The following is a 70,273-nucleotide window of genomic DNA, read 5'->3' as shown; positions in this document are numbered from 1 at the left end:
AGGACAAGAAGGAAAAGAAAGAGAAGAAGGACAAGATAGCATTCAAGAAGAAGAAGGGTGGTTCATATGTAGTCACTTGGGATAGTGATGCTTCCTCAAGTGATGATGATGATGATAGTGATGATAACAAGACCACCAAGAAGAAGGTTCTTGCAAGCATTGCTATAAATGAGAAGCCTTCTCTCTTCAAATCTTCATCATGCTTCATGGCTAAGGCCACTAAGGTACAATCTTGTGATGATAAAAGTGATGAAGAACATGTTGATGATAATGAACATGAAAATGAAAATGATAGTGATAGTGATGATGATGAACCTACTAAGGATGAATTATTTGACATGCTAGAAGATGCTAAAGAACACTTTGACATTAAGAGAAGGGAATGCAAGAGCTTGAATAAGGAGGTAAAAGCCCTTAAGCAAGCCCTTGATGAGCTCAAGGCAACTCATGAGAGGCTAGAGGAAGCCCATGAGAAGCTTAGCAAGGCTCATAAAAAGCTTAAAAAGGCTCATTCCACTTTGCTTAATGAACAAGATAAAAAGAAGCATGTTGAAACTTGTGATGTAGGTTTAACTTGTGATATAATTGATGAATCACTATCTATGCCTATCATTGTTGCTCCTACTAACCCTTCTTGTAGCACTTCCACTTCTACCTCATCTAGTAGTGATGGTCTCACTTGTGATGCCTCACTAGTGGTTGAGAATGAGAACCTCAAGAAGGAGGTCACTAAGCTCACTCACACCTTAGCTAAGGCTTATGGTGGTGAGGACCGCTTGCTTATGTGCTTGGGTAGCTAAAGAGCTTCTCTCTACAAAAAGGGATTGGGCTATACCCCTAAGAAAGGCAAAGCGGCCTTTGCTCCTCACAAGACTAGTTTTGTGAAGAACAACGGTCGGTTTTGCACTAGTTGCAAGCAAGTGGGTCACAAAGAGTAAGAATGCAAAAACAAGAGCAAAAATGCTAATGTATCCTCCATTAAGCTTGATTCATGCTATATGCTTACTAAGGGTACAAATAGTGTGAATGCTAAGTTCATTAGTAAACCATGGATGGGCTCAAAGAAGAAAGCCATTTGGGTACCAAAGAGCCCAGTGACTAACCTTCAAGGACCCAAGCAAGTTTAGGTACCTAAAAAGAATTGATCTTTTTTTGTAGGTCAATTATAAAGCCGGAGGAAGGTATTGTGTTCTTGATAGTGGGTGCACTCAACACATGACCGGTGATGCAAAAATGTTCAACTTAATCAACACTAATGGCAATGATGGTTATGACAGTATCACATTTGGTGACAATGGCAAAGGCAAGGTCAAGGGGCTTGGTAAGATTGCAATATCCAATGACATGAGCATATCCAATGTGTTGCTAGTAGAGAGCTTGAACTTCAATTTGCTATCCATGGCTCAATTGTGTGATCTTAGATTCAAATGCATATTTGGGGTAGATAATGTAGAAATCATAAGTGTAGATGGCTCTAACTTGATCTTCAAAGGCTTTAGATATGAGAATCTATACTTGGTTAATTTCAATGCTAGTGAAGCTAGATTATCTACATGCTTGTTCACTAAGTCTAGCATGGGTTGGTTATGGCATAGAAGGCTTGGTCATGTTGGAATGAAACAATTGAATAGATTAGTTAAGCATGACTTAGTTAAAGGCTTGAAAGATGTTGTGTTTGAAAAGGATAAGCTTTGTAGCTCTTGTCAAGCTGGCAAACAAGTTGGAAACACCCATCCTAAAAAAAGCATGATGAGCACTAGTAAAGCATTTGAGTTATTGCACATGGATTTGTTTGGGCCAACACAATACACTAGTATCGGTGGAAATAAATATGGATTTGTGATAGTGGATGACTACACTAGATACACATGGGTATTCTTTCTAGTGGACAAAAGTGATGTATTTGCAACATTCAAATCATTTGTCAAGGGTATTCACAATGAGTTTGAAACAACCATCAAGAGAGTTAGAAGTGACAATGGTAGTGAGTTCAAGAATACTAGAATTGATGAGTTATGTGATGAATATGGAATTAGACATCAATTCTTGACCAAATACACTCCACAATCAAATGGCCTTGTTGAGAGAAAGAATAGAACACTCATTGATATGGCAAGGTCTATGCTTAGTGAGTACAATGTGAGTCAATCTTTTTGGGCCGAAGCTATCAATACGGCTTGCTATTGTAGCAACCGCCTCTATTGTCACCGATTGAAAGAGAAGACACCATATGAGCTCTTGAATGGTAGAAAGCCCAACATTGCATATTTTTGGGTCTTTGGTTGCAAATGCTATATCTTGAAGAAAGGCACTAGATTGGGCAAGTTTGACAAGAAATGTGATGAAGGATTCCTACTTGGCTATTCCACTACTAGCAAAGCATATAGAGTTTGGAATTTGGATAGTGGTACTCTTGAGGAAGTTTATGATGTTGAATTTGATGAAACCAAGGGTTCACAAGTAGAGAATGAGAACTTGAAAGATGTTAGAGGCATTCAACTTTCAAATGCCATGAAGAATATGGATATTGGTGAATTGTTGCCTAGGCAAGTGAATGATGATGAAGATGATCAAGTACAAGTGCTCTCCAACTCAAATGTGCAAGATGATACAAATCAAGCTAGTACAAGTGGATCTCATGACAATGAACAAGATCAAGTGGCTAGTACATCATCTCAACCCAATGATCAAGCAAGTGCAAGCAATTAAGTTCCAATCCTCCAACCAACCAATATTGCAAGAGATCATCTATTGGACACTATCATTGGTGATATTTCAAGAGGTGTACAAACAAGATCAAGATTGGCATTATTTTGTGAACACTTCTCATTTGTGTTATCCATTGAACCAAAGAAGATAGATGAAGCTTTGAAGGATGTTGATTAGGTGAATGCTATGCATGAAGAATTGAATAACTTCACAAGAAATCAAGTATGGGAATTAGTAGAAAGACCAAAGAGACACAATGTGATTAGAACCAAATGGGTCTTTAGAAACAAGCAAGATCAAGATGGGATAGTAGTAAGAAACAAAGCAAGATTAGTAGCACAAGGCTATACACAAGTTGAAGGTCTTGACTTTGGAGAAACATATGCCCTGGTTGCTAGATTGGAAGCAATTAGAATCTTGCTAGCCTATGCTTATGCCCACAACATCAAGCTCTATCAAATGGATGTTAAGAGTGCATTTCTAAATGGCTACATCAATGAAGAAGTATATGTTGAGCAACCTCTCGGTTTTGAAGATGACAATAAGCCCAACCATGTGTACAAGTTGAAGAAAGCTTTGTATGGTTTGAAGCAAGCACCTAGAGCATGGTATGAGAGATTGAGGGACTTCCTCCTCTCTAAAGGGTTCACAATGGGCAAGGTTGACACCACTCTTTTCATCAAGAAGATTGGAAAAGATATATTTGTGTTGCAAATCTATGTTGATGATATCATATTTGGATCAACCAATCAAGATTTTTGTGATGAGTTTGGAAAGATGATGGCTAATGAGTTTGAGATGTCCATGATTGGAGAATTGAGTTACTTCCTTGGTCTTCAAATCAAGCAATTGAAGAATGGTATATTTGTGAGTCAAGGCAAGTACATCAAGGACATGATCAAGAAGTTTGGCATGATTGATTGCAAAGTCATTAGCACACCAATGGGAACTAATGGCAACTTGGATAGTGATGCAAGTGGCAACATGGTGGATCAAAAATTGTATTGGTCTATGATTGGAAGCCTACTCTATGTGACCGCATCAAGGCCGGATGTCATGTTTAGTGTATGCATGTGTGCAAGATTTCAAGCCTCACCAAGAGAAAGTCATTTGAAGGCTACAAAAAGAATATTGAGGTACTTGAAGCATACACCAAATGTTGGTTTGTGTTATCCCAAAGGAGCAAAGTTTGAGTTAGTTGGTTACTCCGACTCGGATTATGCGGGATGCAAGGTTGAAAGGAAGAACACCTTAGGCACATGTCAATTGTTGGGAAGATCACTTGTTTCATTATCATCAAAGAAGCAAAATAGTGTTGCATTATCAACCGCCGAAGCCGAATACATATCCGTCGGTAGTTGTTGTGCACAAATACTTTGGATGAAGGCCACTTTGAGTGACTTTGGAATCAAGTTTAAGAAAGTGCCATTGCTATGTGACAATGAGAGTGCAATCAAGTTAACCAACAATCCGGTTCAACATGCAAGAACAAAGTACATTGATGTCCTCCACCATTTCATAAGAGATCACCAACAAAAAGAGGACATTTGCATTGAGAGTGTAGGCACCGAAGATCAACTTGCCGACATATTCACCAAGCCATTGGATGAGAAAAGGTTTTGCAAGCTAAGGAATGAGTTGAACATATTGGATTTCTCAAATATGTGTTGATGCACCCCCCCACTCATATGACATGCCTCTCCTTCGAGCAATTCAAGGTAAAAGTTGATTGACATGACATACATCTTTGCTAAGGACATGATTAGTGCATCTAGTCATATTTTCAATTTTATTAGGACCTTTCAAGTGGTTCTATTTTATTAGGCTCATTCATGAAAATCAAATGAATTTGATGTTTATATGGTATCACTATTGCTTCTATGCTTGACTTGATCTAGTGGTAGCATATGACATGTTTGTGGGTTTGTAAACCTAGTGTTTAATCTAGAAAATAAGCTACAAGTGTTTAACTCAACATGGTACAAGATAACCCTTATTTGGAGGTGTGAAGAAGCCTGTCCTTGGATCAAACCGAGTTAAATATCTTTGGCAAATGATCTAGATTGGACCAAATTTGGGAAAATGATCCTCACCCCATTCATTGACATTGATAATCTCGACCCTACAAGTAATACTATCTATATTTAGAACCTTTGTGGTCATTGATGACAAAGGGGGAGAGAAACAAAAATAGTAGTAAAAATAGTGAAAAAGGGGGAGAAATATTATAAAGGGAGAGAAACATAAAGATATCTTGATATATGAGAGATATGACAAAGGAAAGGGATCAACTAAACTTTAGAGCACACAAGTAGGGGGAGCATGCTCATGAACTTGTATGGTGCATTTGAATGTGCATTTCATATGTTTTGCTTGCATGGCACAAGTTTTAAATTGCAATATCCATGCTTGTGTGATGTATGATAATTGTAGGATTGGATGATGAAATGAAAAACTAGCATGCATAGGTTATATAGTGATTTCATTTTCAAAGTGTTGTTTCCAAGTGGTATCAAGCTAATCATGGTGCTAAGGAAGGTATAATGGTGCACTCCGATTGGTATCACGCTTCAAAGATCCATCTTTTATACCTTAGCATCATGTGGTAGACATTGACTCCTATATTTCCTATCTAAGCATATGTGCAAGCTACAATCCAAACTCTTAGCACATATGTAGGGGGAGCAATTGCTACCATTTGGGGTTCATGAAACTTGTCCATATCCTTTTACACATGGTAAATATGCTTGGACAAGCAACATGGATTCAATTGAATTTTAATTCATATCTTTGTATAAGGGTTGTCATCAATTACCAAAAAGGGGGAGATTGAAAGCTCTAGTTTGGTTTTGGTGAATTGATGAAACCCTAAGTGCTAACCTAGTTTATCAAGTGATCATGAGATAGGTAGCACACTCCAAGTTGCGAAGCAAACAAAGATCATAGCATGATGAAGATGATGCCATGGTGATGATCAAGTGCTTGGACTTGGAAAGAAGAAAGAGAAAAACAAAAGCTCAAGGCAAAGGTATAAACCATAGGAGCTATTTTGTTTTAGTGATCAAGACACTTAGAGAGTGTGATCACATTTAGGATTGATAGCCATACTATTAAGAGGGGTGAAACTCGTATCAGAATGCGGCTATAAAAGTGCCACTAGATGCTCTAACTCATTGCATATGCATTTAGGATCTAGTGGAGAACTAACACCCTTGAAAATGTTTGTGAAAAATATGCTAACACATGTGCACAAGGTGATACACTTGGTAGTTGGCACATTTGAGCAAGGGTGAAGAAGTTAGAGGTGAAACGAAGATGAGAAAGGTCCCATAGAGTGGACCGGACTCTGGTCACGCAGTGACCGGACGCTGAGGCTCAGCGTCCGATCAGTAGTGGCAGTCAGCGTGCAGCATCGGTCAGTCGACCGGATGCTGGCTCTGAAGGTGACCGGACGCTGGTGGTAGTGTTCGGTCCGATTATCGGACAAAGCAGTGTCGCTGGAGAGTGACTGGACGCTAGGGCTACGTCCGATCACGTCCGACCGGACACGTCCGATCGGGGTCGGTACCTTACTATAAATGACCGGACGCTGAGGGTCCAGCATCCGGTCAGTTGAAGCTGCTACGTCTGGTCAACATGTCGATCGTTGAGATCAAACGTTCCCTATTGAACGCAAGAGTCACGTGGCCACCATCGGGCGATCGGACGCCGAGGAGCAACGTCCGGTCAGTAGGACCAGAGCGTCCGGTCACCCCGATCAGTACCTAGTGAAGGGGTACAACGGCTCTATTTCGTGGGGGCTTCTATTTAAGCCCCATAGCTGGCTATAGCTCATAACTCTTGGCCATTTGCATTGACATAGCAACCTTGTGAGCTTAGCCAAAGCCCTCCCACTCATCTCCATCATTGATTCATCATCATAGTGAGATTGGGAGAGAATCCAAGTGCATTGCTTGAGTGTTTGCATCTAGAGGCACTTGGTGTTCGTGTTTCGCTACGGATTTCGCTTGTTACTCTTGGTGGTTGCCGCCACCTAGATGGCTTGGAGCAGCGAGGATCGTTGAGCGAAGGGTGGTGATTGTCTCTGGCTCCGATCATGGTGATTGTGAGGGGTTCTTGACCTTTCCCCAGTGGAGAGCCAAAAGGTCTCTAGTGGATTGCTGGTGGCTTGTGTGATCCTCATCTTGTGTTGGTTGTGCGGCATCCTATTGAGGGTTTGGCGTGTGAAGCCAATTAGCGCGTGAACCTCCAAGTGAGTGAATCGCCACAACGAGGAGTAGCTTACCGGCAAGCAAGTGAACCTCGGTAAAAATCATTGTGTTCATCATTGATTCTGAGGTGATTGGTCTTCATAGTTATTCATCCTTGTGATTGATTGGTTCTTTCATCTACACGGCGGTATAACCTTCTTGATCACTCTCTTTAATTTACCGCAAACTAGTTGACAAGCTCTTTAGTGTAGTTAGTTGTGAGAGCTTGCTTGGTTGGTTGGTGTGGCTCTTTAGTTAGTCTTTGAGAGCACACTAACATAGAATAGTGTCATAACTTTTGTGTGAATAGACACTATCTAAACTAGAATTGTGGTAGGTGGCTTGCATTTGAGTAGGCTAGCGCAACACTTACTTTGCCTCATAATTGTCTAACCTTTTGTTAAGTGTTGTTGTAGAAATTTTTATTAGGCTATTCACCCCCTCTAGCCATTAGGACCTTTCACCTCCAGCCCCTTTGGAAGGTGCGGCCGAGACTTGTAAGCTTTAAGTCACTACGAAATAGGCAACTCGAAATAAAAAATAGGAAAGCAAAGGGAAAAGAACATGGAGTAAAGAAAGGGGAGCATACCAGTTTGGACACCGTCGCGGCATTAAGAGGTCTAGGCTTTCCATCGACCTTCTCTTTGGGCTTTAGCTACAGCACCTAGTCAAGGCGACTCTAGACCTCATCGTTCGGTAGCTCCTCCGGCAACGCACAGTCGGGGTCTGTCGGGCCATTGTACTTCCACATCAGCCATGTCCTCTCCACTAGCGAAGCAACCCAATGGCGGAAGAGGGTGTGGAACACCCGCACCCCGTCAAGGCCACGCCGCACGAGCTTCTAGAGCTCCACCTCGATGATCTCCACCTTCTTCTTCTTCCCTGGTGGAGCCCCGTGACTGGCTGTCCAGCCTCTCTGGCCTCCTACCAGTGAAAGGAGGGAACGGCGCCTCCGCTGGGTTCTTGATGTAGAATCATTCCCCGTGCCACCCCCGATTGGAATCACAGGGGGGTATACACGGGGTATGAGCCCCCCGTGTTTGGTTTCTTCTATAGCGTGAGCCCCCCCGGCGTAGTCTCGGGTGGATTCCCCACCGACAAAGTTCGCCCAGAGAACATCTGTCAAAAGAAATCCACGTGCGGCTCCATCCCGAGGAAGGCCTCGCACACGGTGATGAAGCCGGCGATATGCAGCACCCTAGTTGGATTAAGGTGTTACAGCTCCAAACCCCACTCATTGAGGAGCCCTGTGTAGGAACCAGTGCGTGGGGTATCCAAACCCACGCTCATGGAAGGCAAGAAAGGAAACAACCTCGCCGGCCTGAGGTTACGGGAAATCCTCCCTCCCAGGAGCCCTCTAGTGCGCCACCTCCTTCGGTGGCAGGAACCCCTTCTCAGCAAAGGCAACCAACACCGACTCCCTCATGACAGATGACATCCAGCTCGATATTTCACTCTGAGTTCGTGGATGGATCTGTGAGTTTTCTTCTCTCCCTCGCTCTCTCCTTTTCTCTCCTAGGAACCGCCGTGGCACTCTGACGCTCTTGGCGAGAAGGAAGAAAGAGAAGAGATGGTAGATGAGGAATAGGCAAAGGGATGGGGCGAAAGCCCTCTCCCTTCCCCTACTTAAAGAAAAGGGCACAACAGTTGGGAAAGGCATGGTGATCGGGGAAAGGTGAAATGACAAGGGAGAAAAACCCTCTCCCTCCCCCCATTCAATGCGGATGGGATACGATGGGACGTGCCCTGACCGATAGGACGCACCCTACCCGATGGAACAGCACCTGGTCAGACAAGATGTGGCTTGGGTATGGCCCACCACTACCGCATGCCGAGCGCGAGAAACAAGGCACCACTGCATGTAGGTGGCCCTCCAACTTCCTAGGCGGGACTTGGAAAGGCCCAAGCGACAGGATCTCCGCCCAAGAGAGACCATCGGGCTTCCTAAGTCAATCGAACGGCTCAGGAAAACACCAAGAGACAAGTAAAGAGCAAAGGGACACCCCATGTGGGCCATGCCGACTCCGTCATGGATGACGAGCATGGATCCCGATCGAACATTTCTGATTGGAGCTCTTCAAACCCTGTCACTCGAGTCATCAAGGTAATATTACCAACCCCCACTATTTCTTTATATAATCATTCATACATCCATACATTCATTCATTCCATACCCCCGTGCCCCCCGAACGATTCTACTCGAATCGCCCGGGGGCTCGAGGGCTAAAGCATTACATATGCAGTCAAATGCATCACAATGCTCCGTGTTGTGTCACAAAGCGGTAGTTGCCTCATTCAACATGAGCAACGACCAATCGGGGTTCGAAGGCCGGCCCACTAAGGGCTCGAGGCCGCCTCACGTCAAACAGAGCTAGGGGAGAAAAACACAGATGAGCCCCAAGCGGCCCTCGCCCAGTCTACCCCAAAGCAGACAGGGTCATCTCAACCTTCTCATTCGATCCTAAACCTCTGCCAAACCCACAGAATCTCCATCGAGGGGAGGCCAGTGGGCCACCCGGGTCGGTCTTTGGAATGACCTAGGCACCTATCGGGTTGTAGATTAAGGAGCAGTGGAATATCACAAGAGGGCTATGCGACCCCATCATGAATGACGAACCCAGATTTCACTCGATCATACCCGTTAGTGAGCTCACCGAGCGCGTCACTCAAGCCCGAGCCATCAAGGCAAGCAACGTTAGCTCATCCCCTTCGGTTGTGAGAAATCGAGGATGGGGTAATGCACAAAACTCAAACCGACCCCTACCAAGTCCAACGGGTCTTATGGGCTCAAGACACCCAAAAACGTCTTGGCTGCGCCTGGGTCCACGACTCCGACTCGCCCAAAAATCCCTCGGTGCGCCCGACGCCTAGATCCATGAGTCCATCTCGGCGCACCTGATGCCTGGATCCACGAGTCCATTTTGATCCCTCGGCTGTGCCCGATGCCAAGATCCACGAGCTCCATCTCGCTCGATCCCTAAAACAAATGCCTCGGCTGCACACGATGGGTCTGCGAGTCTGCCTCGATCTATCCCTTGGTTGTGCCCGACGCTAGGATCCACGAGCTTTGTCTCGCCTAATCCCTAGAAACAGCTGCCTCGGTTACACACGACGGGTCCACAAGTCCACCTTAACTGATCCCTCGGTTGTGCCCAACGCTAGGATCCACGAGCTTCATCTCGCCCGATCCCTAAAAAACTACCTCGGTTGCACATGACACCTTGGTTGACGACTCTATCTCGACTAAAATGCACGCACACATGCCCACTGACAAAAAAACCCTAGGCGATCCTGCTTGAATCGCCCGGGGGCTACACCCGTGGGTTCGCTCGTGCACACCCACTGACAAAATGAAACTTCCCCCGCTGGCAACATGAAAACCCCCCTAGACGATTCTGCCTAAATCACTCGGGGGCTCGGGGGCTACACCAGATGACTCTACCCGAATCACTCGGGGGCTCCTGTCGGGTTCATAAACTCGAGGTCCCTCATGGATCAGCTTCCCAACAAAGGCTCGGTCTAGCAGACAAACGTTGCAAACGACGCGCAACTTATGGGCCGACCCAAATACCTAAAATGACATAGAAGGGCAATCTAGTCTTCGATCGGAAGGCCTAGCCGAGAAGGAACAACGCCCGCTCAAAAGCTCTAGTTTGGTTTTGGTGAATTGATGAAACCCTAAGTGCTAACCTAGTTTATCAAGTGATCATAAGATAGGTAGCACATTCCAAGTGATGAAGCAAATGAAGACCATGACATGATGATGGTGATGCCATGGTGATGATCAAGCGCTTGGACATGAAAAGAAGAAAGAGAAAAACAAAAGGCTCAAGGCAAAGGTATAAATGGTAGGAGCTATTTTGTTTTGGTGATCAAGACACTTAGAGAGTGTGATCACATTTAGGTTTGATAGCCATACTATTAAGAGGAGTGAAACTCGTATTGAAATGCGGTTATCAAAGTGCCACTAGATGCTCTAACTCATTGCATATGCATTTAGGATCTAGTGGAGTGCTAACACTCTTGAAAATGTTTATGAAAATATGCTAACACATGTGCACAAGGTGATACACTTGGTGGTTGTCACATTTGAGCAAGGGTTAGAAACTTCACTGGTGGAGTGTACGCCCGTAGAGTGCGGACAGTCCGACGGTGCCACCGATGCCATAAACTTAGGTGAACATGGTCACTGTAAGTGACCGGACGCTGGTCTCTGAAGGACCGGCACGTCCGATCAGTGGCAGCTGAGGGTGTGTAGTGTTGGTCTCATGACCGGACGCTGGCGCGAAAACTGACCGAACGTTCAGGGCCTGAGTCCGGTCAGTATGACGTATGATGACATTGAGTGACCGGACGCTGGGTGTGTCTGGCCAAGCATGATTAGACGTCCGGTCGTGATTTCTCGTTTCTAGATGCTTACTAGAAATGACCGGACACTGAGGTCCAGCGTCCGGTCACTTCACAACAGCATGTCTAGTCATCACTTGACCGTTGGCATCGAGCGCTCAGTATTTGAAGAGAGGGGACAAGTGGCGTGCATCGCACGACCGGACGCTAGGGTCCAGCGTCCGGTCAATATGACTGGCGCGTCTAGTCACCCCGTGTTGTGCCCAGTGAAGGGGTACAATGGCTCTATTTTGTGGGGGTTTCTATTTAAGCCCCATGGCCAGCTCAAGCTCACTCTCTTAGCCATTTGCATTGACATAGCAATCTTGTGAGCTTAGCTAAAGCCCTCCCACTCATCTCCATCATTGATTCATCATCTTTGTGAGATTGGAGAGAATCCAAGTGCATTTCTTCAGTGTTTGCATCTAGAGGCACTTGGTGTTCGTGTTTCGCTACGGGATTCGCTTGTTACTCTTGGTGGTTGCCGCCATCTAGATGTCTTGGAGCAGCGAGGACCGTCGAGCGGAGGTTGGTGATTGTATCCGGCTCCGATCGTGGTGATTGTGAGGGGTTCTTGACCTTTCCCCGGCGGAGAGCCAAAAGGTACTCTAGTGGATTACTCGTGGCTTGTGTGATCTTCATCTTGTGTTGGTTGTGCGGCACCCAATTGAGGGTTTGGCGTGTGATGCCAATTAGCACGTGAACCTCCAAGTGAGTGAATCGCCACAATAAGGAGTAGCTTGCCGGCAAGCAAGTGAACATCGGTAAAAAACATTATGTTTGTCATTTGATTCTGAGGTGATTGGTATTCATTGATATTGATTCTTGTGGTTGATTGGTTCACTCCTCGACACGGCGGTATAACTATCTTACTCTCTCTCTTTACATTACCGCAAACTAGTTATCAAGCTCTTTAGTGTAGCTAGTTGTGAGAGCTTGTTAGTTTGGTTAGTGTGGCTCTTTAGTTAGCTTTTGAGAGTACACTAACTTAGTGTAGTGACATAGCTAGTGTGTGGATAGAAACTATATAAACTAGAATTGTGGTAGGTGGCTTGCATTTTTAGTAGGCTAGGGCAACACTTGCTTCGCCTCATAATTGTCTAACCGGTTTGCTAAGTGTTGTTGTAGAAATTTTTATTAGGCTATTCACCCCCCCTCTAGCCATTAGGACCTTTCACCGCTTCCGACTCTGGCCGGCCTCTCTGACTGGAAGGCCTCACCTCTGGCTCTGGCCTGCCTCCAGACGGCCTCTCCGACCGGAAGGCCTGGCCAAACACCGCTTATGACTCTAACCCGCGTCTCTGACTGGGGATGCGCCAAACCCCTGCTCATTGCTCTTCTCCAACTGGCGCAATCAGAGTAGACTGGGACCAACCGACTAGGGACGCCCGCTCGGTAAGGACTAGGAAACAGACAAAGAAACTAAGGCAGGGCACTCAAGTCAACCGCAATACCAAAGATCATACCCTGTACACCTTTTAGACAGTACCCTACGACCTTCCTGGCATAACAGAACCCAAGTAGTATTGTAGGCACCAACATTTCCCCTATAGTGTTGTGGGCGCCATCAACTCCCATACCAGACAAACACGGTAAGGATCCCCCCACGTGCCTCTGAGGCATCAATAGTATTATGGGAGCCAGCATTTACCATACTAGGCAAACATGGTAAAACCCCTCGCATGCCTCTAGATATCAACGGTGTGGTAGGCACTGACGTCTGCCATACCTGAAGAAGACGACGCAACCTCCTAGATGCATATGACATTAAATAGTGTTATGGGCGCGTACAATCATCATGTATCCGATAGCGTGGGCAACAAGACTTAGCATACGTACACTCTCTCCCTCTCACTTGTAAGGTTATCCCCTTCATCTATAAAAGGGGATGCTCTCTCTCCCAAAACAGATAGATCGATCAGTTCACTTACATTGATTCACCCTCTATAACTTTAGACACTCTAAAGTTATACCGAGCACACGCTCGAACACTTAGCACATAGCGGGGCTACCATCACTCTTAGCCCTTCAGACCAGAGTTCGACCGGACCTGTTGTACCTCCCATCTTTCTTCCTTCCGTTTGTAACCCCACAGCAAACTTCGAGCACCTAGGCTCAAGAATAAAGTCACCGACCGACTCAAAATGGACGTAGGGCACGTTGCCTAAGCCAGTATAAACCCTGTGTCATTGAGTGCTAGGCCACCTCCGATCACAACGTACAGCAAAACTACAAATATTTACGTGTTGGTCACTTTCTGCACCGACACAAAGGTTAAGATCCTCCCAAGTACATCATTCGGTGTGAAGTACTCAAACTTCTTCTTGTCTCTAATTATAGTTACTATGGTCTCATTTCTTGGTGAATAAGCTTCCAACATAATTTTGACAACTTTGTGATCATCTAGCTCATCACAACCATAGCCTCTAATCTTGCCCACCATGGTCATCAACCTATCAAACATCTCTTGTGGCTCTTCTCCATCCAAGATAACAAATCGATTGAGCTTGGACATCAACAAATCAATTCTTGCCTTTCTCACTTTGTCAACTCCTTCATGTGCAAGATGCAAAGTATCCCAAATTTGCTTGGCAACATCCACACCAATCACTCTATTGTACTTATCACCATCCAAGACACTAAGTAGCACACTAGTAGCTTGACCATTGAGGTTGATGATTCTCATTTCTTTCATGGTTAGATTCTTAGGATCAATCGGTGGCTCAAATCCATTACAAACAACCTCCCAAATACCGGGATGAAGACCTATAAAATAGGCTCACATCAAGTGCTTCCACCTGGCAAAGTTAGTCCCATCGAAATGAGGTAACTTGCCCATGGGCACATTGATGAAAGACTTACGATCATGGTTAGTCATAGACATAGAAGAATAGTTAAAGGATACGACGGCATATTTGTTGTCCTCATTCTTCTTGCTCTTTCCTTTCTTGTCCTTCTTGCTATGCACTTGGTAGGACTCATCATCATCACCATCTTCGGAGCCGCTAGATAGCTCACTTGAAGATGCATTGGAGGTTTTTGCTTCTTGTTCCTTCTTCTTTCTTGCTTCTCTTCTTTTTCCTCTAGCTTCTCTTTTGAGTCTTCTTTCTTCTTTTCTTGCTTTTTTCTCTTCTAATCGCTGATGTTCCTTCTTCTATCTTGCTTCTCTTTTCTCTATTCTATATGCCCTTCTTCTTCTTCTTTCTTCTTCATTTTGCGCTTTTTTGGCATCGGTTGCCTCTAGCTATGGGAGCGTGGAGTTACTTGTTGTAGAGGCGCTAAGCTCACTGCTGTCGCTATCATGCAGCCCAACGTCCTCCGGATCTACGTTGATGGGCTTCACAACATCGAATCCTCCCCGGGCTCCATACCTCATGCGGTGAAGCGCACACGAGGTAACCTTTCTCTAATACCACTTGTAGGATCTCTGGTATGCCTAGAGGGGGTAAATAGGCCTGTAAAAATTCAACTCAAACTGAAGTTAAATTCACCCGCGGCACTGCCACTCCAAACAACGACACTATCGCACCTACAGGAGAGATTAGTTCACCGTTCAAAATCTACCCAACGAAATTTAGATCGGGTAAATTTCTTAGCTTCCTGCAGGATAGTAGATCATAGATCGACAGCTGAAAATGGTAGAAACACCACACACAAGTAGATCGCCCTCACACTCTAGAAATCACTTCAACAACAACAAGAACACAAGTGTAGCAATACAAGCACAAGATGACACAAGGCCTGCCTAAATCCACGTTGTTGAGGTATACCACTAAGGCTTAGGGCTTTGCGACCCTACCTCGTTCTCAAGTTAAGAGAGTGAACTCTTGAGATGATGGGTGATTATACTTGCTGCAAGAGGTGGTTACAAACCTCACGGGGCTGCCACACAAGTTGGCCAGCTCCACGGGCGACGCTCTAGCCGGCTAGGAGCCAAGCTCCAAGAGTAACAAATACAACCGTCGGCTAAAACGTGAACCAAGTGCTCTTTAGAGTTTGGGAATCAATGAAGTTGTTCTCTAATCGAGTTTTGGACCCTTATCCCTCAAGGATTGATGAAGAAATCAATAGATTTGCTTGGGGGCTTGAGGTCAACAATGGAGTGAGAGAGAGAGAGCTCCTGCTCTGTTTTGAGCGTTCTAAAGTGAGGAAGAAGAGGCAGGTTCGTTATAGTTGGGAAGGAAGGGGAAAGGTATATATACCCCCCAGCCCCCAACGATCACTTAAATCGCAGATAGCCGTTGGGGAGGAAAGAGAAAGGTATATATACCCCCAGCCCTCGACGAACACCGCACCCAAGAGGTCGGGCAAGACGAAGCCCTCAGCCTTGAGGTCGGGCGAGGCGAAGCCCGCGACCAAGGGGTCGGGCGAGACGGAGCCCGTGGCCAAGGGGTCGGACGAACCGGAGCCCGCGACTAAGGGGTCGGGCGAGTTGGAGCCCGCGACCAAGGGGTCGGGCGAGCCTCTCTTCAAGTGCGACAGTGCCGCACCACGTAAGACAACAAGGGTAATAGTGAAGTGGAGACTGTCTTAGCTGTGAATCTGAGGATGCATGTGATTATTTTGAGCACTTGGTAGCACATATTAGTTTAAGCATTGTGCCCCCTTTATAGTATGACTTTTCCTATACTCAAATTCAATATATAAAGGAATTTAAACCCCATTTGAGTTTGAAGTCATCTGCATTTGTAATTGGGGGCTCCTCCATTTCATGTAGCGTCCTTGAATATAAATTTCCTACTTGTTATCTCGATAAATCTCATTAGTTCTCTAATTGCATGGTCATTATCACCAAAACCCAATATTAAGGCTTGATTGCACTTTCAACGTCGCGGCCCACCATCGACACCGTCCGTCCGGACGAACGCCCTATAACTAGCATTATCGTTAACTAATCTGCCCCATTTGTCAGGGCAGTTCCGACTATTAAAACTGTACTCCCTTATCAAAAGAACACAATTAAAACCACTAGTAGTTTTATGCATGTAAGAGCAACTTTAAGAAGTCTTCTCTATATATTTCTTCGTTCATAGAAATAAATATTTTAATAAAAACCTCTCCAACTACTTTTTTAATTAGAACTTAATATTATAATTCTCTATTCCGAATTTATCGATAGCAAAAAAAAAAGAGAGAGTGAGATTGACTCTTTAGAAAGCGCACAAGATATAAAAAAAATATTGAATGGTGCAAAGATATAGATAACGATTTTTATTCAAATAGTATCCAAATGATCATTTAGAGATGAGTTTAAGAAAGACTCCCAGATATTCTAAGGATGTAAGACACTACACGATACAATTTACACCTACAATCTACCTTTTCTTGCTACGGGTTTTGATAGAATGTGACCACTCAATTTCAACCCCTTCTTAGTACCTATGTTCTCCATCGCCATGTAAAAGCTTCAATGCAGCCACGGCATAGTCAAGCAGAAGGGACCACGGACAAATAGGATTGTGGCGACAGTGAGCTCGTGTCATTGTGTTCAAAGAGGTAGGATGTGTCGGTCTGTATTTATCATCTTTAATTTTGATTGTGGTTCATTTTGATGCGCACCTCTGAGATCCACCCTACTTCTATAAGCAGATCAAAATGACTAAGCTTGGTCCGTATATCTTGATTTTTTAAAACGAAAATCCAGTACATACATTCGCATATACGGATGTACACTCATCCCCTTATGAATGTATACACGCACACCTTTTCTCTCCGAGCACGGGCATGTTATTATCAGCAGATATGTAGTCTATCACTGGATAGCGTTGTTAATCCTAAAATAAACATAAAAATATGAGTATCCGTGTTAAATCGAGAACTTAAAATAGATGGATATATTCTATCATAAAGCAAGCTAACCAATTAAAGTTGTGCTCAATTCGTTGGTAGAGGTGAACTTGATGATATCCTACATTTTATTTATGTCTAAGTCGAGAACTTAAAACGATACGTGTAGTTTCTCTCGTAAAGCAAGCTAAACTTTACTACGTTCAATTTGTCGGTGGAGACTACTGTTATGAGGACACTCAACGACATACAGTTTGGGCTCCTTCAATTTTTGGTAATATTTGACACAGTTCAATGCGAGAGCTCTCATATAAGGTTCTGTTTGGTTCCATGCTCCTAAAATTTTTAGGTGCAGAAAGTTTTAGGAGCTTTTAGGAGGCTGTCAAAACCTCCTAAAAAAAGTATTTGGTTTCACCTTTTAAAACTGATTAAAAGCAATAAATGCACTAGTAAAAAAGACCATGCAACCCTCCTTTTTACCCCTGCTCCCGTCGTGGCCCTCGCTCTCCTCCTCCTCGCCGTCTCCGCGGAGGTGGCCATCTCGACGGACGGGAGCGTGAATAGCTCCACCACGCGCCGCCGCCTCGTCTTGGTCATGGCCTTCCCCCTGCCCGTCGGGGAGCACGGGTGGTGGCAGGGGCCAGCCCCCTTAGCCTTTGTCCATTATTTCTCTATTTGTCATCTTCTTCCTACGACCACGGGAAAAAGAAAAGGGAAGCCCGACGGCCAACGCCCAAGCCGTCGGGCGGCTGCGTCCCCGTCCCGGCAGCCGCGCCCCCAGGCCCAGCCTCGAGCCTAGTCCCGACGCGACGATGGAGTCCCGGTCTCGTGCCCCCGAAGGCGACGTCTCCCGCTCGCACGACGCCGATAGCCACGCGCGCGACGCTGGTGGCCGCACGTAGCCCTGGCAGCCACGCCGCTCATGACCGGCGCCCACGCGTGGCCCTAGCAGCTGCGCCCACGCTCGTCCGTAGCTCGCAGGCCCCGGCCACGTGGCAGCTTGTGCTCGGCGACGTACGCAGCTGCGCCCGGCGGCCACGCGCTCGCCCCGTGCCCCAGCGGCCAAGGCAGCTCCCGACGGCGCCCACATCCGGGGAAGGCCGCGCTCACGAGCTCCGGCGACCGCGGCCCGGCTTCCCTCCGCCCACGAGCTCGAGCGACCGCGCCCAGGCAGCTCCCAGCGACCCACTCGCACGCGACGGCGGCCCAGCCCCGCGCCTCCGGCGATGGCGCCCCGGCTCCCCCCCTCCCGCGGCTGTGGAGGCTCGGGTGGGAGGGAGGGTGGGAGAGAGAGAGGGGGGCATGGCAATAAAGGAGGGGTAGTGGGGGTCCAGGATGGAGTTTAGTAGCTTTTAGGAGGAGGTGGAGCTCCTAAAGTTTTTGACCCCTCCTAAAGCTTTTATGAGGATGTGTTTGGTTCTTTAGGCAAATTCTATCTAGATTTTAGCTCCTAAAACTTTTTTGGAGGGGTAAACAAACATGGCCTAAATTGATTTTCGGCTACAAAATTATCTCCTCAACCCGTTTTTTCTTGTTTTTGACGATGACGAAGGTAGTAACCGTTTGAATTCTACAAAGGAGCCTCCGAACACAAAACAAATTTCCTTGCTACGGAGAAGGGTCGCCACGCCAAACAAAGCAATAAGGTTCCGCACCGTACGGCCAGTCTGGCTTTTTGGATCCCGGGGCCACCGGACAGACTTACCTGACCCCACCTGTCATTGACTACGAACCGCACAGCCCCCTTCTGCATACTCGAAGTGGAAGGCAGCGCGGCAGGTAGAGCAGCACGGCGCTAGCAGGTAGCAGCGGTTGGCCACCACCCGACGCCGGAGGCCCGGTGCTGGAGGAGGCGGCGATGGCGGGGAAACACGGGCGCAACGGCTTCGACGACGACAACGTCAACCCCTTCGCGGTGAGTGCCCCTCCCGTCACCCGCACTGCCCTGTCCCTTCGCTCCTTTCCACTCGCCTAGATCTCGGGGGGAGTTGGCGTGCTTTTCCGATCCGATCACCTCCCGCTTGCGCTCGCATTTGGGATCCGTTGCTTAGTTGTTGCTCATGCTCCGGATCTGAGCGTATGAGGGGACGAGACTGCGAGATGCGGATTTGTGCGCTTGGAGTTTGGTAATCATGTGCGCTGTGAAGGTTTTGTTAGAACACTCGTGGCTCATGGGAGGGCTGCTTAACTCTAGATCTGTGAGTGTCCATGTCAGGAACTAGGTTGGATGTGAGATGCGCGGTTCTGCATTGAGCTGGCTTAGTTGTTGGGACTTGGATTCAGTGTCATTAGCTTGGTAATTGGATTACGCGACGCGGTGGCCTTTTGCTGTGTTGCAGGGCTTCTCCCAACTTTCCTGATCCGGTGCCACCTTATATGGCTTGCTAGGTTTTGATCATGCATGTTGACTGATAGTTGGTTAACACAACGCAAACTGTCAAACTTACAAAGTAGAGTCATGCAACGAGTCTTCAACCCACTTGAATTTAATCGGTTGGTGTTTTGTTTAAGTCGGTTGATTTCACAATTCATATGCTTTTGGTATTATGTGTTGATTGCTGTATTTTGTGCTGAGTAACAGTCCAGTTGCAGCTGGTAGAAAATATAAAATAATATGATCACTTAGTTGAGTCTCTATTTCGTGTGTGACTGCTTATCTCCCAAATATTCCCAATCTTGCAGGGAGGAAGTGTTCCACCTGCCACCAATTCTCGCCTCTCACCTCTATCACATGAACCGGCTGATTTCTACAATGTGGACATTCCTCTCGACTCGTCAAAGGTACTTGTAATCTCTTTCTATCTGGATCACTGCACAATTGAACCAAATTACAGTTTTGAGAACTCTTTTCCCATTGAGTAAAAAAAAAAAGAGTTAACCGAGCTTCCTTCTGTAACTGCCTAACTGGGTACATGCACCCTTTACGATGAGTTAGCTCATGTATGTCATTCGTTGGACTGTAGGTATGCCAACTTGCCAAGTTGGTTTTGATTATTTATCTGATTTGTCTATATGTGAATGGCTCCCTATATCTTACATCTGTTGATGTTGATATTTAGGATCTGAAGAAAAAGGAGAAAGAACTCCAGGCTATGGAGGCTGAGCTAAACAAAAGAGAGCGGGTATGCAGTATGCTGCCTTATCATTGCAGAGATTTCAGTCTTTCTGCTCCTTTTGCTAACTATAGCAGTTCTGACAAATAGGATGCAAGTTCATGTTTCACAAACTACTCTATGATAATTTGTCTCTCGTACTTAATATGTTGCCAAAGCATTCCTATACTCAAATATTTCATCTGAGAGGCTTATGTTGCTTTGCATATTACTTATATTGATTAAAAAAAAATCATTCCTTTTGCATACAATTGCATTGAGAGAGCCATGTTGCTTTATATGTGTTGTATATTGATCTTTTTATTGGATATTTTGATGCTTTTTGAGATATTGGAGCTTTTTGAGTCAATGAAGGAAATGTTGTTTTTGCTGCTTCTCATGTGTTTGAAACTTTGAATCCATGTTCCATCTGTTTATTTACTTGGTGCACAATTCTGTATCTAAAATGTTTATATGATTCCTTTTTATTCGTCTTCATTGGTGTAGGAATTGAAAAGGAAGGAAGAGGCGGCATCCCGAGGTACATTTCATCTTTGTTCATTCTTTTAAATAACTGTTTATTTCATTTTTGTACATTCAATGAAAAATTGAACTCACAAGAAAGATATTGGTAAAGCCAATGTGTTTATTGAGGAAATGTACTGAGAAACCAATTCTGTCACCCAACACGGGTTACACATTCAGTTTTATTTCTATGCTCAGTTATTGATGCTATTTGCTGAGAAGATTGCTTCTACTAGATGATGTTTGCAGATATCATGATGTATGTCTTCCATTTTTTAATGAAAATTTGTTTTTTCTTTTCATAGAGAGTTGGATACCCTAAACCCTAAACACCCTGAAGAAATCTGGGTTGCTATATATTTTCAGTTTTTCCACTAACCTTTATTTATTTTTCAGCTGGCATTGTGATAGAAGAGAAAAATTGGCCTCCCTTTTTTCCCCTTATCCACCACGACATTTCCAATGAGATACCTATCCATCTACAAAGGATGCAGTACCTTGCATTCTCGTCATTCTTGGGTAAGCTTAGTGTAAAAAATGTGTTGGTTAGTACTACTGTACTAAATCCTGTCTCTCTCTCTCTCTCTCTCTCTCTCTGACTTAAGTATATTGTATTGATCTTTTTTTATATTATGCATTAATAGTGTTACTACTAGTAGGGAGTGAATGACAATAAGCTTTCACTTCCTTGCTTGTTGCATAAAGGATTTATTATGTTCATTTGATCCGTGGACTGATGCATTTCGCAGAAAATAATTCTGATAGATAGTGGCTAGTACGTTCATTTGGCGTAACATTTCTCACCTGAGGTTCTCTTACCCAATGCTTGTTCCTCATGCAGGATTGGTAGCGTGTCTCTTTTGGAATATCATTGCAACTACAACAGCATGGATTAAAGGGGAAGGTACAACTAAAGTGTGCCTTTTTGTCATCCTATTTATCTTCTTCCATCAGCACATGTTACCTTACTGACACTTCAAGTTCAAACTAATATGACCTATCTACTTCAAAAGGTGTTATGATCTGGCTGCTTGCCATTATCTACTTCATATCTGGTGCACCCGGGGCTTATGTGTTATGGTATCGACCTCTTTATAATGCAATGAGGTTGTTATATGCATCCATCCCTTAATACAATACATTTTTTTAACCATTTCAATGTTCCTTATAATCATATATCTTGTTTTGTTTGAATTTCTGCTTCAGAACTGAGAGCGCTTTGAAGTTTGGGTGGTTTTTTCTATTTTACATGGTAAGATGTCGAGTAAAATAAACTAAAGGTTTCACACATCATGTCTTAGCATTGTATTCATAAAGTTACTGCATGCCTCACTGCCAATCTTTGCCCATTTCCAGATTCATATAATCTTCTGTGTGTGGGCAGCTGTGGCTCCTCCATTCCCTTTCAAAGGAAAATCTTTGGCGTAAGTATTGTGGTTTACTGAACTTTACTTGAGAGTTGAGATGCAATAACCAATAACTCTTTGTAAGTTCTCTTTGAAGGGTAGCTGTGAGGAGCCATAGATGTCCCTAGTCATAATTTGTGTTTCCATACAATCTTATTCCATAAATAGTAATTTCTATTTCACTTAAGAATCAGTATATTTACCCACTCAGTGCTTGTCCTGAGTTGTAGCCAATAATAATCTCCAAAAGGAATCATTGTGGACATACAATATTTACCCCAAATCTTCAGCATGAGCAACATACACACTTTGTGGTCTTGGACCTACGAATAAAACTTTAAATCGGGTAGTGCTTGCTGAAGTTGAGATAGCTATATTTTTTTTGCCTACCATGCATCATAACTTTACCGAGGAGTCCTGCTCCACCTGTGTTATAACTTATAAGCAGCCCAACACGTAATGTTGTCTAACCTTATTGTGAGAAAACACTACACTGGTTTTGAGGGTTTATGTGATCAAAATCATTTGGACGTTTTCAACTAAAGCATGCTCTTTATTTTTTATGCATCCAAGTGCTAACTATTTCTTTGCTGTTTTAACAGTGGGATTTTACCTGCAATTGATGTCATAAGCAAGAATGCTATTGTGGGGGTAAGTCTATATCACTTTTGAGTTGTTAAGTTTATTGTCATGGCTCACTTTACCTATATGACCTTTACTCTGTTTCATGAATCATGGGCATAGGATTTACTTAGTACTTACCAAGGAAATATATGTTTATGTAATATTCACCATGGCAGAGTTAACTACATTTTTGTTGCAGATATCTTGTATCATGTCCTCAGACTCTCATAGGCACTCAATTGCCTTTCTGGCTTCTTTAATTTCTAAAACTGCACTCTTTACCAAATCATCGCTGCATCCAATAGTCATATATTGGTCAGCATAGCTTATTTAGTTCCTAAGTAATTTACCCCTTTTTTTATGTTTGACAGATATTTTATTTTGTTGGATTCGGCTTGTTCTGCCTTGAATCACTTCTGAGCATCGGTGTCATTCAGGTTGGTTGAATCTATTCTTTGTTCAATGAATCCTCCACTCCATCATACTGTTCGAGAAAAAAAGAATCCTTATCATACGACAGCCCAGGGATCGTATTGTACATTATTCTTTCATCTAGTAAAATTTTTATGTTCTTCCACCTGATCATCAAGTTCTCTCTCAACTTGCAGCAAGTATACATGTATTTCCGTGGAAGTGGAAAAGCTGCAGAGATGAAACGTGAGGCAGCACGTAGTGCTCTAAGTTCAGCCTTCTGATGAACATAGGGCGGTCTGATTACAGCCAGTTGATGGATAGAAGGGAACGAGATATGCCAATTGAGCCACGGGGTCTTGTACATCACTGCAGTACGTGGATTTGGATCTCTGAAAGCGTACAGCTGATCATCTTTTTGCTCTTCTGTAAAATATGAACAATCCTCATATGGATGCGTCAGGGTGTTGGTTTCATTTCTTGCCATGGTTTAGGTGTGGTTGATAGGGAAAACGGAGAAGTTATTTTGGAGTAGCGTATATATCATACGTTTGCATGTGTTGCTTGTTTATTTCTTGTGGTATGAATGCAACTTTGCTGTGTTTTCGGCCAAGGCAATCCACTTGTTATGACACTTCCCTGCCAGCACCTGTAGTCCTTTACCCGTGGCTAACATTTTGCACTTGGTATCTACAGCCGTCGGGTATATGATATACGGATATCCACACACACAGTCAGTGACTAAAATTTTCGTGTCACATCGAACGCTAACCTGAAGGACTGAACATGAGCTAATTATAAAACTAATTATACATGAGTAGATTAATTAGCGAGATGAATCTATTAAGCCTAATTAATTCATGATTAGCACATGTTTACTATAGCGTCACATTGTTAAATCATTGACTAATTAGGTTTAATAGATTCGTCTTGTAAATTAGCCTCTATCTGTGCAATTAGATTTATAATTAGTCTATCTAATACTCATAATTAGTATCTAAACATCCGATGCGACAGGTTTAGGAGGGGGTATCAAACACTCCCTTAGATTGTTACTGGAATAGATGAAATTCTTTATAATTTAGTCACCAACGGGTGAAACAAAATACCTATACATGCAGTGATGCAGGTAGAATTGTATACTCATATTCCCTGGTGAAATTTTATACCCACTTCCATATCGCATCTGCCTGTTGGTAGTATTGTCATCCCTAGCATTGGAGCTTTTGCAAGAAGGCACTGGTCCTGGAATTCCCAATTTTTCTATTGGAGCTTTTGCAATAAGGCTCTGGATTTTTCTATAAGAAGGATTAAAAACGAAAAAGAAGAAAACTCTAGGTCAAATTGTCGCTGCCCTCTCCTAGGGTCGGACAAAATACTCACAGCACTCCAGCTTGTTTTACTTTTTCAGCGCTCCAGCTTGTTTTACTTTTTCAGCACTCCACACTAAACTGAAAGTTTCGTTGCTTTAACGAGCCAACTCAAACTGAAAGTTTCGTTGTTTTAACGAGCCAACTCACGCTCACAAGCTCATACTACGAGAGGCTAGCAGCACAACAGGTTTCCGATAAACCCAATCTAAACCTGCCTATCAGCGAGTCTTGCCAGCCCACGGCCACGAGGGAGGCCCAGCAAGCCCACCACAAAACCAACCCTAGTGCCCGTGTGAACGGACCGAGCGCGCCGCCAGCCCTCTAGTGCCGAAGTGCCCGAGTCCGAGAGTCCGACCCCTCCACTCCTCCGTGGCTCCGTCCGTCGGTCTGCCCGCTAGGCGCTACAGCAGCCAGCCCGCCACTCCTCAGCACGCGCAGTCGCCGGCCACCGGCCGGGGCTTGTCCCCCTTGCCCCCCCCCCCCCCCCCCCATCCACTGCAGTCGCCAGCACCGCTTGCAGCCGCCGGACGCTTGTTGTAGCTTGCGAGCTAAACGGCCAGAGCTGGACCGAGCCGAGCCGGCTCCATACCCACGCCTACTCCAAAACCGCGCCGCCACTAATCTAAGGGTACCCCTAATCTAAAGCCCTAAACCCATGACGCCGCCGCCGCAGCACCTCCCTCTCCATCCGCAGAACCCCAGCCTCGCCTCCCTCACCTATGGCGCGACATCCTAAGCCACCCGCGTCCCCGTCCCTATCCCCGCCGCCGTGCCCGCCCTCGGAGTCGGACCCCGGCATCGGCTTCGACCCAATCGAGGAGTGGCTCGTGGACTTCGACCCGGCCATGTCGAGCGAGCTAGCGGCCAAGGGTCTCGGCCCCGCTGAGCAAGCGGCGGCGGTTCCGCATACGCTGGTGGAGACTGCGGCGGAAAAGAGCTCCGAGCTCGAGTTTGGTGTGAAGGACGGGAAAGTAGAGGTGGTGAGCGGCGGCGGATTGGACGGGCTGCTTGCCCCGGATCAGCTACTGGTGTCGGGGATTGGCAATTTGGATGTGAGAGAGGACATTCCAGAGGGAGAGGGAGCGGTTGCTATGGAGATGGCTGCCGCACGGCCCGCGCCTGCTGATGCTGAGATGAATACCACGGTGTGCGTGGAAGTGGAATCGGAAGGTGGCAAGGAAGGGCAGGAGGCACCACCCGCACCTTCTGATGCTGAGATGATGAATACCACGGTGTCCGCGGAAGTACAACCGGAAGGTGGCAAGGAAAGGCTGGAGAGCAGCGATGAAGAGTCGGAGTCAGAGAGCAGTGAGAATGATGATGACAGCTCATCGACTGAGGCTTCCTCGAGCAGTGAAGAGGAGAAAGAGCAGGGGGTCCACAAGGATGAGGAATCGAGTGAAGCCTCAAGCAGCGAAGAGGAAGAACTTGGAGTTAAGAGGCATGGTGGTAAGGCCGATAACCTGGAGACCCTCCTCGAGGAAGGCGAGTTGATGATCAGGAGCAATGAGGAGGATGAGGAACAAAAGGGAGGCATCAAGTCCAAATATGAAGCAGAGGTATTTGAGTTGCAGTATCCTGTGGCATGCATCTACTTTTGATACTTATTAGGTGTGATTTTCTTGGTGCGGTGCTGTGTTAATCATTTGTGAATGGGGTGCAACTATGATTCTAGTTAGTGCAATTACCTTGAAACAATTTCTGTTATGCAGTTAATTTTTAAGAGTAACCTATCGTTTGAATCAAAATGAAGTTTATGCTTATTTCTAACAGATACTGTCCTGTTTGTAAGGCTGTAGTAGTGTTGCAGAAACTGTGTGGAAACACACAACTCTGTGTTGCTATGCAATTTCAATGCTAAAGTCTTGCATTCAGTTGTTTCCAGGATCTCCGAAATGACGAGCTGTTGCTTTCCATATCCCTAAAAGTTTGTTGTTTACATTTGTATTTGTATGCATCTTCTAATGTGGATATACATCGCAGGTCCTTCCACCAGTCCCAAAAATTGAAATACAGTTGGAACCACATCATCAGACTCTTCCGGTAGGGACTATTTCTGCTGTAAGTCTTATATTTCTTGCGCAGGTCCTTTTGTGTTTATATTATATTTATCCGTGGAGTTAGACTCAGATGGAATCTACCTCATTGTATTTTTCCCCTTTCTTATTAGGTGTGATTTTCTTGGTGCGGTGCTGTGTTAATCATTTGTGAATGGGGTGCAACTATGATTCTAGTTAGTGCAATTACCTTGAAACAATTTCTAGTTATGCAGTTAATTTTTAAGAGTAAGCCTATCGTTTGAATCAAAATGAAGTTTATGCTTATTTCTAACAGATACTGTCCTGTTTGTAAGGCTGTAGTAGTGTTGCAGAAACTGTGTGGAAACACACAACTCTGTGTTGCTATGCAATTTCAATGCTAAAGTCTTGCATTCAGTTGTTTCCAGGATCTCCGAAATGACATGAGCTGTTGCTTTCCATATCCCTAAAAGTTTGTTGTTTACATTTGTATTTGTATGCATCTTCTAATGTGGATATACATCGCAGGTCCTTCCACCAGTCCCAAAAATTGAAATACAGTTGGAACCACATCATCAGACTCTTCCAGGTAGGGACTATTTCTGCTGTAAGTCTTATATTTCCTTGCGCAGGTCCTTTTGTGTTTATATTATATTTATCCGTGGAGTTAGACTCAGATGGAATCTACCTCATTGTATTTTTTCCCCTTTTATAAGGAAAACTGTACTGGGTAAGACTTGCCACTGACACCCTTCCTCAGACCCCGCACAGAGCGGGAGCTCTCTGCACTGGGTACGCCCTTTATAACTATAAGGAAAACTGTATGCACAATTTATTTAGTGCTATCTGAAGCTTAAAGGCACCAGAGGTGTGGTAGTTGTTTTTACTTGGTTTGCAGCTGTTAGCATTTTTTTGGTAAAATACTTCTCAATTGTGGTGTATTGGATTGTTATCATATAATGGTCGATCTAGTCCTGACTCAAAAAATGCATACCGTATAATGTTTGAGTTCATATGCTGACTGTTTGCCTGTCTGCTATCTTTCCAGATAATGGGTGAGAGAGTAATTGTTGAAGGTTCAGTCCAACACAACCCCTTGAATGAGGGTTCAATTCTCTGGATAACAGAAAGGAGGACGCCACTTGGTATAGTTGATGAGTTGTTTGGACCCGTTAAGAACCCATACTACCTTGTGCGGTACAACTCTGAGGAAGAGGTACCTGCTGGGATCAGTGCAAGGATCAATGTCTCTTTTGTAGCAGGAGTTTGCAGATCACATCCTGAATATGAAGGAGCTCTATGCAAAAGGCTATGATGAATCTGATCCTGTAGACAATGATGAAGAAGAAGATTTACCTGATTTCTCTGATGATGAAAAGGAGGCTGAGTACAAACGGTCATTATGTCAAGCAAAAAGGCAGACTGATAGACAGCATGAGCCTATGAAGACTTCTCGTGATAGGAAGAGATCACAGTCTAGAGGTAGCGGAATCCGGAAGCCCGTGCCGTCCAAGGAACCTGGATACATCAACACCAGGTCACCAGCCACGGCCTCATTTTCACCGCTCAGATATGGCTCCTGCAGGTGCTGAAAATACAGCACGTTCATTGGGTCCTCAAAATGCACCTATGTTTGCTCCAACCATGCTGCCGTGTGGCCCAATGAACCCTTCTGTGCCATCACCTGTTCCTCTTGCAAATCAGATGGGTGGCTGCTTCATGAATCCGGCGCAGGCAGCAGTTCTTACCGCAGCAGCCTAATATGGTTTGGCCTGGTGGATTTCCACAGCCTCCTCATCCGAACATGGGGGTAGATGGAGCCGCACTTCGCTGCCAACATCATGCAGAACCTCCTCGCAGGAGCCAACCAATTCCAGCAGCAGTTTCAGAATCCGAACTTCAGTGGCGCAGGAGCCAACCAATTCCCGCAGCAGTTTCAGAACCAGAACTTCAGTGGCCCGGGAGCCAACGAATTCCAGCAGCAGTTTCAGAACCAGAAATTCGGTGGCTTCCCAAACCAAATGCCGATGCCCTTTCCTCAGTTCATGCACCAAACTGGAATGCCTGCAAATCCGATGCCATTCGGTGGCAGACCACCAGTGAACTCTCCATTTGGTCCCACGCCTCAAGTGCCTATGGGGCAAGGCAACTTTGGTCAGCCTCCAAATTCACAAGGATTTACAAATCTGGCGCCACCCCGTGGAGATGGGGAAGCAAGATTCACCTTCGCAGTTCAGTTCTAGGCAGTTTCATCAAGGGAGCCCGTCCTTTGGCCGGGGAAGGACGCAGCAGCGCGGCGGCGGCGGACGGCATTCCTCTGGCAGAGGTGGCAGAGGCGGCCGGCATCGCAGATAGGTGTCTGGGGCTTTGCCCCTGGTGTACTGTGTTAGAGTCAGAGTGTTCCAATCATAATCGAGACACCAAGAATCTGTAATGCCAGAAAAATGTTTCTTGTAATGATGCGTGCTCAATGGATTGAACATCCCGTCGATTGATACCGTGCCAGAAACCAGAAAACACACCCTGCGCTCACTATAATTTAGTGGAAAGGGATATTGTTTTGCATGCGAAGAAATTCTATTGCAAAAATAAATTAGCAACATTTCGAGGATAAAGTTTGGTGTTGGCTGTGACCGTGGCAATGGATAAGTGACAGGTTATTGTCTTGCTATGGTAGTGCGGTTTTTATTTTTTGTGGTGTGGTGGCATGGCACATAATTATTTCTGATTTTTTTTTGAAATGCCGGTTAATTTCTATAGAGAAGCAATAAATAAAGAATCGTTTTTAAAAGGTCATCTAAAATAGTAAAATATGGAGTTGACAAGCTTGCAAGCTGTGCATTATCCGGTTAAACGGCGTATCTGAAACGTTACTGTCCACTGCCGAGACTTCTCTTCCCGGTCCGGTTGCTTCCAGTTCCAGCGTTCCAACATCCAACGCCATGTCTGCCGCTGCATACCCCTGCTGCGTTTTCACCACAAAAATGTCGAAGCATCCAACCCAGTGGCAAAAAAAAGCTCGAAAAAAAAAATCGGTTTTACAAGAACATATGCGGATGTCGGATATACTTCCTCAAGAATAATCCTCCGCACGCGCTCGCTCCCTCGCGTCCATGGCCGTGCTCCAGCCTCCTCTTCTCACTCCTCCCCCGCTCTGCTGCTGCTCGCATGCCTGCCTCTACCCAAGGTTCTTGAAACTACCTCCGAAATTCTCGAATGGGGCCTGTTCCACGGCGGCGAGGCCGTCGGACCGGAGCGAGTTATTAGTGGGTAAAAGCGGGGCCTTGGCTTGGAGAGCGGCGGGGAGACAACGGCGGCGGCTTGGCGTCACCGGAGCTGGGAGAGGCCCCTTCTTTGGCGGCGGCGGGAGGCGTATGGACAAGGGCACCACCCGGGTCGTGGGGAACCTCGCCTTCGCTGCCGTCGTTACGTACCTCGCCGTGACCGGCCAGCTCCGGTGGGTTATTGACGCCATCGTCTCCCTCTGGGTACGAGAATTCTTGCTGCTAAAATGAATTGTTTATAATTTGCTTCTTCTGTGAGAACATTTGGGATTGGAGGCGCTAGGTTGTTTGATTTGTTTCTTCGATGAGAATATTTGGGATTGGCACTAGCTTGTTTATTTTGCTTCTTCGATGCCTGACTGTAGGAAATAAATGTTAGCTCGGATGAAAAATGTCATCCCGTGTGGAGGACTAGACAGCTTAGGTTGATACCTAGAACTGCTCAACCAAGAACGCAGTGCTTTTTAACAGTACGATTTTGCTGTCCATGCTGTACTAGCTTCTCAGCTGACTTCAAATTTCCAGTCAGTTTACAGTTCCACCAACACCAAGTAATGTTGTTTAGTTTGGCAAAGATGCACTACAATTGACTTGCTAGTGTTCAATTGTGCACTGCGTCATAGACTCATGGAAAACTTGAGCATAGATTCCATAGAATCTTGACACTGAAATTATGGGACCTTGATTTAGCTTACTCTATGGCTCAACTAACATTTATAAGCTTGTCCATTTGATAATTGGGTTTGTACATACAACAAAATGTCATACAATCTTCGTGTTTATTCATTCATACATGATTTTAGTTTATTAAATTGTCATTAATTTGGATTTTTATATCTCTTCTGAAAACAGCTCCTCACAATACTGCTGCCTGTTCTGGCTCTGGGTGCATTTTTCTTCTTTGCAGGACAAGATATACTGCAGGGCGATGTAAGTCTCCTCATAAATTTGGCATTCGGCTATTGCTTCTTTCTAAGGATTGATTTTTATCTACTCCGTACTTGTGAAAAAATATTCCTGCATAATCCTCCCCACTTATAAAACATTGCTTATTAAAGTTACATAGCTTATGCCTATTAGCAGCAGTATGGTTATCTCATTCACACCCAAAACTGGAAGAAGAAACTTTGTTGTCTCTATGCACAGTTCTGTTAATGTTCCCATATTCATATGCTCTTTCCTTTGTTGCAGTGTCCAAACTGTGGAAAAAGCTTCCAGATACTGAAGTGAGCATAAACAGCACTATATAAAACTACTTCTATCACAGATTTGTACTTAAAGAAAACTCTGATTAGCTTAATTGTCTTATAGGTCAGCTTTGAAGGATGGCCCACAACTATGTCCTTATTGCACTCAACCTTTCTCTGGTAAGTGGTTTAGTATTTTCATCAACGGCTACCTCCCACCACTATCACTACCCACCCATTCACCCTCTTTCTCTGTGTTTTGGTATAACATTAACAATGCTGACCACAAATTTTCACTGAACCTATGGTTGTACAACTGTTAATGTACTCTAGATCGGATACAGCAATAGAGTTATGTTGAACCTCTTTTTGTAAAAAAAAAAGGAGTTATGTTGAACCCTGTGGCTTGAAACCTTTATAACCATTACTTATGTATGTAGTATCAGTTTACAATTCAAATCACTTCTCTACCAATTTATTCTATTATCTGCCAACTAAGAATGGAGATATGTGGAATCGCCTTGAAGTCTTGAATGTTTCCACTGGACATACTTATCATTCCATTGTTTCACATCTTTGTTATGCTTGTCTGTGTGGAACCCTTTATATTGGAGCTAAGATATCCTTGTACATGCTGCAGTTCAGGGCAACAAATTTGTTAGAGAATCTGCTAGATTTTCATCTGGGAGGGGCGCTACTGCTACAAATGGTCAAGTGTTCAATGAGTTCTTCAACCGCAACATGAGAGGTCCCAAATAATTCTGTTCATTCTATATTTTTCTATTCTTGTATTTGAGCCATCTAAAGTGACTAATTTCATTTGCTTAGTGAACATCGTGAACAAAAGAATCCACTCAATTCAGTCGACTTTTAGCCCCGCCCTCACCCACCCACCCACCCATCCTGCTCCCAAACTCTTTTCATAGTTTAAAAACTTCCGTCAACTTCGATATATCTCGAAACCGAACAAAAATGTCCCTGTGCCAGTTTGATGGTTTTTTAATGTCTGACTAGGCATTGAACTGCTGTGTTGGCAGCGGGTCCCTCTTGTGATGGAGAGTGCAAGGGAGTATGAGAGGAACTGAGTTAGAATCATCTCCCACAGTCCTACCCCACCTGCCTGTTAGGTGTCACAGATCTTGCTGATATCGAGATCGCTGGCCATGATGAGGCCTTCAGGTCATGGCTGAGGGCATGGAGCCGATCACCGTCAGGAATACATCCCCTTTGCTCCCTCACCTTCCATGGCTACCTCCTACCTGAATCAAGAGTGGATTCATCAGGCCATCAGGACTCGATTTTGCTTTGTTGAAATTACCAGGGTTAGAGATGCAAGTAGAGGGGTGTGCATGCCAGTGACTCCCATAAAAAACAGCGTGCATGCCAGGCGACAACACCCATAAAAACAGCACTGATTATAGACTTTTTAGTTCTCTTCCTTTGCCCATCGAGGAGCACGCAGGGGTGCGAGCAACTGAGCTGCTATGTTTAGCCCCAAGGCCTTAGCACCAACTTGAAGGCCAGGTGTTGTAAACACCGTAGTCAAATTAATGAGTGAAGGGATTGGTTTAAGATGGTTTCAAGAGTCGTAGGGATTGGTTTAAGTTGTCTGGCAATGAACTTTTTTCCCTGCAATCTGGCTAACGAATCATCAGTAACCACACATTGTGCTTGTGCATGTAGGAACAGCGCCTTCTGGAACGATTGTGGACGTTGAGGCTGAAGTCAAGGACGTCGAGTGATGTTTCCACATGATCCTTCATCAGTGCTCATCAGTACCAGCTCTTATCTTCAGTTGAAGAAGGCATTATTTACTTCTGAAGGATAACACTCTGTAGCGTGCCCTTATCGTCATATATGTTCACATACAAAGTTTGGGTCCCAGATGTGGGAAGAAGCTGAAACTGCCAGACTAGAGCGCAGTTTTGGAAAATGGATGGACACTGTGTAGTAAAGTAGGGAAGGGTGAGTATCATATACTCCCTCTATTCCAATTTGTAAGTCGCTTTGACTTTTTTGATACATCCATTTTGTTATGCATCTAGATATAACATATGTCTAGATACATAACAAATTCTATGTACAAAAAAAAAGTCAAAACGACTTATAATTTAGGAACGGATGGAGTATGTGATTTGTGCTGAATCTGGGATAGGAGTTGTAGGGACATGGTGTGTTTACTACTAGTGGTATAGTATAGTATATTGTGCCAGGTGTATATCTGTGTGCACATGAGGACCTGGAGGAGAGCAGCTAGGAACATAGGACAATTTGTGGATGAACTAGTGGAAGGCGCGCGCCCTTGCGCGCGGGTAGCTACAAGGGCAGTTTATACATAAAGGATTGCACAATAGCATAGGGTGAAGCCATATTTAATTTCATAAGACACATCAGGCTGACAATGCACTTCGAAGTTGGCATCATAAGCAGCAGTTGTAGGTTTCATGAGCAGCATGTCCTAATTTGCATCTAAAATCACGGGCTGTAATAAGCACGGACCAAATGTAAACAAGACGGAACAAGGTGGGCCTGTATGTTTTCAGATCATGGTCATCATCGCGATCAAATGATAGACAGTAACACGGGGCATGATGGATTAAAGCAATACCTGAGTAAAAGATCCGTACTTGCATTTACGATACAAATGCAGGTGTCTCAGGTATTTTCAAAGTTACGTTCATGTACAACTATTATGTCTTAGAATCATGAATCGAATGAGTTCTTACAGTTTAATCTCACACAAATCCAACCTATTGGTGCTTGATCAAACACCTTGGACACAATAATGATGAGATCTATGAGCTGGAGACCACACCGCTGGGCAGCACCTATTCTGGTACGAAACAGAAGCATAGAATGGGGGATTAGAGGAGGAAGTAAATCTCTAGAGTAAATTTGATGCTCTTAAGCATTGTCTCTTGGGTATCTAAAAAGCAGGAAATCTAAGAAACAATCATTCTCTGATAACCTACACCACACTCCCTTCAATAAAACCATTCTTTGGAATTGCACTTTGTAAAAATAATAATAATTTTACAGGCTTCCTCAAGCAGAAATAATACGACAATTGAGAAGAGTGGTAGTAGATCTATGTATAGGAAACTAAACAGCGATGCAAGGTGGACATAATAAGATTGGAAACTAAGTATTTACTCATTTCATCAAACGCCCATAGCTATACCACACTATTGGCATTGACTCACTTATATTGTCATAAATACCACAGCAAAGTGCAGTGCAGTGCTTGGGTTTTTTATGGTGACACCTAATGCCTCCATGTAGACATTTTATTGAACACCTTGAGGGCCGTTCACTAAACATACGACTTGCAGATCAATGCATATCAGTAGGAATGAAATGCATTTAGCGCAGGAGGGGTGAACCACAGATGAAGAATCAATATTGTAATGAGTGGAAATGCGCGCAAATAAGTGTACAAAAAAATATTAAGGATCAATGGTGCAATTCAACTGTAATTGACATATTCAGCATATGAAACAGAGATCAACTCAGAAATTATCTACCTGCATCTGTAATGAGCCAAATCCACCTTCTGAATCTAGAATACTTATCAAACCTTCTTATCCACCCATGATAGACGCAATAAGGGACTCCACATAAGAGATAGAATCTCTGGCAATTTTGTTAACCTACATTAGAGACAAAGATAGATTCACTAATTAATATGCCAAACACAGAAGAGAAGTGCAACTCTATAGACTTCCATGTTTCAGGCTTACTGTGGTAAGATGCTGGATGATAAAAGTAGAGTTTTTTAAGGCTTCCATGTTTGGAGAGTTGGCTCTCAAGCTCATCCACACATCTGCAGAATATGTTAACTGTAGTCAGATTGAAATGATTCTTAAAGAATTTTGATTCAAATTCAAGTATTTGAGTTCTTGCCAAAAGCACAATAACAGAGAACAAGAGCTACGCAGATGGATGCACGATAAACAACTACTTTAGTTACTCTACTTTATCAACTGTATTTGTAGCAGTGTAAAATATAGGGATAAGGGACATGCAACTAATGGCACGAAGATGGTATGAAACAAGGTGTAGTTTTAGGAGCATCAAATAGGATTATTTATTTATGTTGGGCCAATTATGCTAAGCACTAATGAAAAGGAGGAAAACATAAAAGATTTCATGAGCTTCTGAACAAAAAGCACAAGGACTACTTTAACCTTGACTTCATCATATGCTCCACCTGTAGATGTTATTAGCATAATAATTGCTGATTGCTGAAACTACCATGTACCTTTTCATTCACAATTACAAGGTTGACATTAATTCTGCCATGAAACCCAAACATATATTGTGGCATGTCTAACATGAGGATGCAGTGTGGGGAGATGGAACGGTATCTTGAAAATCCACCAAGATAGCACGTTGAGTAAATATAGGAGTATATAATAGTGAGAATTCATGAGCAAGTGGTAATCCGTAATTTCTGAAATAACAAAATTGAAATAAGTGTACCAAAACAAATAAGCCATCCAGGTGACCTATTGTTTTATCCATCATAATATGATATTTTAATTTTTTTAGATAACTATGCACATATGGTATGAAATTAGCACAATAGTGTAGTACAGCAAAGAAAGGTGTACTGATATATTCTTGTTTTTTCTATGAAATCAACATAACCAACATAACTACCTGAATGTAAATAGGGTGTTTCTCGGTACATCAAAACCTGGAAATTACAAAGAACTTCATACTATTTGCATTTTTTGTATCGATATATAGGGTTGCATGCCCAATAGATCTGTTGGTGCAATAACCTAGTGAACAATGGACAATAACAAAATATACAGTTTGAATCTTTCTCATGGAAAACAGGAAGAGTGCCAGGTTTCTCAAAAGAACTTTTGTGATATAATGTTGGGAGGACTATTATTTTGAACAATAAAATCACTTCTGTGCAACAAAAAATTGTAATGGCCTATCAACACACACTATAGTTTGCAAGAAGTACTTGCAGTTATGAACTGTTTTGTGTGGCTTCATACACTAAACAGAGAGTAGAAGTTGAAGATTTGTAGGAAAAAGGTTTATTTCCAAACTGTCTGATTCTGAAGTATCTAGCATGAGCACCAGGCAGCATCCTGTTTACCACAAGAGAAATAGGAAGGCTGATCTATATAAGAAAGTTTGGGACGAATTAGCAACTCTAGAGCTATGGTTGGCAAGTACATGTAAAGGGTACATAATTGACAAATAATTTTGCTCGATATATTAGCAATTGCAAAAGTAGCCTATAAGTAATATCTGTGACATTTTGCATGAGGGTTAAAACGGAAATGCACCATCCACTCACTTTTGAATCATGGAAGACAGCATCCACATCATCCAATGGTATGTCATATTTCTGGTCAAACTCCAGGTGCTTGTAGGCCTTTCTGAACCAGCCATCGTCTAGTATTCCAGGGATTGTTATTCTCTGTCACTATTTCAGGGAAAAAAAAGAGCAGCAATCAATTAGGCCTGATGAATCCGACCAAACTATATGCATCGAGCCATTAAAAAAACAAGGCACCCAACGCTATAGTCAACATTAGCCTGAAGAAAGTTAGGGTCCGACGGAAATGAGCAAATAGGTGGCGCCATAAAGTAATTAGCAAAATAGGCCCCGCTCATATCGGTATTCATAAGAGTTTGGTAACCATCTGTTCCACCCCAAACTATATAGCTTTAGCCATCTAGGAACTGAGTGACCTGTAAGGAGATAAAGTCAAAAAAAATGCGAAAAATGAAGGAAGACCAATGATGAGGATCACAGATAACCGACCTGAAAAGCTTTGCTGATTTGGCTAGGTGCATAAGCATATACTCTAATATCTGGTCTGCAACATTAACGAAGTGTGCTGTTAATTTCTACCCATACTGTGAGTCCATAACTCTATGTATATCTATTATAACACACAAAGCTCATAATCCAAGATAGCAAATAATGAACCAACACTAAATCCATCATCCCTGCAATGTAGGAACTGTACCAAATAGCTAGAGCATCAGGCGACGAATCCGACAACACAAATAGGGATAAAGTATCATGAGATACCTGATCGTGAACAACCAATCCCAATAAACAGATCCTGTCGAACAGAGATCGAAAGCATAGGACTTTATCAGAAACATAAGCAGATCATGTCCAATATAACACGTAGCAATTATTAGGCAGGTAAGAACCATCTATACAGCGGCTCTTGCAAAGGTAATGTAACCATCAGTGAGGCAGAAGACTTTAAGTATTGAAGCGAGATACAAAGCAACAGTACGAACAATAGAGACTTTAAGTATAGCAGTGAGATATAAAGCAACACTATCGCTAATAGTAAATCCTAGAACGCTAATCATGCAGGACCTAGATCCACACAACAAAGATAGATAGATAGATAGAGAGAGAGAGAGAGAGAGAGAGAGAGAGAGAGAGAGAGAGAGAGAGAGAGAGAGAGAGAGAGAGAGAGAGAGAGAGAGAGGAGATGGGAGTTTACCCCGTCATCGACGCAGTCTCCAGAAGGACATCGACCTGGTGGCCGCCGGTACTGTCGCCGGCGGGAGCGTTAAAAGAGTGAAGGTTGCCATGGCCTGAGCTGTGATGGTTATTTTTTTCTAATGCATGAGTGCCATGTAAAAAAAATATCATTTTCCCTATGGGAATGAGGTAAAAAATTTAAGCAACAAAGTGAAACTCGGTGGCCTGCCATCCAGTCTGAGTTCCATACGATACTTTGGGGAACAGGAGAGGCTCAACCATTAGCTCCAAGCAAGCGATCTTTACATAACTTTTAGGGACAGAGGTACAGCAAAACGAAATAACTAATGTGGTCCACAGGTGGCCTTCATGTATTTGGTGAATATTAATACGTTGGCTGCTCTGTGTAGATGCTTACTTGTAGATGGGAAAATACTACCAAGAAGTGAAAGAAGAGAGAAAGATCTGTGAACACCCATGGCAGGTTTAGAGAGGAGCAAGTATGAGACTGGTCCAACACGCACTGGGGACTGTATCATTGCAAAGCTGCATGAGGGGCAAAAAAAAAAGGTGTGCAGCCATTATTTTTCATAAAAGAAATTAGCGTGCCCCTTCCTTTACATGTTGGAAATCACCAACATATAAGAAAAAAAGAGCACTGCTAGGGGATCCTATCATATTGCTATTAAACTTACGCAGTCATAACCAGCATAACTACAAAGAAATGAAAGCAGCATTAGTTGACGGACAAATAATTTTGCAGACAGCCAAATTAGCATTAGTATGCACAAAAAAAAATTAACAGCCATGTAACAAAGGTTCTGAACATGCTGGATCGTATCCTAGAAGGATGCATGAATACACGAACGTCTTGTTGACTGGCCATGCTTGACAGAGCGTACCAAATCAGGAACCTGCAACAAACAAATCGAGGTACATCTAAAAAAATACACAGGCATAAAATCGAAATAAGCTAGCTGCACACGCCACAGGAGGACCTCAGCTAGCTGCACACGCCACAGGGAGAGAAAGGAGCCGGGGGCGGGTTCGGCGTGCGAGAGAGAGAGAGAGAGGAGTCGGGGGCGGGGTTCGGCGCTAGGAGCTCCTGACCTAGGGTTTCCTGTAGCACATGAACGCCCGCGGGCTAGAGGAGGATGCTGGCGCCGGGGGGCAGCCACCGGCAGGGCCCGGTCACGTTGCGCCGTGGCCGGAGACAGGCACCGCCGCCGGCGACGCGCGGTGCCGCGGCAGAGGCCGGGGAGCGGCGGCGCGGCCTGGCAACGCGGTGAGCCAGCGGCACTTGCCCGGCCGGCACGCCGTGGGGAGGTGGAGGAGGAGGACGAGGGCGACCACAGCCGCGCCGCGCTGCTAGCGCCGGTGGCCGCCCTGGCCGCACGTCGGGAGAGATCGGGAGAGGGAGGGAGTGGACGAGAGAGCGAGGAAGGGGGATCGGAGAGGGAGGGAGCGGACGAGAGAGAGCGAGGAAGGGAAGGAGAAGCAGAAGTCTTGGGAAGGGAAATCCGAAGCTGGGTATTATATTCGTTTCGCTGGATTCTGAGAAGAAGCCGTAGTAAGGTAAATAAGAGCGCGAAGAATTCGAAGAAGCCGGAGAGGATGACGGGAAGCTGCTCCGGACGAGAATCACCTTCAATAGATCTGGGCCATCGATTCGAAAATCCGACGGACGAAAAAAATTAGAGCAACGTGGCCGGTGTCTCCTTCTTGGAGTCGTTGAGGGCTTGTCTAGGTAAACATCATGTGAAATTGTGGATTGCCTTGTTGCTAAGAGGGACGCCAGTGGGCAGTGGTGGAGCTAGGAATGGAGCAAGAAGGGGCCTGAGCTCTATTGCATGGATACAAGTCCCCCCATTATTATTATGTGATATATATGCAATGCGGCCATAGTCTGAACTCTGAAGTACAATACCAAACAAAGAGGCACAAAAAATAGTCGCCGTTGCCGGGGATCGAACCCGGGTCGCCCGCGTGACAGGCGGGAATACTCACCACTATACTACAACGACAACAGGTCTAACTGATTACAAGACACGATAACTAATCGATTACTGTTGAACGAAGCAAACGCAAATTGTAAACCTGAAGGCTGAAGCACGCGTAGCATGGATGAGAAAACACTCGCTTGTTCTTAGCAAAGCTGCTTCATTTTGGCAAAGGGCCACTAGCTTTTGATGGCATTTGTTTCGGCGGCCGGTCCCCGCTGCCTGCCTTGCCTGTCGCCTGCCGGGAGAGACCCTGTGAATCTGTGTTCTGGGCGGGCCTTCGGGTCGTTGCGGTGGTGGACGGTAACGCAAAGCAGAAGTGCATGAGCATGACCGACCCTAGGCAGCAGAAGTTCCGTCCACGGTCCACTGCGTCATTTTTCGGTCATCAAGGAGATACAAGACTTGGGCTTGTTCGCTTCGCCGAAAAAGCAAGACAAAATACTATTCTGACTAATTTATTGTGAGAGAAAAATACTATTCTAGCTAAAAAAACAAGCTGAAAAATACGGATTATAAAAGAAGCGAATCCTGTCCTTGAAATCTTGAGCCACTGCTCTAGTAGAAAGTACAAATAAACTGAAGTTTACTCGACTTACTTATATTCTTGAGGCTCTTGCGTTTGTACCCTTGTTTTGTATTAAAATTGTGATTTTATCTCTGTTTTTTTGACTTTATGAATTTACCCCTATGATTTCAAAACGAAGCACCAGTTTGTCTCTGCTCTGTCATCCACCCCTGACGGTGTTAAACTTTGTACAAAAGGACATGAATGCTCATACGATTTTGTCCCTGTTTGTTATGCCTAATTTTAATTTTACCCTGATTTAGAATTAAACTTTTTTATCGTAGGCTGACAATTAATTAAATTTGGTCAAACATATTTGGCACAACTTGCAATTATTTGAACTCAGATTTAATATTAATAAATATTCAAAATTTTGAAACCAAAAGATTCATAATAATGACAGATGCAACTCCATAAGAAATATTTCGATATAATCTTTTGTCTGGGATAAAAATCTTCAATGTATAAGAATGCATGAAAAACATCGGTGTCCAGCGTCGGCATAGCCCTGGACGCTGCCGCCTTCTCCCGGTGAAACCTCCTGAAGTCGGCGACGAGGCCGACGTCCACGTCCCGCTTCATCTTCTCCGCCAGCCTCGACAGAAACCTGCATTGCATTACTTGGCTCCAACTTTCTGGAATCGGAAGAGTACTGTTTTAGATGTCAGCCGAGGCGAGAGCTACTGAGCTAGGTACCGATTCGGCGACGCCGCGCAGGATGGTCTCTGGCACGAGGCGTAGGGGCGGCGGCATGATGCAGGTGATGGCGATCTCCAGGTGGCCCCTCATCCGGCACCCGCGGCTCCGGCTCCGGTCGGCGTACAGCGACCCGCTCACGCCGAGGTCAAAGCTGGAGGGGGCGTAGCTGACGTCCAGCCCCCTCAGTTCCCACTCCGTCTGAAAAGGGTCACAGCCAAAAAAAGGCGCATTTCGACAGGAGCGGGCGCGTGAGGTGGTGGTTACGTACGTCGCCGACCCGCTGTCTCCTGCTCTCGTCGGGGAACATGGCGCGGAACACACGCGCGCGGTCCTGGAGGTACTCGTTGAAGGGGACCTGCACGCGCACGCACGGCCCGTCCGGGACAGCTTCAATTTTTGCCCCAATCCACATCTATGGCCACACTCGCAGAGATTAGGTGGTAGCTGGCTTACCCCCGGGGATTTGTGGAGGGGCGTGTCGGTGGAGATGCTCGCGCTGTAGGTCACGGCGTCCGGCGGCGACGACGGCCGCGCATCGGCCGCCCCGGCCTTGGCCCTCACGGTGCGCCGAGCTGCAGGCGGTGGTGGACTGCTCGTCCATGCGTTCCGCGCATGCCGAGACCCGCGGGCAGGCGCCGCGACCTCCCCGCGGCCGCCTGGAGGAAGCCCCACGCCCCGCCGATGCAGCCGCCGCGGCCAGGAGGCAGCCGCGCCCCGCGCCCTGGAGGCAGCCCCGCGCCGCTGGTTCTTCCGCCGCTGCCGCCGCAGGAAGCCCGCGACCGGATGCAGCTGCGTACGAGACTTCATCCCCCCTTTGGCACGACTCATCCAAAACGGCTTCACCGGTGAAGCCAAAGCCGGTGAAGCCAGAAAAACTGACTTTTCCCGGCTTTTAGTTCATTTTAACCCCGGCTTACAAAACGGCTTAACGCTACAGTGCCTCGATTTACGCAAAATAGATGAAGCCGAAGCCGGCATAAGCCGTGCCAAAGAGACCCTTCGGATGAGGCGACCCATGCTTCTGTTTGGGATGAGGCGATAAGGATAGAGGGTCGTGTCGTCATTTTGTCTTTACTTTTCAGATTTATAATTTTTTAAATTCGTTTAATTCATGTCCATGTCACGGACGTCTAAAGTAGGAGTAAACGAACCATTTATTTTAATATAGCAGGGGTAAAAATCTAAAGTTAAAAAACCACAGTTTTCCCTATATTCTTTGCCAAAAAAAAAAGGAGGCCTGCGTGCCAGTTGGGCAGGTGTCTTTGTATCGAACGCTTGGATGTGCACGGATTTTTTTTTTTTTTTTGGGTAGCTTTTGCGTTGCCTTTTCTGGTGGTGGCAGGAGGTTTTGGTCATGAATTTGGTCCCTGGGTGACCAGTTTCGTGACCGCGTTTAGGCGTCTTGACTTTCGTTTTCGCTAAACTGTGGATCATTGTAATTTTGTTAAGATGGTAATTACCGTTGTAGAAGAAAAAAGAGGTGCTCCTAGTCTCCTACTATGTATCGTTTTTGGAATCTATTCTGCAATGCAATCCACTAACTTCTATCAATGATCAAGGACATACAAGAAGCTTCGTTTAAAAATAAAGGAGATATACGAGAAGTGAACAACTTCTCTCAAAAGGTAAAGTAAACAGAAGTTGAACACAGTTTTATCAGCTCTATCTAAGAAACATGTTTTAGCAAAACAAAAATGACCATGTATTCTTGGCAAAGATTCGCACCTATGTAATCGGTTAAGTTCTGTGCCCTACTACGTTTTCAAACTGATGAAGAGTCACTTGATATAAATATCCAAAATTTGGTTAGATAAAAGCGCCGTTGCCTGGGGATCGAACCCGGGTCGTCCGCGTGACAGGCGGAAATACTCACCGACTATACTACAACGACGTAGTTGGCATGTGGCATAATGCCGTATTCTAGTTTAGTTACAAAATATTGCCAAGAAACGCAGGGCAACAACTACCACGAGACTGCAGAACTCTAGTAACCCAGCCCTGGTTTTGAGAAGGTTCCATCAACCATCTCCCAAGCAACAGACGAACCAGGCAACCAGGCGCACGGCGAGCGGACAATCACAATTCACAAGGACCTCAGCGGCCGCACGCAGTTCAAAAGGTCAAAACTCCAGTCTCCAGGCAAGGAATACTCCCAATTGCTTGAACCAGACAAAGATGGCGGTAACAAAACACATTCATCAACACACACATGGACATACAGAGCACGTGGTGATACAAAGCTGCGTCCAGGCAGCACTAATTCTCTGCTGATATACAGCTCTCAGTCACAACGTACATGTTACACCTCAAGCTTTCTTCGCATGGATACTCTCAGGGGAACCTGAACCTATCATCTGGGAGGGATGTATAGAGTAGCAGGTAGCGAGCGTAAGGAAAGAACAGCTAAACGCTACGAAGACCTTGAACCACACGGACGAAAACAAGGTTAGGTACATGAGGAAGCCTGTGACGGTAACTACCGCCACAAAATTCGCAAGGCACTTGGTTGTTGACAGATCCCCTTCGGTTCCTTCGTTGGGGAAGTGGCCTAGCATGGAGAAACTGGACAGCAGCTCGTCCTTCAGCCTGAACCGCTCTATCAACCAGTCAGCTACCTCGTCTTCGGATGTTGGTATGTCGGAAACTTGGATACTGTTGATGTGGATATGGACTTCAGAAGGACCAATGCCATAAACGTTGTCCAGAAAAGTTGGCGGTCGATGTTTGTACGCGATTGTGATGTCATAAACTGCATTAATCAACAAGGCGCGGGTCAAGCAAACAAAAGAACAATTTTTTGTAACAAAATACTGCAGAGTATTAACACTGTCAGATACATACATCCATAAATATACCAAAGTAGTCATGGAACCAAATAAGAAACACAACCTAAAGGGCGAATCCGACAGCAAAAAAATAAAACTATCGAGAGTGAACTAAATCAAAGTATAAAGTTCAGTTCCTGAAAAGTATTATAATATTATACAAGTCTTTCAATTCACAACTTCAAATGGTGTACACCATATCAGTCTATGCTTCAGGCCTCCAGTTAAATATAAATTGCATGGAATTTTAGTTTCATCTACTACAGTAACATTTCCAGGATACTTACCTAGCGTGCATTTGGAATGTTTTATTATAATGTTATACAAGTCTTTCAATTCACAACTTTGAACGGTGTAAAAATATCAGCCTATGCTTCAGGCCTCCAATTAAATTTTGCATGGGATTTTAGTTTCACCTACTACAGTAACATTTCCAGGATCCTGACGACCTTGCATTTGGAATGTTTTATTTGGCAGCTACCATTAAGGGTAGCATATCAGCTACCATTAGGCACCTGTGTCAAGATGTGTGGACACTGGGGTACCCTCTACCCTGGCTGGCAGCCAACCCGCCACAACTCTAGCAAGGTAATTGAGTTTATATAACCTTTTTGTGTACACATATCATACATGTTGTGTCCTTGAATACCAAGCCACACTGCCTATACATATGACCCCCCCCCCCCCCCCCCCCCATCTCCACACCCACACCTCTGAAGGGTGTGTGGTGTTTGCCCTGGGTGCGACCAACTGTGCTATGGCCATCTTCCATATCTGGCAAGTGCCATTAACAGAGGTTTTGCAAAAATGAACCATGTAGTCCAGTCAATAATGATTTGAACAAGTCAGCAGAGTCCGTTGTAAGGTGTAAGAATCCATGACATGGCTGCCACAAAATGGTAGTCTGCAACGCTGCAATAAAGAAGAAATATTTCAAAAGACAGTGTGAACACTAACCAGCATCTATGGTACTCCTCAGCACTTGCAAACAGCAATTGAAACCCTTTGTCTTGGGAAGGAGTACGTTCTTCAGAACAGGCAAACCATGCTCTGCTGCATATTCTTGACTTTTGATACACTTCTTCTCACTGAGATATTAACATTAGCACTAGTTAGAATACATATAGATAAAAGGACATGTGAAGCATAGCAGTCAAAAAAAATTATAGAAGGTGAATGATTCAAAATATTCTTCCAGAAGCCTGGAGTGCAAACCCGGATCATGCCAGTGATTTAGGCAAACATGTGGCAAGAAAGAATGGGAAGAGATCTTACGTATAGTCAGTGCCTTCTGGGAAAACTGCCAACCAAAGGGGATCCTTTGGGTTCTTCAATTCAGAAAGCCTGCTTCGGATTATTGCTTCATCAATCTCCCACTTCCTCTCTACCGGAATAAACTCAATAATGTGAAATGCCCAGTTGAAAACAGGTAACTTCATCAAGCTTTTCTTAAGGATATACTTGATGCATTGCAAGCGGCCTTTCCTCAATGCAAAATCCCACAAGTACATCCAGTCAACCTCAGTCCTGTGGTTAGCAAATAACAGCACTCGCTCTTTTGCTGGCACACTTTCACCAGAGAAAACAAACCTGGTCTTGTTAATCTTCTCAAACAAAAAAGGCCACATGGCTAACCACATCCCAAACAGGAAGCATGTAGACTTTCTGCTGTAATGCAAACTGAACAACCGCACAAGGAAAGTAGTTACAGGGGACAGGTAAACCATCATCAGAAATGCTGTTAATATCATAATCACCAAACACAATACTCCACGGAATCTTCTCATGAAAGTCAATGGGCAGTGCCTTGGTCCCATTTCAACAATGGAAGGACCAGGAGGATCAATGGTTTGCACTTGAATACGTTTTCCATTTACATGATGCCCTTGGGAACTAGTTGAATCGGAACACTCCATTTTGTATGGCTATAATGAAAACCCTATGCCCCTGAGAACTTCACACCCGCAGCACCAGCGGAATCATCTAAACTGCACACATGATGGGAAAAGTAAGACTGCACAGAGTCACTAGAGGTTCATTGTAAATATTGCGGTATTAGCACAACTCGAAACAAAAGGTCTCTAATGTTTGCTGCTAAAATCTATAACAGGAAATTAGGGAAAGAAACTATAACCAGGAGTCCAGGTCTATTGCTAGGCTGAGCCTCTAGAGACATGCATTATGCAAGAATTGTTTTCTTAAATAAATAAATGCGCTAAAGCCTACCACAATCCAAGACAATGTCACCTTAACAATTGCTACGACAAAGTTACATTAAGACTTGACTAGTTCACACTTTGGAGCTAAATCTCCATTTTCCCTCCCTGTTTTTATGCACATCAACCAGTGCCAACAAATATAAATGAGGAATTCCTTTTCATTTATGAACATCAATCTGACTGAGATGGGAAAACGATGGTATGAAAGCACGCTCCAACTGTGGCAGTAAGCTATTATGAAAGGGCCATTCGCAGGCTCACTCATAACACTCAACCAAAAAGGTTGACAGTAGCCCGGCATTACGTGCTATAGCAGAGAACTAACATACTTTCAATCCAAAAAGGGCACCCATGCGATGCTAACACTTAACCAACACCACGAAGGACATGGGTGTACACATGTACACCAGATAATCAAAAAACGAAGTTAGTACAAACAATGCACGTATACACTTGCAACTAGATCAGGTCCGGTTACAAATAGCCAAATAGCTGAGGTTAGGCTTTGGGTGATGCTCGGTTTCGCACAGAAGAAAGGGAAGAGAAAGGGCAAGCATACCTGTTAGGTGCTCGTTGCCGGAGAAGGGCCCGACGGAGACCTGCGCATCTGGCGTAGGGCAGCGGCGGCGGGGGTCCTAAACTCCTAGTGGTCGCTGATAGATCGAGAGAGAGCACGCGGGGAGAACGAATAGGCCAGTCGGGAGTTGTTTGGCCGGAGGAGAGCGTATCGCTGCCGCGGCGGGCGGCGGGCGGCGGGCGGAGGCGGGCGAGACGAGCCTCTGGCAAGCGATTCCGGCGGATCGGGAGGTCGGTTTCGTGATGGGTCGGTGGAGCCGTGGAGGGGAAAGCGAGAGGAGTGGAGTGGAGTGCGCGTCCCCATCTACCCTCCCATTGCAGAGAGGGTTTAGCAGTGGTCCATGGTGGATGGATGGACGGGGTTAGCACACGCTTCCTCGTTACAGCTGGGTCAGGTCACAATGTCACATTCATTGCTCGACCTAGGATGGTAGCATATGTTTGGGTTTTAGGTCAACTCAATCCATGTCAACTTTGAAATTCAAGATGCATAAAACGATCTTGACAATTCAAAAAACAAAGATACGACAAATTAGTTGGCAATCTTTCTTTTCCTTCGCCAAATGATCACAAGGGTTTATGCACTAAGAATACGCAAGTCTTTTTGGGTTGCATCCGAAGACATGAAAAGGGATGTTTTTATATCAGCAAGCTTATGGATTTATCAATATTGTAGGGGATGAAATGATTGACGAGCACTGCGATACTGATCCAGTGTGGTTTCCAGAAATGTTTAAGGATTGGTAGTGGGTGGATTCCTTATAAATTTATTTCAAACCTAAATTCAGGTTTTATGCTATAGAAAATAGAAATAAGGGAAGGGCGCATATACATCGCTTTGCTCAAATCTTTGCGGTTGCGCCTATATCATCAAATATAAAAAAAATATTAATTCATCGTGTATAACTTACCATGAGGACATACATCTCTTCGAGAGAATACATCCAACAATTAGGATATGATCTGATTTCTTCTTAAAATGACCTATCGTTAGCATTGAATGGTGTTTCTCCTGTTTGATGATTATAAAATATCGCTTCTGGACATAGATTCTTCCATGAAAGAACAAAAAATAGAAACCCCCATGTTTGGTTTGGTTGTTGGACAATTTCATTCATATGTAAGGGCTTTGGTGCATATATTGGTAATATTATTTCACTTGCCATGGTGCAAAAAACAAATGTCTAGAAAATGATATGACCACGGGTTGGTTTGCATTCTTTTGAGGAACAACTACAATCTACTAACAATGAGGTAATCTTTAACCATAATGTACTCTCAAATGATTGTAAAACACCTATCGTGGACATTGGTTCTCCAATTAAACATCAAATAAAGAGGAAGCTCACCCAAATGTTTCTTCCGGATATCGCCGACCATCTAGAAATGATGGAAACTACTAATGCCAAGGAAAAATGTGAGCTAGAATTTCCTCAACACAACAAACAAAAATAAACACAACATTGATTTAGTTGATCTCAAGTTGAATACATGCACAATCTAAAAAACTCGATTTGCTGGGGAGACAGTCCCCCAAGCATGGTGCTTAAGGTAGAAGACATTTCACTCAGGCCTGAGAAAACCCCTGAACCCCAATGCTCCGTCCTCACACAACGGAGGCGTCGTCCTGTGAAAGCTCTAGTTTGGTTTTGGTTAATTGATGAAACTCTAAGTGCTAACCTAGTTTATCAAAGTGATTATGAGATAGGTAGCACTACTCCAAGTGATGAAGCAATAGCGAAGATCATGACGATGGTGATGATCAAATGTTTGAACTTGGAAAAGAAGAAAGAGAAAAACAAAAGGCTCAAGGCAAAGGTATAAATAATAGGAGCTATTTTGTTTCGGTGATCAAGACACTTAGCGAGTGTGATCACATTTAGGTTAGATAGCCGTACTATTAAGAGGGGTGAAACTCATATTGAAATGCGGTTATCAAAGTGCCACTAGATGCTCTAACTCATTGCATATGTATTTAGAATCTAGTGGAGTGCTAACACCCTTGAAAACATTTGTGAAAAATATGCTAACACATGTGCACAAGGTGATACACTTGGTAGTTAGCATATTTGAGCAAGGGTTAGGAACTTCACCGGCGGAGTGTCCACCCGTAGAGTGCGGACAGTCCGACGATGCCACCGACGCTCTATACAGAAAAGACGAAGGTCACTGTAAGTGACCGAACGCTGGTCTCGGTAGGACCGGCGCGTCCGGTCAATGGAAGCGTGAAGACGCTGGCGTCGGTCTTCGACCGGACGTTGGGTCACTTAGTGACCGGACGCTGACGGGGTACGTCCGGTCCTGCTGACGTGGCAGTGCACAGAGAAGACGTCGTGTGACCGGACGCTGGGTGAGTCCGGCCAGGCATGACCGGACGCGTCCGGTCGTGATTTTACGCTTCTGGATGCTTACTGAAAACGACCGGACGCTGAGGTCCTGCGTTCGGTCACTATGAAGCAGCGTGTCCGGTCACAACTTAAATGTACTGATGACTGTTGAGATCAGGCGATCAGCATTTGAAGCAGAGACACGTGGCACACATCGCGTGACCGGACGCTAGGGTCCAGCGTCCGATCGCCTCATTTTTCAATGGACTAAGGAGCCAACGGCTCTATTTCGTGGGGGCTTCTATTTAAGCCCCATGGCCGGCTCAAGCTCACTCTCTTGGTCATTTGCATTGACATAGCAACCTTGTGAGCTTAGCCAAAGCCCTCCCACTTATCTCCATCATTGATTCATCATCTTAGTGAGATTGGGAGAGAATCCAACTACATTGCTTGAGTGATTGCATCTAGTGGCACTTGGTATTCGTGTTTCGCTGCGGGATTCACTTGTTACTCTTGGTGGTTGCCGCCACCTAGACGGCTTGGAGTAGCAAGGATCGTCGAGCGGAGGTTGGTGATTGTCTCTAGCTTCGATCATGGTGATTGTGAGGGGTCTTGTGCCTTCCCCGGCGGAGCGCTGAAAGGTAACTCTAGTGGATTGCTCATGTCATTGAGTTACCTCACTTAGGGGTAGGTTCTTGCGGTGTCCAATTGTGTGGACGAGGTTCGTGCAACACCTCTTAGCCGCCGAACCACCAAGTGTTGGTCGATACAACGGGGACTAGCGTGCCGGCAAGCACGTGAATCTCGGGAAAAAAATTGGTTGTCTCTTGCCCTTTGGTATTCTCCCGGTGATTGATTTAGTATTCATCTTGTGATTGGTTCAATCCTCTACACTACGGTATAATCACCCTACTCACTCATTTATATTCTTGCAAACTAGTTGTAGCAAGCTCTTTAGTATAATTAGAATTGAGAGCTTGCTTTGTTATTTTAAGTTCATCTAGTGGAGCTCTTTAGTGTAGCAAGTGTGAGAGGAGTGACATTGCCGTGCGCCGCCGCACCACATCGCGTGCACGTGGCTGGCTCAGGTTTGAGCCATCTTCGGTCGAGTCGCCGCGTCGTAAGGTTCCTTGGTGAGTCGCTGGTGCTCATCTACTACTTGTTTGGCCCTGGCCTTACTGACGTTCATCGGAACGGCGTCGCCGTGTTTGTAGGGTGCCCGGCATCGTGGTCCGAGCCCGCTGCTGCGTCCCGGTGCGCGTTTCCTCCGCCCTACACTTCGCGTTCGCGTCTAGGTATGAGTCGGCTCGTTGGTTTGGGAGGGGGAGGCCTGTGGTGGCCGGCATGGGTTGACCGGTGCCAGCCTCGTCGTGTCGGTGCGCGCGGGTGGCCGCAGGGGTGTCGCCAATGAGAGGACAAGAGTTTCAGAGGGCGTAGCTGTAAAACCTTAGACTAGGGAAATAGTGTCCTAGAGCTCGTGGTGATTACCTAGTACTTCAAGGGGTGTTCGTGCATAATTGCCACTGCGCGCGGGGCTCTCCCGTCGCTGGTCGTGGCTGGCTAGGCCGCGCGTGCGCGCGTGGGCCGCGCTACTCTGGCGTGCGCGTCGCGTAGTCGTGGGTCGAGGCCGTGCATGTTGGGCCGCAAAGCCTGATTCGGTTTCTTAATTTCCTGAGAATAGAAATGCTTATTTATTTTAGTTATGAATCTAACTTTGATAAATCGTAGTAAATTGTGTGGTTGTCCAAAAATAGTGAGACTAATTTTGTTGGGTTCGCAAAAATATCATCTACTTGTTAGTACAGTCAGAATGCAATTAACTGTGGCGGGTATTGGCTCATAAATTCTAATTAGAAAGCTTAGTATTAGGTAGATTAATAATTGTAGGAATTCTTGTGGCAAATCGGTAATGGTTTTAGCTTTAAAATTTTTACAGTAGGTTCCCGAGGGTGTTATGTGCTCGCTGTAAATTTGGTAGCATTAGAAGATGTTGTTGAAATAAAGTAGCTATTACCCTTATTTATTGGTATATAGCGGAAATCGTCATTAGGAATGGTAATACTGATAGTTGCTGGAATAACGATGAATGCCTTACTTGATACTTGTTGTCGATAGCAATAGATAATTTAACACCGTGGTCGATAGCACTAGCTTAGTAGTTAAATCGATGTACTTCTATTTTAAGAGCTGCTATTGTTATATTATTAAACATTGCATCATCATTTCATGTAGATCACGAACTGGTAGATTTCGTGCCCGTCGGTGAGCCTGAGTACGATGAGGTGATCGAGGAGGAGATCTTCGCACACGAGGACGCTCAAGAGCTTTTTGGTGCTGACCCTGCTGACCCAGCGCCTGTCCAAGGCAAGCCCCGGTGCATAACCCCTATTTTTAAATGATCACTGAATATATATATATGATATGCATTTACGTTACAAGCATTTTATGAAAACTACATGCATAAATATATTTACCCATAAGTCCTACTAGTACATGTCGAGTAGTTGCTATGCTCAGGATATCAGTAGCGTGAGTAACCTGCCGTTACTCGCAAGTAGGCAATAAAATATGAACGCTCATAATAAAATGGTGGAAAGGAAAACGGTGACCGGGCAGGGATATGGATTGGGTACTGGTGGGTGTGAGGGGTTGTGTCCTGCGGCCAACAGGGCATAGCTCGGTTACACTTTTTTCTGTCTATGTCGATTAAGGACCGGTCGTTGCATATGACTCTAGGCAAGTCACAGATTATTGTCCCGAGCGCATACTTAGGTATGGACGTAGGGAAGGCTTGCTGCTCTCTTGTCGTGGATCCGGCTCTTTCCGGATCGACTGATGGGAAGAGGAGGTGGTGGAGGTCCTTACGCCACACTGAGTCCGGGACTCAGGGGTGAGGGCTTGGAGTCCAAGTTTAGACGGGGACCTGGACACCCGGGACAGGAGAGTGGTGGGTTAGTCCTGCTTGTGCCTAGGGTACAAGTGGGGCGTGTGTTTTCGGAGCACCCAGCTGGGCACATTGATTCACGAATCGCCAGGCAATCCGGTACGGCTTGTCTGCGGTTTAGCACCGTAGTAAGAACTGAAAGTGGAAGAGGAGAAGAAATATAACTGATTGCTCAACCCTTGCTTGATAGTAGACAGGTGCTTATATAGACTGGCTAGATGATAACTTAATACGACTGATAATAATAATACATAAATAAGAACTCATTATTAACATTGCTTTCCGCTAAAGAAAATCAGCAAACCATAAAGCATATCATATTCCTTGGAGTCAGAAAATTATTTTCACTAGTCGGGTAAGTTTTGCGAGGACATTGTGTACTCAGGATTTATTTACCCCTGTTGCAGGTGATGCTTGAAGAGTACCTTGTGTGGAGGATCCTTCTGGTGGGCTCAGACGGAATCCTCGCCCCGTTGAAGGGTCGAGATGGCGGACTAGAGGGGGGGTGAATAGTCTTTTCTAAAATTAATCGCGTCGGCTAACCGATATAAGTGCGGAATAAAAACAATCGGTCTAGCCAAGACTACACCCCTCTATATATGTTCACTAGCACCTTGCAAAGATACTAATTATGCAACTAAGGTGCCGGGCTAGCTAGAGCTCTCCTAAACAATTCTAGGAGCAAGGTTACACAAACCTATGCCACTAGTACTTTAAGCGACAAGGGAGCTCCTACACATGCTAGTAAGCAAAAGCACAAAGCTAACTAAGCTCACTAGCAATGCTCAATAACAAGGCAACCAATGCCTAATTAGAGAGCGCAAATACTTAGTTACATAAACTAAGCAATGTGACTAACAAGGTTACTAAAACCAAATTAGCCACGCAAGGGAGCTACTTCTATGCTACACAAGCAAGAAGGTAATTAGCAAGCTACACAATCTATCTAATTACTAGAGCAACTACACAAGCTTAATATGTATAAAAGTAATTGCAAGCTTGTGTAATGGGGATGCAAACCAACGGGAAGAATAAGGTTGACACGATGATTTTTCTCCCGAGGTTCACGTGTTTGCCAACACGCTAGTCCCCGTTGTGTCGACCGCTCACTTGGTGGTTCGGCGGCTAATTAGCATCACCCGCTAAGCCCGCACGTCGGGCGCCGCAAGAACCTACCCCTTGAGTGAGGGTAGCTCAATGACACGCTTTACTAGAGTTGCTCTTCGCGGCTCCCGCGGGGCGAGCACAAGTACCCCTCACAAGCTCTTCTCCGGAGCTCCGCACAATCTTCTTGCGGGCTTCGACGGAGACCACCACCAAGCCGTCTAGGAGGTGGCAACCTCCAAGAGTAACAAGCACCACCGGCTTGCAACACGATCACCTAGTGCCACTCGATGCAACCTCACGATGCAATCGCACTAGAATCGCTCTCTCACACTATCGGATGAACACTATCATGCATGTGTGAGATGGAGGGCTCCCAAGCACTACTACACAAGCCACCAAGGCTCTAGTGTGCTCAGCTGCCGGCCCAAGGCCGGCCATGGCCTCTATTTATAACCCCATGGGCAAATAGAGCCGTTACCCCTTCACTGGGCAAAACTCGGGCCGACCGGACGCTCCGGTCCGATCGACCGGACGCTGGACCTCAGCGTCCGGTCACGCGATACTCGCCACGTGTCCCCTGCGTTCAACGGTCATCTTCCGATCCCAACGGTCATCTGCCGATCGGACGCAGCACTTCAACTGACCGGACGCTGGACCCTCAGCGTCCGGTCGTTTCCAGTAAGCTCCCGAGCATGACCGGACGCGTCCGGTCGAATGCGATCGGACGCAGCCAGCGTCCGGTCACACTCCAGCGACTGCTACACTCCACGTCAGCGCGACCGGACGCAGCCTGCCAGCGTCCGGTGCATTCAGATCCAGCGTCCGGTCAGTTGACCGACGCCAGCATCTTCTCCATTCTCTTCACCCTTGCTCAAGTGTGCTAACCACAAGAATTTGCATCCGGCGCAATAGAAAATAGACATTCCATTTTCCCGAAAGCGTGCCCTAGGTTATACCTTTGCCTTGCGCATTCCATTCCATCTCCTCCAATGTCGATGCAACACATGCACCGACACGATCAACAATGATATGATCCACTTCATATCATCACGTGATCATATTGGTTCATCGAGGGAGAGAGGGACCCAAACCCATCTCAACCCTGCAAACACCACCGCCTTTGTAAATGTGCCAACACCACCAAGTGTACACCACCATGTGTATGTGTGTTAGCATTTTCACAATCATTTCCCAAAGGATGTTAGCCACTCAACTTGCCACGCCACTCGATCCTAGCGACAATGCAAAGTTAGATCACTCGAGTGGCACTAGATGACCGATATGCAAACAAGTTTGCCCCTCTTGATAGTACGGCCATCTATCCTAAACCCGGTCATAAACTTCTCTACACACCTATGACCGGTGAAATGAAATGCCCTAGGTTATACCTTTGCCTTGCGCATTCCATTCCATCTCCTCCAATGTCGATGCAACACATGCACCGACACGATCAACAATGATATGATCCACTTCATATCATCACGTGATCATATTGGTTCATCGATCTTGACTCTACTTGCTCTTCACCGTTGCCATCGTCCATCGGCGCCAAGTCTTGCTCAAGCTCACCGCCACGCGGTCCATCACTCCAAAGCCTTCGACTTGCCCTTCACGCTTGCAACCGGTCCATCAAGCCAAGTCTTGTCTTGATCTTCTCCACCTTGATCACATGACTCAATGTCATGTCTCATGTGCATTAAGCTCCTTCATCATCACATGTGTGAGCTTTTGCAACATCTCCAAGCCATTTTCACCTTCATGGTATATGTTGCTCACACACATGTACCTGTGGACTAATCACCTGTGTATCTCACATAAACATAATTAGTCCACCTAAGTTGTCACTCAATTACCAAAACCAAACAAGGACCTTTCACCCGTATCACTAGATGTTATCTTTTTAAATTTCGCTGTTATACATTCCGTACTCTGGTATTTGGTATTGTAATAATGTACTTTTTAAGAAACTCTAATGTATAAAATGGACTTGTATTGTAACTCGTTCTCATTATTGGATCCTTGGGAAAGATGTGGATCTTTCGGGTTCTCCCTCGGGGTGTGCCCGACGGACACCGCTCGCTGTAGTTTGATTTCGGGGTGCTTAGTGTCTGGCGAAAGACGAGCACCTCCGTAAGTATGCTATTTCGGATGGTTCTGCCACAGTGAAGCACCTCTTTAGGTGCTCTCACAACTCTACCATTTTTTTCTCGAACATAGTGCGTATAGCTGAAACCCTTTGGCTGAAAAACATGGAGCGAAGCGGTCCCAAACACCTCCTAAGAAACCATATAATTAAGAAACTGTAGTTTTAGAAATATTGATGTGCAAAACCGCGGTTTAGAAAAAAGAGATCTAGAGTGGAGTTTTTAAAACTCCCAAAAGACTACAGTTTTAGCAATACCATGGTATTCAAAATCATAAAGTTTGTTGCACTCAAACACTTCATGGCACTTAAAACCAAAGTATTTTCCAAAACCATGGTTTTTTTAAAAAAAACTCTAAGAACCTTAATGGCTACGAGTTACCTCATGCATGCCTTGCTGTTGAGCAATTAAAAGAGGCAACGTAGGAAGATCGGTACACTTCTATCTACTACATTTAATTAGTAATTATGCTTGTAACTACCATTTTTAGTTAAATTCTAAGTATCATCTTCCGCTAAGTCTGTTCCCGCAGTTCTGATACAAATGGTCATTCGCTTGCCACTGAAGGAGAATCACACGTGGATTAGGGTGGAAAATAGTCATGGCGACGGTGTAACAATTCGGGTTGATCAGTGTTTAATATAACACTATAGATTTCATTACATTAGGATAGGTCTGATCGTCCATGTACAACTCTTCTAACCCTCTAGAGCGTCGCTAAAGCATGTTATATTAAACTTTTTTCTACCTTAATAGAAAGACGCGTAAACCTTTTGCGTGATCAAGAAAAAAAACGGTGACGGTGTCACCGCCCGAGATGCCTTGGTCAAATCATATTAGAGTATCTCTAAGAGTTTTGAAAACCCAGCTCCAATTTTAATTTTTTTTTTGTTAAATTAAAAAACCGTTCTCCAACAACTCTCAAACTTTCCGCACTTTGAAAAATTGATATAATCATGTGAAAATATACACGTGCAGCCAATCTAGAGGTGAAAGAACATGACTAAGAACAAGGTTATAATGCAAATGTAAGAGAAAAATAAAGTATAAAAGTGGCTACGCACGCTCCTTGCGGCGTTGCATACAAGTGAATGTCTGTGGAGGAACGAAATTCGTCGTTTCCCAATCGGAACTTGCATTAGATACGTGCTCACGAAGAAGCCGCCGGCCTGGAACGGCCTAGCTAGCTAGAAGTCGTCGTCCTGGTTGGGCTTGGGCGAGGTGAGGATGGCCGTGTACAGGCGGAGCTTCTCCTCCCCGAGCGACGAGCAGCGGGACAGCGGGCGCCGCGGGCGGATGAAGGACAGCGACGAGAGCGTCTTGCGGTGCTTGTACCTCCGCCATGCCAGCTGCACGGCGACAGCCGCCCAGGTGCGCCACCCCGGCGAGTAGTAGCGCGCGCTGCGGCGCACCTTGTCGTTGGTGAAGGTGTAGCGGAAGTGCTGCGTCACGTACTTGACGTCGGCGGCGTCCAGGCCGAAGACCTCGGTGCTCTCCAGCGTCACCAGCGTCGCCGACGACGTCGGGAGGCGCTCCAGGAACGGGCGGCGCAGGCACCAGGACAGCAGCTCATCGCCGCTGAAGTTGCCGGGCCCCAGCGTGCAGCTGCTCGTCGCGCCGTTCCGCAGCACCTGGCTGCACTGCAGGTGGCCCCGCACGATGAACAGCATCCGCTGCACCACGTCGCCCTCCCTCACGATCTGTACGTTTTTGCATGTAGAGCAGATATCAGTGGTCGTAGATGTCGTCGATCGTTGTTCATTCAGGCTGAGCTGATGAGATGATGACACAGAGCAGAGAGACACTCACGGTTTCTCCCTTGGGGAAGATGAGGGATTTCACCCTGTCGCAGATGTTCTCGAGGACGAGGTCGTCCATGTGCTGGAAGAAGGGGACCTGGCGGACGAGGTCGAGGCAGAGGTGGTACTTGATGTCCCGGCGGAGTCCCTCGGGGAGGTCGCGCACGATCTGGCACTCGTCGACGCCGCGCGTGGCGGCCCACCGCTGGCGTTCGAACTGGCGCACCCGGGCGCGGAAGCTCCGCGGCAGGTTCTTGCGCTTCATCCACCACTCCACGCTGCGGAGCCGGGTGTGCATGGCCTGCTTCTTGGACGTGGTCGCGTTCAGGAACACCTTGATGTTGCCGATGAGCATGGTGACGAGGACGAGCCCCCCCGTGATGGTGACGATGTTGAACACGATCTCCACCCACTCCGTCGTGCTCTCCAGGTTGCCGAACGTGCTGAGCGTCATTAGGCCCCAGAAGATCGGGAGCAGCATCCGCTCCACGCGGCTCGGGTTCGCCACCAGCATCACCGTCCACGAGTACGCGCCGTACTGGTAGTTGTCGCCGCCGCTGGACAGGCACGTGCCCCGGACCTGCGCGTTCCGGGCCCAGGCGAGCCTGTCGCCGCTGCCGACGATCCCGGCGGAGGAGGGGGAGCCGCCGTAGTAGAGCGGCGCCGCGCAGGCTACCGCACTGCTGCGCGCGCACCCGCCGGCCGCCGCCCGGAGGCACTGCTCTTTCAGGCACTTGCTGGCCCGCTGGACGCCGAGCAGGTACCAGCACGCGCCCACAGCCTGCAACTCATCGCGACACGAGCGGAGCGACCTTTTTGTTAGCTACTGCATGTTGGTTGGCAATGGCAGCCAACGCTGCTAACCGACGACGTAACGTACGTACATGGGCGGCGACGAAGTAGGCCATGAGGTTGAGCGCGATGCCCCACCAGATGGTGCCGAAGATGTAGCCGGACTGGCGCTGCATCCGCCGGAGCAGGCGCGCCGCGTGGTAGATCTTGGGCAGGTACCCGAGCAGGAACGACACCAGCAGCACCGTCATCACCGGCGTCGTCAACCCCGCGCGGATCATCGCCGGCGCCGCAACCCACACCACCACCTGCATTTGCACGCATGCGCCATATCCACCGTCAGGACCAAACTCCAAACAGGCCGGCAGACACCGGAACACACGACACGCTTTCACTGAATCTACCAACGAGTAACAAATCAATGGCGGTGTGGTGGCCGGCCGGGTTGGTGGCACGATGAAGAGGCCGTGGGCCGTGGCGTGGCCCTATCCGACCGGGACGATGCGCAAGGACACGGGCCCGCGTACGTGCCATTAATGGCTGCGCGCGGCACGAGCATGCCGGGCCACGCCGCCACGGACACGGTCAGATGCGGCACCAAATAATAATGTGCGTCAGGACAAGCAGAAACTAAGGCACGCAGGCCCCACTCGTGTCACCGCTCTGTGCATCATGGGCGGCCGATCGCGTCGCCGTGCCGGTGGTAGCGACATGAGAACGATCATCGATTCATGGCACTATGGCAGGATGCAGTTGTTAGAAGCTGGAACACAAGCTAAAGAGGAATAGTGTTTGTGGCAAGAACAGTTTGGACAGGGTCATGCAATTTTTTTTAATGATCAGGAGGCTCATGCAATCACGGAGTACTCCCTTAGTCTAGAAAAAAAAACATAATTTTAGTTTTAAAGTGTCCAGATTCAAAACTAAAATTGTGTGTTTTTTTTTTTCTAGAGGAAGGGAGTAGGAAAACTCCAAACTGTGCCCTGTGTGGATAGCAACTTATTCGGGCGAGACCAGTCTCGCACGTTAGCACGTACAGTACAATGCATGATTATAGACCATGCATCTTGATTGGCAATCTCAGACTATATGTGGATGTCCTGTTGGATTATTCTTCAGCTACATAATTCTTCCTGCTTTTCTTGTAACAAAAAATACTCTAAACTCAATGATGATCTCTAAATTTCACTGAAAGTTGGTAGTATATTTTTAAGTGGCCAACGGCTTAAGACATTTACACACATTTTTTTATGCCAAGTGCCATGTTGCAAATTCCTAATTGGTAATGTTCTATTGGCGATTTGATTTTGTTTGATTTTACTGTCCACCAAACCATGGATTTTTTTCTCGATCAGGCGTTACGCCACCAAACCATTGATGAAGCTCTGCGTAGTCGTCACCCAGGTCGAAAAGCAAGCAAGTTGACTAATGAATGAATAATCTAAACTAGCAGAGCACCGCACCTGCATCACGGGAAGGATGACGAAGAAGTCCAGCAGCATCCCTTTCCTAGACGTCGCGTCCTCGGGGAGCTTGCGCGCGGCCTCGGCGGCGGCGGCCTCGTCGTCGTCCTCCTCGGCGCCCTGCTGCTGCTCCTCGTCGCCCGTGCCGCCGGCGACGCGCTTATCCAACGCCGCGCCGGCGCCGCGCGCGATGCGGAGCTGCGTGGCGACGTTCCACACGTGCATGGCGTCCACGGCGCAGCGCAGCGCGGTGACGGCGGCGGCGAGCCAGCCATCGATGAAGAGGCACATGAGCGGGCCGCTCAGGGACACGGCGTACAGGAAGAGCGGGTCCACCATGAGCCCCGCCGCGCAGGCCAGGAGGTAGGCGCGGTTCCAGTCCCGGACCCACCTCGCCCGCGGGTCCAGCGCCCACGCCGCGCCGCCGCCGCCGAGCCCCAGGCGCCACTGCACGCGCCGCCGCCAGCGGCTCCTGCTGGCGTTGGTCGCATGTCGTGCTTGCTCCTTCCGCCGTGAGTCATCGGAAGGCGACGCAGTGGAGGAGGAAGGCGACGAGCGTGCGGAGAGATCGCTTGACATGGCGATACGATAACTGAGCCGAACAGGGAATTAGGACAAGTGATTCGTCAAATTGACAGTGTAAAACAACATGAACTGATGCGAATTCCAGTATATACCTCTCAATTTAGGCTTGGCATTGTCTTTTCCAGCAGTCGATGGCTCAGCGGGCAGCAGCCGTTCGGCACCCGTACCTGTGTCCGTGGCTGCCTCACCGGCGTCCGGCGACTAGGCGTTGCGTCGCCGTCTCTCGCAAGCACTAGGACGCCAAGGGAACCGGCAGTTCAACTTTAACCGGGAAGGCAACGCAAACGTCGTCGCATCTAGCAGTGGCGAGCGGGCGGCAGACCAAGAGGCGTGGTGCTGCGCGCAGAGCTTCCTTCGGCATCCATGGCGGACAGGACTGTTGGTCAGCGAATTCAGGGGGTCAATGGGAAAAAGAAGAGATGGCGAGTGCTATACACAGATCATCTGCCCTTGCCTGCGCTGAGTTGGCCGTGGATGCCGCAACAGCAGAGGATATGAGCATGTGGAGCAGTGGAAGCTAAGCGCGTTTCGCCACAGCAAATGAGGTGGGCAAGTATGCCTGTGTAGTACATCCACAAATCCACCTATGGCCCTGTTTATTTTCTCAGAAATGCTATACAGCACGTATGTGTTTTAGTACTAAAAAATACATGAATTTTTTTATCTCTCTCTCTTTCTCACCGGCTCGCACACGGCGAGCGCACGCGGCAGCGGAGAACCAGCACCAGCACGCGAGCGAGCGAGCGCGGCGGCCGTCGGGCGAGCGCACACCGGCACGCGAACGCGGCTGGCGAGCATGGCGCGGCTCCGGCGAGTGGACGCGGCGGGCGAGCATGGAGCGGCTCCGAAAAGCGGACGCGGCGGGCGAGCGGATGCGGCTCCGGCGAGCGGCCGGCTAGCAGCCTGGGAGGAGCGTCGAGCAAGGCAACGGCGGAGGCGAGCAGCCTGGGCGCCGGCGGCGGCTACCTGCAGCAACCGCGACCTGCGGCGGCAGATCTATGATTTGACCTTCCATAGAAATAAAATTGTTTCCTGTGATCTGTGATCTGTGGATATGTGATCTTGTGATTGTCTGAAGATAGAAGAAGGCTGGAGGTAGAAGAATGGTGGAGGCTGTTGGATCTTAATCTTATGGTGCAAAAAAATGCATATGTTGAAATTGCATAAAACACATGGTTGTGTAGTAGACAGACTCTTATTTTCTTCGGCAAAACTTTTGTCCAGCACTTTTAGTCTATATTTTGGGCAAATGGATCTAAACAGTTAGAGCAAAAAGGAGGTTAACTGGGCTAAAAATATTGGGGGGTGTGAAGGACCCCTCGTTTTACACTTCTAATCCAAACTTTTGCCATAGTCTAAACATCTCAAGCAACACTCAAATGGAACTAAACAGGGTCTATATACGGAATGTTTGGTCGGAGGTCTAAAAGTTGACTCTGGTAGTTTCATCCAAAGTAGAATGGTCACTGGGGGAGGAAATCAAAAGAAAAGTGAGGGGGTGATAGGAAGGGAGCTGAAGCGGATGGATTATGGCTTAGGGGCCTTCTTTAGCCGTGCTTTTAAAGGGGTTTTATCTATGGATGACGTTAAAGCGCAACTCGTCTTCAACCTCGTGCCTATCTACTACGCTCCTTTCTCCCTCCCCGCGCCCTCCCTCACCGTCGAACACCCTATGCTCGTCCTCGACCCCACCCTCCTCCTCGTTCTAGCTCCCACCCCCACCGCGGCGCGCTCGAGTTCACCGGAGCTTCACGGCCGCACCAGCACCTGCAACGGACGCCTTCTTCCCCTCCTCCCTCTCCGCCGTGGCAAACTCCACCCATGGCGCCCCCGCCCTGCCCTTGTCCGATCGCCTCCATCGCCGCCAAGTCCCCTAAACCGCCCAACCACCGTCCCCACCGCTTGGCCGGCCTGCCTCCCCCCAAACCTCCTTCTAAGCCCACTAGAGTTGGAGAAGAAGAGAGGTGTGCCAGCCGCTGGAACCCTAACTGGAGTTGGGGAACAAGAGTGGGGCGAGGCACAAGCGAGGGGTGTCGCGTGGCCGCCATTTTTGTTTGTGTCTTTTTAGAAACCCTGTCAAACACTCATGCGAAAAATGGCTTGTGAAGCTAGAACCAAACAAAACGTGATGAAGCTAAAGGCTATTTTAGCTTAGAAGTCGAAACTACAAAAATATGGTTTTTTTTTCTAACTTCACCATTTTTCCAAAAGTTAAAACCCTGCCAAAAAGAGTCTTAGGGCCTGTTTGGGACAGCTCCACTAGCTTCAGATCCACCAAATTTAGATCCAGATCTAAAAAGTTTGCCAAATACCTCCAGCTCCACTAGTGGATCTGCTCCACCAAATTGGTGGATCTCCTCAAGAGGTGCTCCACCAGATCCAATTTTGGTGGAGTTGGGAGAAATTACCCACCACTGTCACTGGTTACACAAAAATAACGTTTCGATCTATTCTGTTCAGGGTCTTCAGCGTCGCGAGCGCCCCTTCCTACCACGCATCTGCGCACCTGCCGTCGCGAGGCCGGCGTGGCGCTCGCCAGAGCCCCACCCACGGCCTTGGTGCTCGTCGGAGCTCGCCCCGTAGCCCGTCGGAGCTTGCACCGCGTTCTCGGCCCCGACGCGCGATGCTGTGCTCCACTCTGATCCGTAGGAAGAGGAAGACAGAGGAGATGAGGCGCCGACGTGTGGGACCCACATGGAAGTGAATAGAGATAAAGGGTGGAAGCTTCCCAAACACCTCCAGCTACACTATTGAGCTGCTCCACAGTGGATAGATAAATCAACACTAGATTTTACCTTTTGATTTGGTGGACTGTCCCGAAAATGGTCCTTAAACTGTTGTCGTGCTTTTAGCTAATACAAAAATAAGCGTGGCGGATAACATTGATAGGGACTCGAGGGCTGTACCTAACGTCAAAAAAGGAGTAGAAAAATGGAGGAAGACAAAAGAGGTAGAGATAGAAAGAAGGTTGGTCTGTAGTCGGAAATTATAACATTGAAATTAGATATATAAGAAGCATAAATATAGATAATACAAAACAATAGTTGGAGGTAATAGGAGAATTTAAGCTAATTATCTACCTAGCACAGTTTAGTAACCATTGTCAATTGTGACTAATTAGACTTAAAAGATTATCTCAAAATGTGCAAAGTTCGTAATTGTCTAATTTATATCATTGTGTCAAACATTACTAGAATTTTAAACAGACCAAGAGAAGTAGGAGACCGATCATAGTACCCGTATAAGCGCAAGTGTCACTAAGTAGTGGAGACATATATACAAATCAATAGTATGACGAACAAGCATTAATACAAAGCTATTTATATTCCAAACCTGAAAGGTCCAAACAACGAGCGGTGTCCATTTGACGGAGAAAAAAATCAGTCTGAAAAGAGCCGTGTCAATTGTTTGCACGGTGATGTTCCGCATGATTATTGTTCCTGCAAAAGGAATATTCCTACGTACAAAAGGAATATTCCTTCTCTGGATAAATAGGAGTGGGACGTCTTGCATAGAGTAATTTTCCTGCGTGTACGTTTCTGATCTGAATGCAACGGGCCAACGGGGGCAGAGCAGCCACACCGTGCATTGCTGCATGCAAAGGCCTAACCGCAGGAAGTTGGGCCCGGCGGCTGAGGATGAATGCGCCAACCCCTATCACTCCAGTCCCTCTCACCAACTCCAAAAGATTCTCAATATACTTTCTAAATGCTAGAAATAGATATTTTGATAAAAAAATACCCTTCAATAACTTTTCTAAATGGTTATATAATATAACAATCTTTTATTCCGGATTTTTTGCTAGCAAAAAATAGAAGACGAGAATAGCTCTATATGATACCCGAGAGATATAGAAAAACTGTTGAATGATAAAAAGATATAGAAAATAATTTTTATATAAATGATTCTCTAAATGATGATTTAGAAAATAGAATTTAGAAAGGCCCTTGAAGACTCAATTCATCGATCTCATCTCATCTGCTCACGATCACCTATGCATGTTTCTCTCTGCTCATTCAGCTGGAGAAAAACGAATGGACATCGTCTTAACAGCACGCTTAATATGCTCCGTTTTCTTAGTATTGTTGGATCAATATAGTAGATGGACTGGAGTGCTGGTCTAGCTAGGTTGCATGTCGCAAGACCGCGGCTCGATCGACGTACGTACGTGGAGGACTGAGGAGCCGTATATTTGGACCAGCACCGGCCAATTATTGATGATCGAGAGTGGTGAATGTGGACGCCAACAACTGAAACTGTTCGCTATTTATTATATCGTTTTATTAAAAAGCATTCCGATCTTATGAAATCAAACTTGTACATGTTGGCTTGGCTGATAAGCCATGACTGAAAGTACTGTTGTCTGATTTATTGTTAAAGAAAAATACTGTTCGTTAGCTGAAAAAGTATGGCTTATAAGCCAAGCGAACAGGGCGTTGATCGACCTGCGGGAATAAGCGTGATTCGTGAAAATATACTAACAGATAATCCCGGTTTGTGTTTGTCGTGTAACAAATTCACTTTAGGCCTCGTTCGTATATGCATGTATTTATCTCAATCCACATGTATTGAAATGTATTGGAGTAGAATTAAACTAAGTTTCATTCAATTCCACTCCAACACATGTGGATTAGAGTAAATACATATGCATCCAAACAAGATCTTGGATGCGCATGTAACCACATGTGTTGATGTGGATTGGAGTAGAATTAAATTAAGTTTCATTTCGATTAACTTCAACATATATGGATTTGAAGTAGATACGCATATATCAAAACAAGGCCTTACGCCCTGTTCGTTTGGCTTATAAACCGTATTTTTTCAGTCAATGAATAATATTTTTCTCTCACAATAAATCAGTCAACGGTACTTTCAGCTATGGCATATCAGCCCCGCGAACCGGCCATTATTCTTTGAGGAAGCTGAGACCGATGCATGTGTCACTTATGGGACTCGTTGATTGATCTAGAAACGCAGAGTAGCTACGTACTAATATTTTTTCCGAAATTAAATCTCGTAGGACAATGACATGAGGATTCGCAATTCAGTAGGAAAATCCTCCTTGCTGCCAGAAAAGATACGGAAAACGATGGTTGCCACCAGACAGAAACATTTAAAATTACGAGCCAGCCAGCCATCAAGAACACACAGGACCATTGTTGGTTATATATGCGGTGACGCGTGTAGTAGGAGCGTACCGGCTCCGGAAAACGACGAGCCACCGTACGGTGGTCGCGCGACGTGTTCGTTCGTCCTCCTACTCGGTGTGATCCCGCTGTGGATGAAGAAGAAGATGGGCACTTGGATTTCACTTGTGTTCTGGCTGCCATGACCTGATCTGTCGCCAAAAGAGAGAATAGAATGCGACGACGGCGTACATATGATCCAAAATCCTTTCTCGTCACTGAGCCATCAGTCTTACGCAAGCAATGGTTATGAGACGAGGGTAACACGGAGATATCGTCTCTAGCTCGGTCGTATTGTCTTATAAGTTATGATTTATCAGCAAATGAACAGTATTTTTTTCTCATATCAAACCAGTCAATAGTACTTTCAGCCATGACTTATAAGCCAAACCAGCCAAACGAACAGGGCATAGATCGAGTTGATCCTAGACAAGAGAAGCTTCACGGCAGCTTCGTTCGATCATCCCGTAACGCGTACCTGCCCCGCGCCGCGCGTGCGTGCGTGGATTCTACCACGACGAAGAATAATCTGTCGCGTCCGTCTGCGTCCCATGTTTGCATGCATCGCCTTCGCATCGCGTCGCGTCGCTGTACCATAGTGAGTACTCATATGCCGTGTGTTGTTCTTGTGTCAGTGATCTCATTTGAACCAGCAAACGTGAAGACGTTGCTCACGCACTGTCGACAAAAGATGCTCGACAGTCCTTCGATGTGTATCTCACGAATATAGATTGATCGGTGGGGGTGCGCGTAATCAGGAATCGAATGGTGACATAAGGCGCAGAGACAGTGATTTAGACAGGTTCGGGCCGTCTGATCGACGTAATACTCTACGTCCTGTGTCTTTGGTGTATTGTAGATGTAGATGTATGTCGATGTCCACTAAGGGACCTCCGCTTCTCCTTATATACTCTGGAGTGGTAGGGTTACAAGAAAAGTATCCTATATGGTACTATACAATATCTTGCGGTGCACGTCAACCAATGTCGTGCACGCCTTGATCTTGTGGGCTGCCATGGCTTATCAGCCAACGAACAGTATTTTTCTCTCGTACAAAACCAGCCAACAGTACTTTCAGCCATGGCTTATAAGCCAAACCAGCCGATCGAGTTGATCCTAGACAAGAGAAGCTTCGCGGTAGCTTCGTTCGATCGTCCTGTAACGCGTACCCGCCCGTGCCGCGCGTGCGTGCGTGGATTCTACCGCGACAAAGAATAATCTGTCGCGTCCGTCTGTGTCCCATGTTTGCATGCATCGCCTTCGCGTCGCGTCGCTGTACCGTAGTGAGTACTCCTATGCCGTGTGTTGTTCTTATGTCAGTGATCCCATTTGAACCCGTAAACGTGAAGACGTTGCTCACGCACTGTCGATAAAAGATGCTCGGCAGTCCTCCAAGGTGTATCTCACGAAGGTAGATTGATCGGTGGGGGTGCGCGTAATCAGGAACCGAATGATGACACAAGGCGCAGAGACAGCGATTTAGACCGGTTCGGGTCGTCTGATCGACGTAATACCCTACGTCCTGTGTCTTTGGCGTATTGTATGATATGTATGTAGATGTATGTCGATGTCCACTAAGGGACCCCTGTCTCTCCTTATATACTCTGGAGGGGTAGGGTTACAAGGAAAGTATCCTATATGGTACTCTACAATATCTTGCGGTACACGTCGACCAATGCCGTGCACGCCTTGATCTTGTGGGCTGCTATAGCTTTTCAGCCAACGAACAGTATTTTTCTCTCACACCAAACCAGCCAACAGTACTTCCAGCCATGGCTTATAAGACAAATCAGTCCAAACGAACAGGGCAATAGATCGAGTTGATCCTAGACAAGAGAAGCTTCGCGGCAGCTTCGTTCGATCGTCCCGTAACGTGTACCCACCCGTGCCGCGCGTGCGTGCGTGGATTCTACCGCGACGAAGAATAATCTGTCGTGTCTGTCTGCGTCCCATGTTTGCACGTCGCGTCGCGTCGCTGTACCGTAGTGAGTACTCCTATGCCGTATGTTGTTCTTGTGCCAGTGATCCCATTTGAACTAGTAAACGTGAAGACGTTGCTCACGCACTGTCGATAAAAGATGCTCGACAGTCCTCCGAGGTGTATCTCACGAAGGTAGATTGATCGGTGGGGGTGCGCGTAATCAAGAACCGAATGGTGACACAAGGCGCAGAGACAGCGATTTAGACAGGTTCGGACCGTCTGATCAACGTAATACCCTACGTCCTGTGTCTTTGGTGTATTGTATGATATGTATGTAGATGTATGTCGATGTCTACTAAGGGATCCCTGCCTCTCCTTATATACTCTAGAGAGGTAGAGTTATAAGAAAATTATCCTATTTGGTACTATACAATATCTTGCGGTGCACGTCGACCAATGTCGTGCACGTCTTGATTTTGTAGGGTATGCCAGCTCTGATGGTGTGGCCCATATCTTATCGGGGACCATATCCCCACACGCACCTTCATGCCTAATTTTTATCAGAGCACTTAATTTTAAGCGACAAGCAAGCACACCGCTCTTTTGGAAAGAGGCCAGGGGAAAGAATACGCAGTAGTGTCTCCTGACAACGACCGACCCAGAACGTATGGAGTAGTGCATGCAATGTGGTGCCACTCCGACCCGAGCGATCGTGCGTCTCGCTCTCTTACAGTGTGCGCGCGCGGTCAGGCTATGGCCACGCCGCGGACGCAGACCCACTGGCCGGGGAACAGCGCGGCGCAGGTGATGTTCTGGTTGAGGTCCATGAACTGCGGGAGGGGGAGCCGGGCGTCCCGCGCCACCGACCCGCACGTCTCGCCCGCGCTCACGCCGTGCACCTCGGTGCAGAACCCCGTGATGTCCGCCGCCGGGTGCCGGTGCGGTCGACGACATGGCCACGACGACAAGACTGACCGCCGCTGCTGCGGCGCGCAGCTGGGTTGGCCTTGCCATCTGCGCGGCTTGTGCTGTGGGCTAGCTGATCGCACTCGGTTGATGCGCCGCACCGTTGGCGTTATGTATAGGGTACGGGTACGGCTCGCCGAGAACGAGCCAGGCACGATCGAGCTCGCTGTAACGTGCAGGGTTTAATGGTGGAGCTAACGCACGCAGCGCTTTGGAAATGTGGATCGATCGATCGAAAACCGGCGCAGCTAGATTCAATGCAGCCGAAATAGAAGATGATGACTAGCGTCAGGAAAGCTCAATAACGCAGTGGCCTGCTGCGAGCGCGAGGCGTCAACTTAAAAGCCCAGTAGCGAAGATTCCTGCCCCCCAGGATAGAAAACCGAGCCCATTAACAAAGCAGAGACAAAAAGGCCTGTGCCTATCCGGCGTGCAAGCAGTCAACTCAAGCAACCCAGCGTTAGGTTACTCAAAATAATAAAAAAAAGAGCAACCCAACATTAGAAAAAAAGAAAGAAGATACACAACCTTGAATTGTCTAGGGTCTGAGCCAGGTGCCAGGGCGACAGATGCCGCTAGGTTTTCGCGAGACCGCGGCACGCTACGGGCGTGTTTGCAAGGGTGGCCCGTGGGCCTGGTTACGCAACCGAGGTGCAGTTCACTTGTTTGGTGGCCCTGGCCCATCCCGTAGCCCGTCTCCCAACGGCCAAACCCCCCTCCGCCTGGCTCCCACGGTACGCTCGAATCCGCCGTTTTTCTAGGGCATGGCTGAGAGCGGCGCATGGCGGGCGATTTGGGGGCAATTTGGGCAGGCGGCGGGTGGCTCGCGCGGGAACCATGAAAGCTCCGCGCGCGCTCCCTCCTCCACCAAATCCTTTGCCTATAAATCGACCCCTCTTCCTCCTTTGGCCTCCTTCTCCACCGTTCCCTCTCCACTGTTGCATTCCCGTGAGATACCGGCAGAGGTGGTGTGGTGGTATCCGACGAGGCGCCTTTCTTCTCCGGCGGACTTCCTCTCCGTTCTCCCGCCACAAATCTGCTACGGCTCGGCGCCACACCTTCTTCTTCGCTGGGACTCTGAGAGGCGGCCATCTTCTTCCTTCGTCTTCCTCGGCTCCGGTGTTGCGCTAGCTGGTGGCGTGGACCGGATCTGCCTCCTCTCCGTCCAGATCTGCTGCCTCTTCGTCGCCTCGTCTTCTTCTACTCTGTTTTGCGCTTCTCTTTTCCTACACCGACCACCCAAGGTGAAATCGGCCCCCAAATCCCTATGTTTTTTAATCTGGTTGATGCTAGGGTTTTGGTTTGGTACTACATGGTGCTTTATTATTGCTTTATGTGAGCAGTACATGTGATTTGTTTCGGCTATATGTTGTTAGATTTAGGGTTTGCTTGCTGCTGTTCATGTTCTTGCAGTTCAATGTTGTTTGTTTATTTTTTGCCATGGTCGATGATGATGTCCATTGCACTGGGAGGCATGTTCATACATGCAGCCGTGCCATAATTTTTTTATGCTTGCACAACCATGTTGAGGCCAGCTAGGGTTATGTAAACTGAGTTCATCTTTGAATATACATGCATGTAGATGGATCCATCTGAAACCCGTGAGATGATGGCCAGACAAGCAGCTGGCATGGTAGTTGTCATGGTGTCTGTGGTAGTGTCTAGGATGAAGAGGTCAAGGTCTGAACCTGACCCACTGTTGTATGAACTAAAGAGTGATGCTAAACAACATATGCAGCAAACCTTGCAGGCCATCTATAAGTCCACCGATGCTAAGTGCATTGCCATGTTAAGAATGAGAAGAGATCCTTTCTTTTCTTTGTGTAACCTATTTAGAACTAGGGGCCTTGTACCTGAAATAGCTAGTTGCACAGTTGACGAGCAGGTTGTAATGTTCCTCTATGTAGTTGGACACAACCAAAGGTTTAGGGTAGTTCACCAGTCCTTTAGGAGATCAATTGAGACTATTCATAGGCACTTTTGAAAGTGTAATCAAGCCTTAATTGTGGGTTTTGGTGATAATAACCAAAATTAGAGAACTAATAAGATTTATCAAGATGACAAGCAAGGAATTTATATTCGAGGATGCTACACGAAATGGAGGAGCCCCCAATTACAAATGCAGATGGCTTCAAACTCAAAGGAGGTTTAAATTCCTTTATATATTAACTTGAGTATAGGAATAGCCATACTATAAAGGGGCACAATGCTTAAACTAATATGTGCTACCAAGTGCTCAAACAACCACATGCATTCTCAGATTGACAGCCAAGATAATCTACACTTCACTATTACCCTTGCTGTCTTGCGTGGTGCGAGCTTCGACTCGCCTGACCCCTTGGGTGCGAGCTCCCACTCGCCTGACCCCTTGGTCACGAGCTCTGACTCGCCCAACCCCTTAGGTGTGAGCTCCGACTCACCCAACCCTTAGGTGCGAGCTCTGACTCACCCGACCCCTTGGTCGTGAGCTTCGACTCGCCCGATCCCTTCAGTGCGAGCTCCATCTCGCCCGACCCCTTGGTCGCAGGCTTCGTCTCACCTGACTTCGAGGCAGCGGACTCCGCCTCGCCCAATCTCGAGGCCGTGGGCTTCATCTCGCCCAACCCCTTGGGTGTGGTG

General features: G+C 46.4%; 5 protein-coding genes, 1 long non-coding RNA gene, 1 other non-coding gene and 1 pseudogene across 7 annotated transcripts; 3 read left to right on the top strand and 5 right to left on the bottom strand.

Moving 5' to 3' along the window:
* Positions 1-18,891: 18,891 nt before the first annotated feature.
* On the top strand, positions 18,892-23,761 carry LOC136516300 (secretory carrier-associated membrane protein 3). The gene is made up of 12 exons (XM_066509661.1): positions 18,892-19,047; positions 19,815-19,913; positions 20,192-20,254; positions 20,732-20,765; positions 21,146-21,268; positions 21,591-21,653; positions 21,763-21,856; positions 21,956-22,001; positions 22,106-22,173; positions 22,758-22,806; positions 23,151-23,216; positions 23,388-23,761. The coding sequence occupies exons 1-12, from the start codon at positions 18,991-18,993 to the stop codon at positions 23,472-23,474; spliced, it is 849 nt and encodes a 282-aa protein (XP_066365758.1). The 5' UTR covers positions 18,892-18,990; the 3' UTR covers positions 23,475-23,761.
* A 1,153-nt stretch (positions 23,762-24,914) lies between these two features.
* On the top strand, positions 24,915-29,195 carry LOC136517140 (uncharacterized). Its single transcript, XM_066510658.1, is given in 8 exon segments — positions 24,915-26,122; positions 26,547-26,624; positions 27,630-27,842; positions 27,844-28,089; positions 28,091-28,315; positions 28,317-28,409; positions 28,411-28,788; positions 28,790-29,195. Coding segments are annotated over 8 exon segments (2,220 nt in total). The 5' UTR covers positions 24,915-25,282; the 3' UTR covers positions 28,937-29,195.
* A 345-nt stretch (positions 29,196-29,540) lies between these two features.
* Positions 29,541-32,985, top strand: LOC136518172 (uncharacterized). The gene is made up of 6 exons (XM_066511836.1): positions 29,541-30,069; positions 30,718-30,795; positions 31,057-31,091; positions 31,177-31,232; positions 31,693-31,800; positions 32,736-32,985. Exons 1-6 carry the CDS (start codon positions 29,695-29,697, stop codon positions 32,792-32,794), a joined length of 711 nt encoding a protein of 236 aa, XP_066367933.1. The 5' UTR covers positions 29,541-29,694; the 3' UTR covers positions 32,795-32,985.
* Positions 32,986-33,135: 150 nt separating this feature from the next.
* Positions 33,136-35,195, bottom strand: LOC136518173 (uncharacterized). The gene is made up of 3 exons (XR_010774451.1): positions 34,793-35,195; positions 34,577-34,702; positions 33,136-33,885 (listed from the first exon to the last, which is right to left on the bottom strand). It is a non-coding gene; the product is annotated as an uncharacterized lncRNA (long non-coding RNA).
* Positions 35,196-36,749: 1,554 nt separating this feature from the next.
* Positions 36,750-41,607, bottom strand: LOC136515954 (uncharacterized; annotated as a pseudogene).
* TRNAD-GUC (transfer RNA aspartic acid (anticodon GUC)) lies at positions 39,486-39,557 on the bottom strand. The gene has a single exon. It is a non-coding gene; the product is annotated as a tRNA-Asp (tRNA).
* A 1,375-nt stretch (positions 41,608-42,982) lies between the features above and the next one.
* LOC136517324 (probable 1-acyl-sn-glycerol-3-phosphate acyltransferase 5) lies at positions 42,983-46,800 on the bottom strand. Its single transcript, XM_066510874.1, has 4 exons — positions 46,404-46,800; positions 44,901-45,613; positions 44,583-44,713; positions 42,983-43,549 (listed from the first exon to the last, which is right to left on the bottom strand). The coding sequence occupies exons 2-4, from the start codon at positions 45,539-45,541 to the stop codon at positions 43,107-43,109; spliced, it is 1,215 nt and encodes a 404-aa protein (XP_066366971.1). The 5' UTR covers positions 45,542-45,613; positions 46,404-46,800; the 3' UTR covers positions 42,983-43,106.
* A 9,069-nt stretch (positions 46,801-55,869) lies between these two features.
* Positions 55,870-60,145, bottom strand: LOC136516552 (cyclic nucleotide-gated ion channel 4-like). Its single transcript, XM_066509972.1, has 5 exons — positions 59,674-60,145; positions 58,997-59,588; positions 57,626-57,841; positions 56,752-57,522; positions 55,870-56,642 (listed from the first exon to the last, which is right to left on the bottom strand). The coding sequence occupies exons 2-5, from the start codon at positions 59,573-59,575 to the stop codon at positions 56,130-56,132; spliced, it is 2,079 nt and encodes a 692-aa protein (XP_066366069.1). The 5' UTR covers positions 59,576-59,588; positions 59,674-60,145; the 3' UTR covers positions 55,870-56,129.
* Between the last annotated feature and the right edge of the window lie 10,128 nt (positions 60,146-70,273).

This window comes from Miscanthus floridulus, chromosome 17 (genome assembly GCF_019320115.1).
Source record: "Miscanthus floridulus cultivar M001 chromosome 17, ASM1932011v1, whole genome shotgun sequence".
Lineage (NCBI taxonomy): Eukaryota > Viridiplantae > Streptophyta > Magnoliopsida > Poales > Poaceae > Miscanthus > Miscanthus floridulus.
Note: the sequence above shows the minus strand (reverse complement) of the source record. Positions and strands in the feature narration are given on the sequence as shown.

Excerpts from the sequence above, each read along its gene's own strand:
- LOC136516552 (XM_066509972.1), bottom strand. The coding sequence starts at position 59,575 with ATGTCAAGCGATCTCTCCGCACGCTCGTCGCCTTCCTCCTCCACTGCG. Across the intron at positions 57,523-57,625 it reads CCTACTTCGTCGCCGCCCAT|GCTGTGGGCGCGTGCTGGTA; the intron begins GTACGTACGTTA and ends GATGAGTTGCAG. Across the intron at positions 56,643-56,751 it reads TCTTCCCCAAGGGAGAAACC|ATCGTGAGGGAGGGCGACGT; the intron begins GTGAGTGTCTCT and ends AAAAACGTACAG.
- LOC136516300 (XM_066509661.1), top strand. The coding sequence starts at position 18,991 with ATGGCGGGGAAACACGGGCGCAACGGCTTCGACGACGACAACGTCAAC. Across the intron at positions 20,255-20,731 it reads AGCTAAACAAAAGAGAGCGG|GAATTGAAAAGGAAGGAAGA; the intron begins GTATGCAGTATG and ends TCATTGGTGTAG. Across the intron at positions 22,174-22,757 it reads TTCAAAGGAAAATCTTTGGC|TGGGATTTTACCTGCAATTG; the intron begins GTAAGTATTGTG and ends CTGTTTTAACAG.
- LOC136518172 (XM_066511836.1), top strand. The coding sequence starts at position 29,695 with ATGGCCGTGCTCCAGCCTCCTCTTCTCACTCCTCCCCCGCTCTGCTGC. Across the intron at positions 30,070-30,717 it reads ACGCCATCGTCTCCCTCTGG|CTCCTCACAATACTGCTGCC; the intron begins GTACGAGAATTC and ends TTCTGAAAACAG. Across the intron at positions 30,796-31,056 it reads AAGATATACTGCAGGGCGAT|TGTCCAAACTGTGGAAAAAG; the intron begins GTAAGTCTCCTC and ends CCTTTGTTGCAG.
- LOC136517324 (XM_066510874.1), bottom strand. The coding sequence starts at position 45,541 with ATGGAGTGTTCCGATTCAACTAGTTCCCAAGGGCATCATGTAAATGGA. Across the intron at positions 44,714-44,900 it reads CCAGAAGGCACTGACTATAC|TGAGAAGAAGTGTATCAAAA; the intron begins GTAAGATCTCTT and ends TTAATATCTCAG. Across the intron at positions 43,550-44,582 it reads GAGGAGTACCATAGATGCTG|TTTATGACATCACAATCGCG; the intron begins GTTAGTGTTCAC and ends TGATTAATGCAG.